This window comes from Centruroides sculpturatus, unplaced genomic scaffold (genome assembly GCF_000671375.1).
Source record: "Centruroides sculpturatus isolate CEXI.00-Female unplaced genomic scaffold, Cexi_2.0 scaffold220, whole genome shotgun sequence".
Lineage (NCBI taxonomy): Eukaryota > Metazoa > Arthropoda > Arachnida > Scorpiones > Buthidae > Centruroides > Centruroides sculpturatus.
Genome location: NW_019384540.1, coordinates 325,862 through 397,950, shown reverse-complemented (window position 1 = coordinate 397,950; position 72,089 = coordinate 325,862). Strand labels below are relative to the sequence as shown.

The 72,089-nt window shown below is 32.3% G+C and overlaps 2 protein-coding genes across 3 annotated transcripts in view; both read right to left on the bottom strand.

Moving 5' to 3' along the window:
• The window catches only part of LOC111623367 (putative glycerol kinase 5), a 60,649-nt gene extending 37,300 nt beyond the window's left edge, over positions 1-23,349 (bottom strand). The window contains exons 1-11 of the mRNA XM_023365919.1: positions 22,967-23,349; positions 22,872-22,894; positions 22,634-22,769; positions 22,460-22,553; positions 13,361-13,436; positions 13,144-13,237; positions 11,099-11,188; positions 10,978-11,019; positions 6,411-6,532; positions 5,515-5,566; positions 2,751-2,824 (exon numbers count right to left, since the gene is read on the bottom strand). Coding sequence (XP_023221687.1) covers positions 2,751-2,824; positions 5,515-5,566; positions 6,411-6,532; positions 10,978-11,019; positions 11,099-11,188; positions 13,144-13,237; positions 13,361-13,436; positions 22,460-22,553; positions 22,634-22,747 — 758 coding nt within the window. The 5' untranslated portion in view covers positions 22,748-22,769; positions 22,872-22,894; positions 22,967-23,349. The remainder of the gene's footprint in view (positions 1-2,750; positions 2,825-5,514; positions 5,567-6,410; positions 6,533-10,977; positions 11,020-11,098; positions 11,189-13,143; positions 13,238-13,360; positions 13,437-22,459; positions 22,554-22,633; positions 22,770-22,871; positions 22,895-22,966) is intronic.
• A 3,718-nt stretch (positions 23,350-27,067) lies between these two features.
• LOC111623354 (LHFPL tetraspan subfamily member 6 protein-like) lies at positions 27,068-52,143 on the bottom strand. 2 transcript variants are annotated; one of them, XM_023365901.1, is made up of 3 exons: positions 51,715-52,143; positions 28,085-28,183; positions 27,068-27,738 (listed from the first exon to the last, which is right to left on the bottom strand). In XM_023365901.1, the coding sequence occupies exons 1-3, from the start codon at positions 52,097-52,099 to the stop codon at positions 27,623-27,625; spliced, it is 600 nt and encodes a 199-aa protein (XP_023221669.1). In that variant the 5' UTR covers positions 52,100-52,143; the 3' UTR covers positions 27,068-27,622. The 2 variants fall into 2 exon arrangements, with proteins under 2 accessions (XP_023221669.1, XP_023221670.1); XM_023365902.1 differs by lacking the exons at positions 27,068-27,738; positions 28,085-28,183 and adding exons at positions 41,098-42,143; positions 42,314-42,356.
• Between the last annotated feature and the right edge of the window lie 19,946 nt (positions 52,144-72,089).

Genomic DNA, 72,089 nt, shown 5'->3' with positions numbered 1-72,089 from the left:
AATTCTTGGTGTTTATATTGGAAATTTTCAAGTTACAGTTATGCTAACCATAACCATAATATATTTTCTAACCCTATTTTCTTGTATCACAAGCATGTCATCCTGTACATATCCTGCAAAACATTTTAATGGATTCCTTGCTTTCCATGCTCCTGAGATTGCAATTACGTGGTCAAGTTACTTTACTTTACCTATATTTATGCTTTAAGTCAGCATTGTAATATTATTAATATGCAAGATATGTATATGAAATTAACAATACTGGGTCATAATTATTAAATTCCTTCAGTTAATCTTCTTGCTATAAAATGTTATTCTCAAAATTTGTATAATAGCATTTGTTATTTTTACTTTAAAATTGTACATTTTGTTATGTAGCTGGAATAGCTTGATTTTATATAAAAGTATTATTTTATTGTTTTAATGTAACGTGTTCTATTGAATATATTCATAATATAAAATTTCAAAGAAAAAATTTAGTTTGTTTTGTATATTTTAATATAAGGGTTCCAATTATTTTATAACATTCTAATCTGTTAAGTAAGTTATTATAAGCTGAGATAGACAAGTACTTGACCAAAACATTTATTTTAATGAAAGTATTATACCTAAACTAAGCATTTTGACTTATTTCTGTATGAAAAATATGGTGCCAAATTTTATGAACTTCTACAATTTTTCATTATTTAAATAATCATATTTTTCAATTTATTTAATTAATTTAAAATATATGCTATCCACCTCAAATTAGTAGTGTCTTGTCCCTGTACACCATACTTTTCTTTTAGCAATCGAGTCATGCTAGTCATCTATCTAACTCCTTTTGGGGAAAATTTTTGAATTGAAATAACATCACTTCCACTTTGCATAGGAAGTTTGTACAGTGGGTGATCGGATAACGAGCACTTATGCGAAAGATTTTTATGTTCAGACAACGAACACATCATAGAACAACACAAGAAGAAGCGACAAAAAATAATGAATACAGGTTGGTCTTCCATTGTCTTTAGGCAACAATTCTAAACTTTTGGAGCGTGGGAGACGTTGACATCCAACCCGGTATATACTGCTCGGATAGTATTCCTTCAAACTTTGCAACTCTCACTTGTAATTCCAGCCTTTTATTTTTCTGACAGAAACAATTCTTTTATAGTATTCGCAAGACTGTTAGACGGGAATTCATTAAGTTTTGCATTGGTTTTTATTTTCAAAAGATGAGAGTATAACAGCAAAGGTAGAGACTGGGCAGATGTCTGATGTTGCTGGGCAGTATGGCTTGAACAGGTCTACAGTAGGCCGCAGTTCAATCTTATCCAAGAGAGATACAGTATAATCAAGAAGACTCAAATAGTTAAAGGAGTAACAAAAATCACATCTGAGAAATAAAGAACATTGAAGAGTTCACAATGGAACCTGAAATGAATCTGACGACAGAAGAACACCAAGAAACTCAACAAGATATGTTTTCTTCTGAAAAAGAGGATTAATGCCAATATCTACTATTAAAGATCTTTTGAAGAAGTGAGAGGATGTCAGAACAATGGTCTTAGAATGACATCCAAGTTGAGGTTAATAGGCTTAGGGATCTCTACAATTACAATGCTATTAATTACTTCTGGAAAATCCTGAAGAGAGAAAAGCAATCGACATTAGACAAATTCTTTAACCCCCACAAATAGAAAAAACATGACTAATAAAAATGCAAGACTGTGTATATATGTATTTTTGTTATTACGTATAAATAAACATAGTAAGAAAGTATATGTTTTTTATTTTTTGGGTCTCTGGAACGAATTAATCAAATTCCCATAAAAACCAATGGTAAATCAATAATCGGTTAATTAATGAACAATTCAGATAGAGAACAAAATCTTGGAACATTATGTTTGTTAACCAATCACCCACTGTATATAGTTAATCAGGGCCTCCTGTTCCTAAGGTTCTGGTCTCATCTTTCATCTATCTAACCATTTTCAAGATTAATGAAAGGTTAAGGAACACAGACAGATGACAGTGGGAATATAGATCTACAAATTTTTCAAATTGTAGCCTAATAACAACTGTATAGTAGATGTAACAATATCTATTTTATATTTATTTTAATCACTCATTATATAAAGAATATCATAACAGATTATAATTTAATTTTAGTTTCATCTACTGTCATAGTATTAGAGTACAAATCAAAGTTATTGAATTTGAATGACAAATTTCAAAATAATTATAAATTAAACTTTTGACTTAGAATTTATATTAAAAATTCTAATGTCAGCAATACAATACACTTGTAATGTACACACTACATATGGTAAATCAAAAGTCCCTTGCATCTCTTTTATTCCAAAAGTACTGAAAATATATTAATTTTTTTAATGTAGTTATATAGGAAGTCACATACAGGGAACTGGAACCTTTTTTGTTGCCTTGAAAATGATTATCTTCAGATCCTTGGAATGAAAAGGGTGCAAGGAACTTTTAACTCTGTATAAATGCTATATATTAATGTTTGTTCATATATCTTAATAGAAAATATATTTCACTTTTTGTCTATTGATTTTGAAGAAACAAACACAGATAATATTAAAAAATTACNTAGAAAATATATTTCACTTTTTGTCTATTGATTTTGAAGAAACAAACATAGATAATATTAAAAAATTACAGTATTTCTTTTTAGATCAACCTTTATTAAAGTTTAAAACAAATAAATAGTTTTATTTATCTTAAAATAAAAATGGATTAATACATACCTTGTTGGTTTTATAATTGGAAGCATAGAAGGAGGAATTCCAAACATATTTATTGCCCAGCCTGCCCAATGCATCTATAAAAAATATATTTATTACTTTTGTAAGAATATTGATATTATTTTCAGAAAAAACAAAAATAGATATATTTCTGAAAGGACTAGAGTTTATTAAATTCTTCTAGAGAAGTTACAAACATAAACATGAAATATTTCAAGAATCTCAAAAACTGATTAGAAATTCATAGAACAACTGCTATAAAAACTTTATATGTGGGCATGTTCCAAAGAATTAAAATAGGAAATTTTAAATACATCAATTCTAGGACTGAACATATATCTTGAAACAACATATATCTTGTTTTGAAAAACATGAACATGTTTTTCAAAACAAGATATATGTTGAAAAACATAATCTTGTTTTATTTTGTATTTCTGTTAAATAAACTGTAAAACAATTAAAACAGTATATATTTTAATAGGAATATATATTCTTCAATATATATGCATATTTTAACTATTCCTATTACAGTTTATTTATATATTATTTACTACTAATAATATATTTAATTGCTGGTACTTTTATTTTGAAATAATAAAAGCAAATTCTGCAATTTAGATAACTAACTTTAATATATAAACAATTATTAATATTCTGGCAAATTATATTATTTAAAATAGTCAATACTAATGAAAATTCATATAAATGTTGATTAAGGAAATCAAAAACTTTTTATTAGAGAAATGCATTCAACGCAATTCAAGTTACCTTCAGCTCCAATACATTAACAATCACCATACAAAATACAAATTTTGAACAAACAAAATACAAATATTTTTTTATTTTTTAAATTAATTTAAATGGAACATGTATATACAGCATCTGTATAGATAATTCCATCTGCAATTCCCTCACCAATTATGACATTATCATCTGACTTACTAATGTGTCTACATTTCCCTTTCCATTATGTAATATTTGGCCAAGTCTATTTAAGCCCATTTTGTACACAGTTATATAACTTTTTATTAAAAAAAAAAAACACTTTATTCACTTACAAAAATCAAAAAACTTTGCATAAAATTGATTATGTAATTAGCTACGACCTTTTTATGGCATATAAAAGATTTCATAATTTAATTTAAAATTAATTCGTATATTTTATTTAAATAAGAAAAAGACTTGTATCACACCATAAAATTTAATTTTCTTAAAGCCAGGAGACAGTAAATTCAAAATAATTTAAACAAGAGAAATCACTTTACTGCATGCTATTTTTGGACCCACAAAGACCCATTCAAGGTCATTACATTTCTTCCCATCCCTCCCCAGAGCAGCAGAGTTTTGGCAAGAAAGCGGGTCATTGTCTATGGTGTTTTTTGAAAACCTGATTTTAACTATATGGTGATATTTCAGTATACTTCCGAAATTCCACAGGTCATCTGAAGATGGAAATTTTGCAGTTAGAGAGAAGATATATCACAAATAATAATCCTTTTGAATTTCCGTCAAATGAATAATTATTTTTGTACAAATTAAAGACAAAGTCACTCTAAAAAATTATTTCAGATGATCACCATTTTTATTTAGTGTTCTAGAACAAATCATAACCAGAAACCCGAACAGACAAAGATGAACTAACAAGACGTCATAAGATCTACTGTTCCAATTTTAAAGAATTCTTTTAATCTTTATTGATTTTTATGTTTTTAAGGAATGTTTTAAATGTAGGCAGTTGTGTAGCCTAAAATGGAAGGTCCTGCTGTCTATGATTTGTTCTAGAACACTGAATAAAAATGGTGATAATCTGAAATAATTTTTTAGAGCGACTTTGTCTTTAATTTGTACAAAAATAATAATCCTGTCAATTTTGATGGACTGATGATCTTCACATATTGAATGTGGCCAGCAGCAAAGAATACAATAAATAAAAAGACATAAATTGTGTGAGGTCCACCATGCGATCCAAAAATGTTTCATACACAATATTGTTAAACCGACTGATGGTTCTTTGCCATTCCGTGGCATCAATTGACTACAGAGAGTTAACCAAATGTCACCAGGTCAAAAAAGTTGGGAGGGTTGTGAATCCAATCACAATTGTTTAAGGCGTGAATCCTTCTGTGTGTTATTAGAGGAAGGATAAGATTTAAACGAACAATGTCTTGCTGGTTATCACATTCCAAGTTCATATCTATCAGAACAAACTACTAGACCAATTACCAGTACATGTGAACACCACTTTTATATCTTTACTTCTGGTAAGAAATGATACATAAATGAACAAACGTTTTTGATCTTAATCAAAATCTGCCTCAGGTTTTGGATCACTTTAGTTCCAATTATGGAATGCCTATATATAGATAATATATGCATTCCAATTGGTCTATATATGTATAATTAATTTATCGTTTCAATTTATATCTCTGTTCTTAATTACAAACTTATTAAAAATGTTTGTATTTAGAAACATTCGAATCATTGCATTCCATAACTGGAACTCAAGTGAACCAAAACCTGAGACAGATCTTGATTAAGATCAAAAACGTTTGTTCATTTATGTATCATTTCTTATTGAAAGTAAAGGATTAAATCGTTAGATTATCATTTATAGTTTACAAGATGTAAGCACAATAAATCTTGCCATTTGTTTGGTTGCTACAGTTTTCGTAAATCCCCCTATACTAAACCAAATTTAAATATGTGTTCAGAATAAAAAGGAATAAGAACAACAGATGGATTCTACAATATTTGAAGATTCCCTGACTTTTTCTGCTAAAAATGTTATTCCCTTATTTTCCAGGCTATACAGACCCTGTCTATAAGGATATTGAGTGTGGAGTATTAACAAATAATAATTATATATAATATTATGCATTCCCATATAAAAAGGAGGTTTTTAATTTGAATATTGGGGATAAAATCAAAAAGTTTGAATTTTCAACAACTCAAATAATCTGTTTTGAAAATTAAGCCTGCTTTCTCTGCAAGTTTCTAATGTTCAGCAATATTTCACATTCTTTGGCAATATCAAATTTTCTCTTTATTTTCTGTTTCCACTCATTTCCTTTCCTTTAACTGCTTAAACTTTTTAAGCCAAAGATAAACCTGTGTTCTGTGCTCAGACATTGTAAAAAAATTCTACTATTTAGACAAAAATATCACTAAAACTGCAAAATATTATTTCATCCACACCAAAGAAATGGATTTCAGAAAGCTAGTTTAGACAGTAGTCTAAGTCTAGACTGGTTTAAACTTAAAGTTTCAGAAAAGTGCATTTCATAAACAGCATTTAGTCTTAAATCCTAAACATATGCAATAGCTAATCTAGAAATAAGTGTGGAGTCTATTCTTGAGTTTCAATAAAAGATAAGATATCTGTAAATTATCCAAATTTTTACTGAACAAAACTAATTAGCTTTTAACTATTTTAGATATGAAATTCAAGGGAAAATCCAAGGGGCAGATTCAAATGATATAATTTGAATTATTACATAATTATCAGATTAATTAATCAGACTCAAATTTATACTATAAAATATTACATCATGAGATCTATCTTTGTAAATAAATCATTTCAAAATAATATATATTTAAATGTAGCCATGTACTGTGAAAAGTTCCAACTCTAAGTCTTTGGTATTAAGCAGTTTTTGAGCCTACTTGATGTCTGCTGTGTCTTTTGAATCTGGGGTAGCATGTACTCGTCCTCCCGTTAATTTCCATATTAACCAAGTATCAATCGTTCCAAAAAGAGCTTGCCCATCTATTGCTTTCTTTTTAACCTAATTAATGCCACATAAAGATATATATTAAATAGAACATTCATTGAAAATGTTTATCATTCATTTTCTTTTAATATTATATTAATATGAGTTGTTATTATTAATAATTAACATTTGTAAGTATATATACATACATACATACATACACATATCAAATATTTCTGAAACAAAATAACATTTCAGGAAATTTGTGTGAAAATACAAAAGGAAAAATTTTACAAGTACACAAATTATTATTATTTGTAGATGTTTATGACATTAATTTTATTTGGATAATTAAAACAAAGGATTTTAGGAGAAAAGGATAAAAATATAACTTCATGTTCTTTTATATTATACAGTCAAACTTGGTTAATCTGACATTCAAGGGAGTGCAAAATAATGAGGCCTTTTTTGCAAAAACCACCCCAATTTATCATGTATTTATGCTTTTTTTTCTTTTGTTTAAATATTTCTTTTATCACATTGCTAACAATATGAATAATATCGAATATATGCTTTGCATTAAATACTTGTGATATAAAAAAAAATCTTGTAAAAGTATACAGGTAACCCCCGTATAACACAGCACTTCTATAGCACGGATTCACTCTAACACGGTTCAGAAATTGGGTAAAACCCTCGTACAACATAAAATGTAATAAAGGGTGCATTCTTTTATACCTCCGCGTGAGCATTCTAATTGTTTTTGTGGCTACTTTGAATGCTCTTTCAACAAATAATCCATTTAATGGTTAAATTTTACAATTGGGATCCTTCTTTTGCCTCTAAAAGCTTAACATCACAGTATAAGTATTGTTAAGTTCCCGCCCGTTCTAACGCGTTCTATAGCTAGTGTTCAAAACGATTTTGGACTGAAAGCTTTTTTCAGTCCAAAAACGTTTTTGAGAAGTCCTTATATAATTTCTATACATATCCTGCAATAAAACGAGAAAACAAAAGTTTATTAAAAATAGGCATATTGGAAATCAATTAACAAAAAATAGGCACGTTANAAACACACCCAAAAACTGTGATCAGTTGATGATGCTCATGCTGAGATCATCATATAGGATGAATAATCCTCTGGTAAAATATTTACTTAAATAATAAATAAGTATTTTACCTATGAAAAAAATGAATAATAAATCCAATTTAAATAAGGATTTAACAACATGTTTTTTAATTTTTGAAACATAACCCCCCTTTTTGCACTAGTTCTTTGTTTTGTATAACACAGATTCACATAACACAACAATTTTTTGGAATGTAACTCCCATGTTATACAGGGGGTTGGTTACCTGTACTTCATATTTTTTAAATTTTTTGTATTTGCATGTTTGTTTTTTGTTGCTGTTGCTTGTTTTTAGTATTTTTCCCTTTTGTATTTAATCTTTTACGGTTTTATATTGATGTGGAGAAGAAAATCTGTTGTAACATGATATTTCCTAATTGTAAATAAAATAAAATAAATAAGTTATATACAAAATATTGAAATGAAAATAGATCTAATGAGAAGTAATGCAAGGTGTATGTAATGTCCTAAGTCAGTTGTGCTTTTGCAATGCAAATCTGAATCTCAGCATTGCCAAACTCTTCACATTATTATTCTATTTGCAAGTTCTACTTATGTTTGACCACCTGAAATTTAAATCAAATACAGAGATGATATCAATAGTTTCAAAAAATATTTTTAGATAAGTTTTGTAATAAAATTTTTAAATTATTTAAGTAAGTTTTGTTATTTCAGTATCATCAACACTAGAGAAAGGATTGTAGGTTGCAAAATTATGGTCAGAAAAGAGGATAAAAGGCACTGAAAAAGTATACAGAAAAATTGGAAAAAAATGATGGTGATGAAATGCATTTATTCAGGTCTAAACCACTTATGAGAACATTCTTTATCCAACACTATAGCAAATATCATAAAGTAAACATATTTAGGAGATAAATATGACATTTATTGATTTTAACCAACTTGTTATATTGGATTATGCACAACATTCCTATGTTTTTGAAAGTAAGTCTCTAGTGCTTTGAGCTCAGAAGTTCCTTGTATGTGGCGAAACTCCACTCAACATAAACTGAAACCAATGGAGCATATCTTGTAAGCACTCAGACATGGTTGAAGTTGCAAAAGTTTCCAAATCCAGATTGTTCCTCAAATTTAATTCAAATCTGCCTTTGGCAAATCCATCTCAGTAATCAACTGTTCCTCCTTCTCCATACCTTCTTCCAAACTCTGAATCACATCAGGCAAATATTTGTAGCCATGTACTGTGAAAAGTTCCAACTCTATGTCTTTGGTATTAAGCAGTTTTTGAGCCTACTTGATGTCTGCTGTGTCTTTTGAATCTGGGTACACATTTTTACACAAGAAAACTGCATATCTTATCCACATACCCACCTGTTTATGACAGGAAATTGTGATAGGTGAAGCCCAGTAACTTCTCAGTACAAAACTTGACTTGGGAGGAGGTTCACAAGAATCTTCTTCAGAGCAGCAATGAAGTCATTTATCCTACTGAAATCCTCCCTGCTATCATAACAAACATGGCATAGTCCATGTCCAATATATGTCATGTGGTTGAGATTGAGGTACTGTACTGTACATGGCCTTCAGTTGTTGGAAAGCCAAAAGCATATAACATGCTTGATCACTCACCATAAGCCTAACTTTTTTGTAATGTATGTTCCCTGGCCACAGCTTCACACATTAATCACTTAATGACTACATTACTGTTCAGGCATTTGTCTTCTTGAGTTGGTACATCTTAAAAAGCATGGTTTTACCCATTCACCAGATAATGGAAACACTAACATATTCAATATATAGATATCCCTCGTTTAATGCAGGATTTGATTAATGCATGAAATTAATTGTGGCAATCCCTTTATATACGTGACAGAAGTTTTAATTTATGTGGCTTTATTAGCTGTCTTTACTTAACATAGATACCATATTTTGATGAATGTAATTTTGATGTATGTGGTAGGATCAAGGGATTAATTAACCACGTTAATCAAGAGATACCCATACATCTTTGTAGCTCATCAATAGTTTTATCTAACATGAACCCCACTTCATGCTTCCCAACAACCTCTTTTATTTTCTCTAAGAAATTCTCATAAGTTGGCTTTATATAATTTTTTCTAAAGGTGCTCTTGTTCAGACTGACCTTTGCATGTACTTCTTGAGGAACAATTTGAATGCAGGATTGTTTACCTTGTAAACTGGAATTCCTGATTGAATTAATGGAATGGTAATGTCTGCACTGAACTCACTCAATGACCATTGTTTTTCAGATCCTGAACAGAATATGTGTATCAAGGTAATTTAATTTAATATTAGTAGTAAGTAATATAAACACTAAAATAGTGTAGTTGAGATTACAGGATGATCTCAATTTATGCATTAAACACTTACTATTGAGACCCACGCATTTCGGTCAAACTAGTAATTTGGCCAAGATGCATACTGTAAAAAGAAGTGTTATTGAATAAAACATCTTTCTAAAAGCAATAGTTGTCCATTAAGATCTCAATAGTAAGTGGTTAAAGAATAAATTGAAATCATCTCAACCATACTATTTTAGTGTTTATATTAATTATTACAAAGAAAACCACCCCTCATCGTTTTACAGTAATAATTGTTATTGGTAACTATCACATTAATTTGCTTAGGTTATGAAGTTCAATGTTCTCTGCAATCTTGCTGTACCAGATGTGCTAATTTATTCAGTCTCTTTGATGCTTCTCATTGAATGAAATATTTACATTGCAGACAGCAAACTGAAGAATAAGATCATCAGTTTCAACAAACTGCATCTTGAATTCTGAAAGTGCATAAAACTTTCCCTTCTCAACTTTTCATATGTTTTTATAGTGAACAATAGGTTCTGGTTTGAACTGGTATAACATTCACACAACCAACTATATTGAACAACTATCCATCATACAATCCAAGGTCAGAATGAAATGCTTTCTTTTTTCTGAACCTTCTTTACATACTGGATGTAGAGAACGTCCCTGAATGTAAAGAAGGGAAGAACATAACTCAGAGAACTGGCGAATAGAGCACTGCTGTTTTGTCAAAGTTTGTTTTCTCTCTTGTGGGGTTTTGCTACATTATCTTGGAAACTATTGGGACTACAACAACAGTAAATATATCATTTTATAGCTCTAAATCTTCTCTACAAAATAAGGGTGTGAGGGTTTTTATGTTACTACTAGAGAGAAAATAGAAAGAAATATGCTAATCTCACCAAAAGGTGCAACATAGTGTGTTCATGTCACTTCATTTCATGCCCCAATATTTATATATCTTAAACTACCTATATGAAAACAGCTATATTTTTGGAAAGATGCTGCACCTTAAATCCTTCCTCTAATCACAATTTTTTAAAAAATAAATTATGTAAATATTTTATTATAAATTTTAATAAAATCAAAACATTCATACGTACATCTGGAATGTTTTGAAGAATCCAATATAACCTCATCACAACCTAAAAATAATTAAATTATATGTAATAAAAATAGTATTCTTAGTTAATATTACTGTATATTGTGTAAGAAAGCACATACCATGGCAGTTGATAATTTAAGAACTTTTGCAGCTAGAAATCGTTTTTTTCCAGACAATAAGTGTAAGATGTGACTCCCCCATCTTAAGCACTGAAATTAATACAACAGTCTGTCAAAATATTATGCTTCTAAATGAAAATTTTACATTTTACATTTAATCTAATAAACATCTTATATATATATATATATTTATTTATAGTTTGATTTTAGACAGTTATTAAGATTTAAAATATTATATAGCTTAATGTTTTCGATTTGAGAAAATATAATTTTTCCAAAAATAACTAGGAATAATACACTTTAAAAATTTAAAATAAATGATTAAATGTAATTAATTTAAAATTTTCATTATTCTGTCTGTTGATTTTTCTTCAATTCTATTCTTGATAGATTTAAAAAATAATTTGCAAAGTAAAACAATAAAAATGACGACAAACATTTTGTCAGTCAATTTTGGCATTTTAATTCATAACAATTAATTACTAACTAAAATTCTGGCAAATAAAAAATATCCTCATTACATGAACAGATATGTAGCACTTAGTTTTGTAATGATAAGATAAAAATGATTATTCAGATTCTAACCATAATATTTTGACTACTATTAAAACAATATATTTACATCAGCATATACAGCCATCCTAAAAATGAATAGCATTGACAGCAACAACAACAGGAAAAGTGATATCATCAGAAAAGAGAACAAAGCCTACAAAAAATTTGCTGACAAAACTACTTAGAATTCTAGAAGTCAGAGTACAGGAATTGGTTAGAAATGAGTTCAAGATCACAGCATCTGAAATGCGAGACATTGAACTAAAACAATAGTAAATTAAACTTTAATAAAACTGTGGAACATACAATTCTTTCTACATTGATACTAAAACATCACAAATTTTATTTGCATTTTATTAACCACAGTATGACTGCCTTTACAGTGCAGTAAAACTGTATTTCTTGAACATTTTTGTCTTCTTAATTGACCTTCCTTGGGAAATTTATAATTCAAAAATGAAGGAAGTCCATAATTTATACTAGAATCACTTAATGTGAATACTAATGTTTTTGAAACAACAAAAATTTTTTAAAATGAATCTATTGTACTGTACTTCTATAAAATAACCCCTTTCACTTCTGGCTTGTACAGTACATGTTGATCATTGAAGCATTCTATTGTCTGTTGCACATCCAGGATGATCTTTTCAAGCCAAATTTTAGAAGGATGTACAAATGGATAAAAGAAAAGAAAAACAGGTGGGGTATACAGTGGTGGACTATATTTCATCCCTCCATAACATTTACAGGGAAATAGGAAAAACTAGAAAAAAGAGAATTATGTTCAAAAGGAATCCCACCATATAAAAATTGCTGCATAACAGCAAGAAAGCTATCCACTCAGAGTACATTCCTGGAGTATACAAAGTACAGGTAAAAGATAATAAGATCAAACAAGAGTTATGATATATTGGGACCACCCAAAAAGTTGCTTAAAGTAAGGTTAAAAGAGCATAAGGACAACATTCAGAAGCATTCTCAGCATTAGCCGCTTACAAAATATTGGACCCAACTTCAGTATCAGTTGAATGGAGCCAAGCAAAACTAATTTGAAAAGTTACAAGTATGCAGTATATCATATATGCAGAAGTGTGGCAAATACCTAAAGCAACCTCAGATGAGCAATCAACAATTACAGAAAAAGCAACACAACTTTGGAGACTTGGAAGGCATTACTAAATACAACTTCTAAATAATGAAATAAAAAGATAAAGAGTTATTAGATATACCTCCAATTTGATGAACTGCATTACTGAACTGAAGTGTGTCCAGAGAGATTGCTACTCTTTATTGTGCATATTAGTTGGCAATGGATATCTAAATATTTTTACAGATATGTATTCTATGAATCATGGATTTATTAATAGTTCACAAGTAAAATTGCTTCTAATTTTTATATATATAAAAAGTGATTAAACAAATGTAAATCATGTATTAATTATAAAAATTAATTAGAATTATATAAAATAATTTAATTTACTTAAAAATACCTTCATTCTTAAAGAATTATTCCATTCTTTACATATAGATGAAGCACGTAAATCTTTCCACGAGATAAAATTATGAAATGGTCTTCCTGTGTCTCTATTATAAACATAAAAAAGCATAATAAGAATTATCATCAGAATAAATTCATAAAACATAATAAATTAAAATTAAATAAAAATCTTATATATAAAGATATAAATTGGTGTAAGGCATACATACTTCTCCCAGGTTATGAAAGTACCTCTCTGAGATGAGATACCCAAGCATGCTATCTGATAAGGTTTTAATTTACCATCTGAAAAATTTTTATTTATATTAATGTTTTGATTGTTCTCAAGTCAAAATACTACTACACTGCAAAATTTTTTAAGATATATATTAATAAATAATGCAAACACTTTCAAAATACCATATAATACTCAGAGTTTTGTAAAGTTTTTTCCTCACATATAACAGAAAACAAAGTATAAGAACCACAAGAATAAAAAAATTTATAAAACAAGAAATTGTATCTTTTTCAAACTGCCTTACAGTTAATATATTTATGATTATTTAATTAAGTATAAAGTTAAAGTAGATGTGGAATATGCCAACATTTACAGTCTAATAAGAATGCATGTTCATCACATAAAGTAAAAATGTTTCTGGTGAATTTTATCTCTCAAGGCCATGTATTCATACCAAAACTATCAAGACAAAAATTGAAAATAAACGTAAAGGTACAATAAATGGTCAGATAATATCATACAGAGAAATTTCTTTATCATTTTTATATATAAAAAAATTAACTATATTTCCGTCTTTAAATGCATGTTACATAAAAGTTATAAGTATTTATGAGTGGCACACAAAATGCAAAAAATTAAGTAATTTCCATTTTCCCTTTATTTGCATTTTATCAAAAATAATATTATTAAGTAACAAGCTGACCTTTTGTATGTTTCCAGCAGCGAGTGTTGTAAACAAAAATGCAAATATCATTGCTGGAAATGTACAAAAGGTCAGTTTGTTGTCCCTTATATACAGTAGTTCTAGTTTTAATTTTATACGACAATAATATTAGGATAATGTCAACTTTTGCAAAATTTTATTATTATAGAGAATTTTTGTGCATAGATATTTTATCAAATTCATGAAATTCACTGAATTATCAGTTCATTAAATTCCAGATATATGAATTTTAAAATTACAAAATCATCTCATGAATTATATGAAGAAATAAAAACAAAATTTCATACTGTATATTTATACTATTACTTTTTTTAATCACATCTTACCAGTAGTATAGAAACATGGATTCTACACTACGCTCAGAAAACCAAACGAAAGATTACGTCTTTCCTAAATTAATTCCAAGCCTGCATTTCTTACCACCTCAGGGGACCTAGAAGTCTGATTTTCATAATAATCTAGGAAATAAGGAGTTGACTTAACAAAATATCATTTTCCTCATCTTAAAATTAATATTTTTAATCTCGTCTTTATTAAGATAGAGAAAATATAAGAAGATTAAATAATATTTGAAAATTTTATTAAATAATTTTATTAATTATAATAATTACATTTCATTACATAAGCTTTACTTCCACTTACACATATTTTTTTCTCATTTTACATTTTAATTTGCTTGTTTTATCCAAAATATGAATATATTTATTAGTTAATTTTTTTACTAAATCTCTTGGGAAGAAATACTTGAATTTAACAACCAAAAAAATTGCCATGATCTTGTCTTCTTTAATTACTTTCACTTTCATAGAGGACTCATTTATTTGTATTTTGGCTAGATTTTTGTTTGTATGAATGAGTATCTTGATTGATACGACACCACTCAGATAACTGGATGCAATAATGTCAAAATAAACACACCAAAACCAAAAATATCTAACAAGAACAAACTTTAATAAACTAAAGAAACATATTTGATGGTTTTAAACCATAATCACCAGGTTAAGTTACAAAAGAATGTAAAAAGAAAGACAACAAAATATTGAATTCAAAAGGCACTACTGTTCCATTGGTTGGAGATGAGCGCATCATCAATGATGTCAATGTGATGAGCAAATTTCATTAATGTAATGATTGTTTTAAAAATACATTTCAAATAATGATTTCCAGACAGTAAAGGTCTTCAGATCTTTATAATTTATATCTGCATTCATACAGGGAGCCTCATATATTTCTAGTTTCTCAGGATGTTTTAAAAGGACCCAGTCTGTGGCGGGATGTTGGGAAGCAAATGCAACCAAAGCAGTGGATGGTAGGCCCTTTTTGATGGAATACAAATGCTGCTTAATATGTGCATCCAGGGTTCTTATGTATATGCACTCTTTGTTGTACTATTATCTGTAATTGGGATGGTGTAGACTCCCAATTACAGAGTAATTATAGAGATGCAGAGATCTCTACTGATTGGGAAATCATGATTTAAAATACACTTTTAAAACAATTGTAACATTAATAAAATTTGCTGTTATATTGACATCATTGATGATGCACTCTTCTCTGACCAATAGAACAGTACTACTTTCAAATTCAATATTTTGTTCTATCTTCCTTTTTACATTCTTTTTCAAATTCTTTGCCAGTAACACTACCCAGACCTTTGGTCCGATCTCCTCTTCCAGTATATATAAGCCTAATGCACGGTATAACCATCGGCGGTTAATACGGCGCTAACTGGAGACACACCCATGTCCTAGGCCAATGTCATCTGGCAATGCTTAAGCACGGTAATCAGGAGTTACAAGTTCAAGTTGCACTTTGGGCTGATTCTTTTCGTCCAGTTTATTCTAAATTAATTAACTTAAATATTATAATCATTAAATTTAATACAAGATGGTGCCTAATGCCACCATATAGTGCCAAATTTATTTGTAATTCATAATTAATATTTTCAAATTATAGCCTGATTATTTACAGCAATCGTGGGTGTCTATTTGCTAAGCATTAGGTTTCAGTAGATGTTTATATCTGTATATTAAAGTTTGTTCTTGCTGGATACTTTTGCTTTTAAACTGTTTATTTTGAGTGTCTTGATCATTTGATGTTTAAGTTTTTCATTTATTTAAAGTTCATAAATAAAGTAAAAGTTAGTAATTATTACATATTCTTACATTAGCACGAAACTACTGCACGTGTAATACTTATCAATAAATTCACTAGATCAATTCTTGTTTAATGTAATACCAAGCCATTAAATTTATTTTTCGATACTTAACACTTTTCCAATATACATATTATTCCAAATAACCAATAGTTTCATTAGATAACTATTGATGTTTTACCGTTGCATCCATATTTAAATGAAAAGCTGTTTTAATAAACTTTTCATCTAAATCTTAAAGCTGAAATTAAGAATAAAATTGCAATTTTACTTATAAGTCAAGAATTAATAGGGATTAGTATTTAATGTTTTGAAACCATTGACTAATCAAAAGAGCCTACATTTACTATCATAAACTTTTCAAAAAGCTTTTGATAATGATCTGTTTTATGCCACATCACTTTAAGTTCATTAAAAATCTTCAAGATATAAAATATAAATTTTTGTCTATAAGTACTTATCTTCTAATATCAGAACTTATTATACTGGCTTTACAGATAATGCTACAGAGTTTCACAGAAAACAAGTTTTTATTTTATTTAATATACCTGGACACATACATAATATTGCATTTCGGACTCTTTCGTCCCTCCTCAGCAGGTATTTTTGTACTATATTCTATATAAATTAAAATTATTTTATTGTTTTAATTTATATAGAATATACTACAAAAATACCTGCTGAGGAGGGACGAAAGAGTCCGAAATGCAATATTATGTATGTGTCCAGGTATATTAAATAAGATAAAAACTTGTTTTCTGTGAAACTCTGTAGCATTATCTGTAAAGCCATTATAATAAGTCCTGATATTAGAAGATACATACTTGTAGACGAAAATTTATATTTTAGTAAGTCAAGGACATTGAGGCATTTTAATTAAATCTTCAAGATATCTTTAAATTTTTGATGATGATTCCCAATCACTATATCTCTTGTATAAAAAGCATTCTGTCAACTTCTGATATGCTAAAATTGATATGTACTAAATTTCATCTTTAAACCTAACATAATAATAATATATACTTCATCTTTCAGATATTTATTCCAATAAGCATTTGTCTATTCTACATCCATTTATACAGGAAGAAATTTCATTTAAACATGTATCTACCTCAACAATAATGGCATTTTCTTCATTTTTACATAAATTTTATAACAACTTAAAGTAAAAGAATCCATTCTGGTTTCTAATATAAACCATGAATCATCCTTATATCATAGAAGTTCCTTCTTTACTTTCTTTTGTATCATGTTTTAGACTTACCAAATTCATTAATCTGTAATACTATTATTAGTCCTTAAAATCATCAAATGTTATTCTACTCTTAACAAAGCATTTAACATCTTTTGATTTCTTCTTTTGTTATCATCTATCTTCACAGTATATATCTTTGCCTGTAGTGCTTTGTCATAAGAAATATTCTACTATAACAAAAACTGCAACTAAACACGCATTTTAATAGAGTTATGAGAGGTAACAAAAATAATCAAAAATTCTGAAATCTAATTGAAAAACAAACATCTAAAATTACACAAAATAACATTATTCATCTAGCTCCCCTTACACTTGTTAAGAAGGAAAACAAATAATATACGCACATCTTTAGTACTTAGGAGAAATCAGACATCTTCGCAACATTAAATAATAATGGAGTATAGAAATCTACTAAAACGAAAATGGGAGTTACAGAATTCAAAATTTATTGATGACATTCTGTATTTGTTGTGATGTAATAAACGGTAAGATATAAAGAATTGCTTATATTCTTTTATACTTTTTCATTTTTCTGGAACTTTAATAAAAATTGATAAGATTTATCTTATCTTTGAACATGTAAACAAAAATTATATTTGTAGAACTCAGACAACAGGTCAAGATGACATCTTGATTGATCTAAATAAGCAAAGAAGAATAGGGTAAATAAATAAGTAGGAAAAAAATAATAATTAGGTACCTATTTTAATGCTTTATTAAACCAAAATACATAAAATATTTGTACTATAAATTCACCAAACTCACGATGACAGATAACTGATTCGCATCACGCTAGTGTTGCCAAATACAGTATTAGTAGTGACGTACACAAGGGTTGACCATTCGATTCATTCTTGATCAAACGATTTTTCCTTTCTCTCTTTTTAGTTAGAACATGTTCTAACTAAAAAGAGAGAAAGGAAAGGGTTTGTCCAAAAGTCACCTTATGGTCTTCCTTTGAGCACAGTTTCCTTTACTTGGAGATGAGCCACTTCGGCAGGAGTGTCCATAGAATTCACCAGCTCCGAATGTTGGTCTCAATGATCAGATGGCTGCTGTTCAAATCTAGACATAATCATGCACACAATACCTTTCAAGGAAACTCTAGCTGTCTTCCAACTCAGTTGAAAGACCTTGAAAAATTGTCTGGGGATCTTTGTCCCTTCACTTCTAAGGGGATCATCCAGTCCAATCCAGAGCAGGGTCAGTAGCTCGCATTCAGGTGCATCATAGCGGGATGTATCATGGGGATTCCCATGTGATACATCCCGCTATGGTGACCCTCTCCGGAAAAACTGAACTGCCCAAGCAAAAGACAAAAGGCAAAATCACTTTGTCTCTGCCAATCATTAGGCCTACACAACATTAGTATACATAGTGTCTACATATTTTTGGAAGTTCCCTAAAATATATCTAAACTTCAATTTTCAAGACTTCATCTCTTTGATGTGTTCCCATGTAACAACACAGATTGAAATCATCCCGTTTCTTCAACAAGTCTAATGTTAAAAACATTGTTGCCTGGGAAACATACTAAAGAGATGGAAGACTAAAATTTTCAAGGCAAACAGGGCAGGAAATTGAATAAACAACAAAGAAAGGAAAATCTCTAAAGCATGGCAATACTTTGTGAAATTGCTTATGCATACACTATTTGGAACGTGCAAGACAGGCAATTTTAAATTGTGTTTGATCCAAAATTAATTAAATTTGCTGTTTGAGATTTGTCAAATATTCCATTATGTTCTAATATTCCTGAAGAAGACCTTTGCAGTAGGACAAAAATGTTAGAAAAATAATGTTTTTGATTCTTGCTGAACTAATCCTGAGGTTTGTGAAGATTATATTTCATATTTCAAGAATCTTAGTTAATCCAGATTATTGAGAAAAAGAAAATAAGAATAAAAATAATCTGATTTTTCATAACCTAGACATGATGAAGTTTTAGAATAAATAATGATAAGTTAGGTTAAACTCTACTGTATTTCAGGTCTACTGGTAAATATATTCGAGCCAAAATCAACACTTCCAATAAAATATTAATAATTTATAAAGCATAATACCATGATAATACCATTATTTATGGTATGCAACAATAGAATATAATATAATATGCTTTTTGTTTATGCTCAATGAAGTATAGATGGAACATCAGCTGCTGGAAGCATTATACGACAAATTATTTGTTTATACTACATTTTTATTATTTCATTAATCTCTATATTAAGTGCATTAAAGAAGTCATCAATTCATAAGTTTTTAATTGTAAACAGTTTTGGCAGCCTGCTTAAGTTACTAAGTCACACACATTAATTGTTAAGCATGCTGTTTCACTTGTTTACCTTTATGCCACAGGAAATGAAAATTTTATAAGATATATAAAGTAGAAAAACTGCCAATAATAAATTTCTCAAAAATAGAAGTAACGTTTTAAGTTATGTTATAAAATTAAATGAAAATAAGGAAATGAAAATTAGCCTGCATTTAATGACAGATCTTCATGTAATACTATTACAGTATTTTAATTAGAAATATTGTTATGTGACATTAAATAAATGAACAAACATTATTTTATAATAAAATATTAGGAAAAGGATACAGAGCACATAAGATTATTATTGAAGTATTACCTAATTACGCAATACTAAAAAGAAACCATATTTAGAAATGACCGAATTAATGTTGCAGAATAAAATTACAATTTAAATCTCATATTCAAGGTTGCATAACTACATTTATCAAATGATTGTGTAATCATTTTCAATAAAATAAATATAGTCCTTGAACAAGCTCAACATGTATTTTGAATATTTTCATCAACTTCCAAAGAAAAAAAGTAGACAAACCAGAAATAAGTGATGAATATTCAGTTATTAAATTCAAATCAGCTTTGAGAAATATAGCAGTTTATTGTGTAACGATTGAATTTCAAGATCTTTTTCCGACAAATTAAATAAAAAATTAATTGAGTATGCTATTAATACTTTAAAAAAATTATTTGAAATTAAAATTTACAGATAAGTATGGAAATGGAAATACACCTAATAAATCTCATCTGAGTCCAGGGCAGATGAGATTTGTTCAAACAACATGAAAATAATAGACCAGTGCTGGTGCCTATGAATATAAAATGGACCAGTCCTACCAATATTTCTGGCCCCACCCACCCACCTGGTCTCCTAAGTAATACACTAATGCAAATGCTAACAACTAACCATCAAAGAACATAAAATTTGGTACTATATTAGTAATACAGGAAATTCTCATTAATTCACACTCGGATAGTTTGAAATCCCATTCGTTCGTAACCGTACTATTAGTTCCAGCCTGAGATATAGAGATTTACACATTAAGGAATTTGGTTAGTTTGAAATACGGCTACTTCAAAATTTGAAGTGAAAATTCTGTCTGAACTGTGACATGTATGGTAACTCATTTATTTAGATCGAAGTGCCTCCATACTATAAAAGAACAACAGATCAAGAATAACTCTAATCTGATCAATATGTCTTTACTTTTGTGATCACCTATGAACTACCCTTTTTCTCTTATCTCATAAAATACAGTTGGGTTTCGGAATTGCAAGATTGGGCTACATATAGCAGGTTGATATACTGTATTTGTAGGACTCTAGGCTACTAGATTTAGGTGAATTACTACTTTTGGGACCACTTTAAAAATAATTTGGGACATATTTCGAGAAATTTTGCTTTACTTTTTATAAAATCTACCTGCAACCCATAAATAAACTGGAGGTAAATAGCATGATACATGCTATTTACCTCCAGTTTATTTATATTATTATTAATTATAAATTAATGATAATAGCATTCTGTATGTGCAGCCATATTCCATTTGCTTAATTAATTACATCAGTTATATGGAATTTAGCATATTGTATAGAAATGTATAGGATAATTCAAAACTTTAAGTTTTGAAATTCAAGTAACGAAATAATTTGAAGTTGCAATTATTTCATCCTGTGAATTTCAAACTAATTAGGATTTCCTGGAAATAAAAGTGTTTTAAAAGTGTTTTTAACAGAAATAAACAGATTATTTCAGACAAATTCTAATTAAAGACAGAATAATTCAAAATATATTCTACCAACAAGATACTGTAAATATCAAATACATTAAAATTTTAAATAGCAGATTCATGTTATTCATAATTGCTGTATCATTTTGTTAATTAAAGATTCATGTTAAATCAGTAAATTGTTATTTAATTAAATTCTCTCAGACCAAATTTTAAATAAAAGTTAACCAAATGGAATTTAATTAATAAATAATACAAATGTTAAAATTTGTTAATTATTCAATGGAAAATCATGAAGAATTTATCACTTTTAGTTTTGTAAGTCATCCTTTCACCTCGAAATAAAGATTTTATCCAAAAATTTATACTCCGAGATAAATAAGAATTCCAAAGAAAAAAATCTGTTTATTATTTAATTAAATCTCCCACACAAAAAAATCAGACGAGATCAGTTAGGTTTCATCCATAATGATCCGACATTTTTCAAAGTCGACACCACCCACGTGCATCTTTAGACAAGACACACCTGCAATGTAGGTACCACACATTTCAGAAACGCTTAGAAATTGGGAAGTCTACTTCGGTACCGTTCCACTAGGCCAAAGCGCCGTTATTTAAAAAACACTCGAACGACAAGGAAGAGAGAGCAAAATCGGCACTTTAACGAGAGGAGAACCACGACAATGCAACACCCAAAGACTTCGAAACGACCTCCGTCACACTCTTCCCGCAAAGGGTTCGGCGGGCCACCCTCTCAAAGACTCCCGTAGCGATCCCGTCGGCGGGCGTCGTCGGGATCGCTACGGGATTAAATTTTACGCAATTTTACGCAAATTTTACGGTATTAAATTTTACGCAATAAATAAGAGGCTGGATAAGTTATTAATTTGAAAATTAATAAGAAAATTCGATTACTTACTCAATATGCTATTTTTTATAACTTTAACAAAGGCTAACCACAAATGATCCGGACTGACTTCGACCCATCCTCGGTGCGGATGCGCGAGTTCGATCTAGAAACGTTTAATCCAATTGTAATTATTCAAATTAATTAAAATAACATTAAGGGCATTAGTAAACGTGTAAAGCGTACCTGTAACGTCGCTTCCCCCACGACGTTTATTTTTTTATCGTAAATGTGGCAACGAATAGTCGAAGTTCCGATATCCACGGCGGCAATGTATTTTACTTCGTTTGTGTCATCCATTATATATTTTCGCGCTAAACAACTATCGGTAAAGTACAGAATTATTTACGTATCGTAAAAAAAATAAATAAACAACGAAGTAAAATACGTTTATATATGAACTTAAACTACAATATTTATTGACCTTTGAATCGAAAGTCTTCATTACTGAAATAAAAATATGTCCGAAATTATAACTACTACTTAACGTATAAAATTAAGGAAAGGAATTTTTCTTACCGTATCTCCAGTTCTACACATCTCCCGCGAATATGACTGACGTCACCTTCGTTTCGATTATTACGTCGTTTGTGACTTTTTCAAAGCCGATTTCGTCAAATTCGTTAACATTGTAACGTAAACATCAACCTTTTCCGCATTTAGCGACGGCAGGTCGTACGATGCTACGTCACAGTTCATTGATAAGAATGTTATCAATTTTTCTTGCTTAATTTTCTCTTTTAATACAAAAAATATTACCTATCTATTCGAAAGAATGACGATAAAATCCGAATACACCAAATATTGTTAATTATAATTATATACTCGGTTAATAGTCGTGTTACGAGATTATTACACTTTAAAAAAAAAATTTACAATCCTACCGCTCGATAACGTGCCGACGAAAATCGCGCCGTCACTAGGTGCCCCCTTGTGGAGATTATTTAAAACTATTTTAATTTAATTAAAAAAAAAATCCGTAAAGGAACCGTATTATAATTTCTTTACGTCATGTTAATAAAATTACTGTATTCAAAGATTCGAATATTAAAAACGGGCAAAACCGGGAAAATCTGATCACCCTAGTTTAGAGGCGGGTACGTCCGTGTCGGAATCGTTCCGGACTCGGAACTATTAGGAACGGAGAACTCGAACTAAATGAAAATGTTTCGCGAGTTTTTTTAGAAATAATGATTACAACAACTGGAATCATTAGGCCTAAAAATTTTAAATATGCTTGAATGGGGCTACGATAATAAAGTAAATATGAACGGTGCCCATTCCCGTGTCCAAAGACTAATTTTAAATTTTTGTGCGGCGTTTTATTTTTATTTTTTTATTTGGTATAAAGCGTTATATAAAATTAACAGCATGAAAATTATTAAAAAATTCAAATACAGTATCGTCGGAATGCATTAGAACAGTGGTTTCCAACCTTTTTTGACCATCCCCCACCTAAGCATCTCCAAAATCCTGAAGCTCCCTGTGACAAGTAATGCTTATTCTTCAAAAAATAAACTCCTATTTACTATTTCAAATATTGTATTTGGAAACACAATGTTTTGCCTATTGAATTCAGAATTAAATCACCAGATACAGTCAAATTTTTTGTAAATACGTCATTTTAATATCTCAGGATGGGGTAAAGATTAAGAAACGAAATTTGGCACGATGGCTTGTGTACGAGAGGCATCGATGCTATCGTTTTGGTAGTCAAAGGTGAGGTCCGGGAGGTGGTCACATATCGTATCTTGAAAGGGGAAGAACTTAATTAAGGAAGATTTTATTCTTTATTAACATTTATAATTTATTATGATATTTATTCCTACCCTCAAAATTAAACATTTTGCCATTTTATAGTAATTAAAAAATATAAACTTTTAATAACAAAATATGACTACAGATGGCGCCACACACAATTTTATTTATTACGCTTAATTAATGTTATAAAAGTTGTTTTTTTTTTAAAATAAAATTACAAAACAGCCGGAAATGTTACGCAATTCGTTGTTTGTTTTTTTAAAATTATTATAAAATGGCAAAAGACTTCATTTTAAGGGTAGAAATGAGATTTATAAAGAAAAACATGCTTTTAAGAATTTACTGTATTTTTAAACTAATGAAACGGTTGTCTTCAGGACGGATATTCTGTAGAAGAATTTGAGGGAACGTATCTAATTTGCATTTATATTATTAGTCTGATAAGGTAAAACCTTTTTAATTAGTAAAGTAAACATTTAAGACCAAGAGTGGGGCGAAAATCAGGTAGAGAAGTGTTGCGGGGATTCGAAAAATGAGAGAAAAAGATGATTTCTTTGACAGAGAGAAAAGGCGACCGGGAATACACGTTCGTTAACCAGAGCTTTAGTTTTGATACCACGGCTAACCGAGTTTTAAGCGGAAACACAAACATCTATTTTTTGAAAAAAATAAAAAAATAATAATAAATAAATTCCCAGGAGAAAGATAATGCATTGGATAATAAATATAAATATTTACTTTACGTTAATTAATTCAATTCATTTTATTTATCTTAATTATTTTTTCAAAATAAATAACGAATTTAATAAAGAATATTCTGGATAATTTATTCTTCCTTTTAAAAATACTTGTTTCTTTTTCTCAAAAATCCTTTTTTTTTTTTAAATTAAGAGATATTTATTAAAATTCGTTTTTAAGTCTACGACATCTTTATTTTATATCGGTGATTTAATTAAATCGTAAATATTATTAAGGACGAGCGAGTAATTGAAAACATGTTCGGGTCGAAGAAATTATTCCTTTAGTGTATTTATTTGTCTGAATAATGAAATCGAGAATTTACGGCACCTAGAGGCAAATGCCGAAAGTAATTATTTCGAAAGAACAATAAATACACTTAAACGTCACTATTATCTAGTCCCCTCCCCGGAGCTAGCATTAGTTCTAAATTATGCCGCTACGGCGAACAGCGCTAATGGGGAGATCTGGATTAGTGTCATTTTCGTTTTCGGTTGGCAGTGACGAAATATTTTACGTCATAAAATATATATTTTCGTCGTATAAAATGGAATACGGCGAGTGTAATTTGAAATATAATAATAATCAAAGCTTAAACACTGCATTTAACCCGTTTAACGAAAGTTAATAGAGAGGTTGCGGCCGACGTTTTCAAGGCGAAAACGTGTACGTCGGACGTTCAGCGCTGCTTTCTTGTAATGCTAGAAGTTTGACAATGACGTTTGGAACGTCAGTGGAATCATGCTCGACGTTCCAAACGTCATTGTCAAACTTCTAGGATTACAGGAAGGCGGCGCTGAACGTCCGACGTACACGTTTTCGCCTTGAAAACGTCGGCCGCAACCTATCTAATAAAGGATAGACCATCACGCCGTTTGCCGTTATTTTCACTAAAGTTATTAGAGTGGCGCCATACTTCCCAAATTGTTAATTTTACCGGGCCGGTTTTTGTGTTAAACTTACGTATTACTTGAATATTTTAGAGAAGGGATTTTCGACCATAGACGACGTTCGGTGGAGCCGAAGAATGACGAACGAAGAGTGAAAAAGTCCGACGCTCCCCTCGTTGGTGGGTAATTTAAAGAGGAGCCGTTCCGTTTCATAATTCAAAGACACTACCGAAGAATAATGATTATTTTACACTAGGAGAATAAAATATGAGATTTTTTCGAGGAACAAGATACCCATCATTCGCAGCTGTTGGACATCTTTGAAATATATATATATATATATGTGTGTGTGTATGTGTCTATGCCTATGATGGAAAGTGGCGTGTCTTTTCTCCAAACGATCTTCTAAATTACCATCGTCTACAGTATCCTTTTAGGTTTTAATTTTAAACTTTGTTGAGCAAAAGTCCCGTCACAAAATGGCTTTAGAGAATTTAAATAATTTTGGTATTTTTTTGAGAAAATAACTTAGTAACAAACAGGAGCGATGCTTAAACAATAATGGGTTTTTGAGATAGCGAAGATGCCGGTGATTTCCTTTACTCCCAATTACGATTCTTTAGTAATTTCCAGTAAGTATTTTCCGGGAGATTGTTACCTTTCGTAGTCGGGGAGCGTACGAGAAAATAACTACCTTTTAAGAGACGAAAATTACGTAATTTAATAACTGGAATGAGATTAAAGACCCGTAAATGTCGTCCAACAATTGGCTAATATTAAGAACGTTTTCAATTTTGGCAAATTGTTGAAGATGGCGTATCATTCCTATTTCGTTCCCATTAGATTTTTAGAGAATTTCTTCCTCCCAATCGCTCGGAGAATGGCGCAAAAGTACGATTCGTTGGACGACGGCCAAGAAACACCGGCAGCCTTTCTACCTCGGAAATTAAAACCTTTGTTTTCCACCGGACCTAAGAGACACGACGATCCTTTAAGTTTTATTCCGGAATGACGTCATTCTTTGTTTTCCGTCGATCGAAATTCCCACATTCCCACAAAAGGAAGCGAAAACTTTTTACAAATAAGAGCCGGAAGAAACGATTTTCGCGGAATTTTTTGGCGGTGACGTAGTCGGTCGGAAACAATTCGTTACGCCAGAAGAAATTCTCTATCGGCCGACAATGCGAGAAAGATATTTCGTCGCGGAGGTTTTCAAACGACTTAAAGATAATCGATAATAACTTTATTTCGTCGTAAAATCTTTAAATAGGGACGGACCGAACCGACCCCGTCTTAACGTTTATGTATATATAACTTCTCTCGTTTTGACGTATCGAAAGTCTCTCCTCGTCCCATTAAAAATATGACTAAAGAAGGTGAAAAATCCAACGTGTTGGCACATAGGACGTAACTCCTCATTATACGTACGCTCGTCTTCGCGCGCGCTTGTATGTATATATATATATATATATGTGTGTGTGTGTTTATAATGTAGTACAGAATATATCATTTTTCAACGGAACAACGTTACGTTTCGATATAACTGCGTAACAATAAGGAAACGCGAACGAATAACGCGCATTTGTGGAAAAAACGCGTATAAAAATCAGTCGAATGACGTAAAGAGGCAGTAAAATCACAAAAGTCGATCGTTTCGGGGTGGTCTTTCGACCGTCCACACGGCGCATTTCGTAGCGACCGCTTTCTCTCCCTCCGTCGCCTGGGTGGCCGGAAGTGTCACCGCTCCTCTACCGTCCACCGCCCACTTCCGGTCGGAAAGTCTTTGTCAGATGCGATAGGGAAGTTTGTCGGGTGCCGCCTTGAAGGACAACGCCGAACAGATCACTAGAAGAATCACTCCGGACGCCAGTAGATAAATGGACCACGAGAAGTTGCAGGAACCTGCGAAGGAACCACACAAATTAATCGTTGGTAGATACGATAAAATTTGCGCGTAAACGACAAAAGAAAAAAAAAATCGTTCCTTCACCGACATCCGTTAAAAAGTGTACGGTACGCGAGATATTGTTCTTCGTCGGGAAATCCTCCGCGCACTCGGAACCTACAGTAAATAGTCTTCCCGGTGGAAGATTTGCCCGAAAATTACAGTAGAGAAACCGTGGCATCTTCTCGCGAAATCGTACGGGATTAAGATTTAGAAAATTAACTTTAAAAAATAAATTTATTCGACGAGAAATTTGTAAATTTGGAAAGAAAACGTGCGATAAAAGAGGGGTGCTCGCCTTACCTAGACGATAAGCGTCGGAAGAGTCTCCGCAGGCGTCTTTAATTTCTCGACTGCTCCATCCGTTGGGATAAATGACGCATCCGATGGTTATCGCCGTAGCTGCAATTCAACGAAAAGAAAAGTCCTTAGTTTTTTCTTTTTGACTTTTAAACCAATTACGTCCACGACAAATGCCAAATCGCTTTCTCCGTCGCGCTAAGAACCACCCGGTCCACGTCTCGGAATAACAGAGAGGAGGAGTTGCGAAATGGAAAAGACCGGGTCCTTTCCTAATCTAATTTTAACCCGTTCGAGAGGAGGATTTCTTTTACATCCTGATAAATAGGAAGAAGTGGGATAGATAAACCTTTTCTCGGTTAGGCTATATCCTTCGTCTGTTCGAAAAACGGAACTCGACTTTTCCAACTTCGAAACTTCGGTAGTTGTAGCTACTTTTCTAAACGAGTCGATTAAATACTTTTTATTTAGAGTATCGAACGTCGCTTTCTGTTTTCGCCTGGAAATCGCGTTAGTTACAACGAAACGTCCTTAAACCGAGAAAGAAAGCCAAAAGAAACCGAGAGAGACTTCCTCTTTTCTCCTTTATTAGTTCCGTGTACTTAAACTAATTATTTTAAATGTATTCTTTCCCTCTGTCTCCCTCTCCAGTGTCACGTCTTTCCGTTACTTATCCGGGACCCCCTTTTAACTAAGTGGCAGAAAACGTCTAAGATTATCGAAGACGTTTTTTTTTTTTGTTTAATAAAACGCTGGCGTTAATCGAAAGGACGAAGTATTTATAAAAATGACCGGATGTGGAGAATTCTACGAGCGTATTATTATCGTAGAAACGATCCGTGGCCTTCGAAGGACAAAACCCAAATATAGAACGAGTTCCAAACGGAAAGGAATACGAAACACGCGAGAGAAAAATAACAAGAACCCCGTTTTAACGCTTAGGATTGAATATTTAGTAAGCGTAAAAGGCGAGAGACGGGGAAAAGTCGTCGAGACGAAGCGTTAATAGAAAAGACAGCGTTTTATTTCTTATTACAGGGAACGTTTAGTGGTGGACCGGCGCACGCCTTTTCGGTGTTCGGGGCGGAGTGCCCGTCGTCGCTTCCCTAAATAACAACCAGATTCGAATATCCGGCTTAAAAAAAAAAAAAAGAAAATTAAAATAAACAACGGGAATTATTCGGATTGCCCGCGGTTAATGGCGAAACGATTCGCCTTCCGACGCCATTAACCTCCCTCCTCCACCTTAACGACGGAAGCGTCCATTAAAATTCCTTCACCCGAAACCTTATTACTTAAAGGACGCGTAATTGGGCCAGTAAATAATTTCTCCACCCCCGACCTTCCTCTTTCACGCGGTTTTCTCCTCTTTTAGGAAAGATTAAAAGAAATCGAGTTGTTCGGTTCCATAAATTCGGAGAACCCCGGTCCAAACCGGAGGAGTTTAAACCGGAATAAAATTTCCTAAAATTACCCTCCGACTAAAAAAATAATGATAAAGACACGGAAAACGAAAATTCCGATTGTTAGCAGCGTGGAAATCGATTAAAAGTAATGGTTTTTGTGCGATAATCGAAACCTCTTGAACCGGTTCGAAATGTGAAATTTTTTCCTTTACGAAACGAGAGATCGTTTCACCTTAATAAATATTTTATCTTTATTAAATTAGAACGACGACTTTTGATAATAACGAATTTCTGGAGGCGATGACCGATCGAGATAAGAAAATCGAACGACCTTTAATCATTCCGAAAAAAAAAACGAAAACGCTAATTATTAAGAAAAGTCGGATCGAACGGTGTTCGGTATAGACTCAATGCAATACTTTTTATCGTAATTATCCTAGAAAAGTTCTCTGTCGGCCGATAAAGTGACTTCCGGCAAATTATTCTCCTCCCTCGTCTTCCTTATCGAAATTTCTCCATTCACCATAGGACAGACTTTGCTCCGGGTGTCTCTTCTTATCGGAATTCGAACCTTTTCCACGTCTTTTCGTCTTTTAAAACTCTCTTCGACCGAAATCTCCACCCCTGTTTATCACGCCCAGAAATTTGCTTCCGAGTGCCATTTTTTTTAAAATACTCTTTCCTCCCCGAGGGTTACGTGCAATTATATTTCTCGGTGTTAATCTCATCGTTCCTCCCGTCTTCTATTATATTCGAATGACGTCAAAAGAGACCGCACGTAATTTCTGAAAAATTTCCGATAATCGGAAGCCGGTTCAATTTTAAATCGGGGGGTTGAAAACTGGACGAAATATTAGATTTTAACTAGAGATTCGTACAAGAGGTGGGTCTTGTTGGAGTAAGGAAAGACGTTAGTAGATTAAATTAACGTAAGAGCCTTCGGCACTCATTACGCTTAACGTGTTACTTCCGTGAGTAGAATCGTCCCTTCCGCAATCGTTACGGAATATTTAACGCGACTTTTAATTGCTTTCTCTTATTATATTCAATAATTCAAACGGTGTTTATACTCCGCGGAACTATCACTCTGTTTCTTGATTCTCCTGGAGATTTATAAAGAGAAAACAAATATACAATACTTAAATTAAATACATAATATAAGAAAACTGATTCCTTCTCTATCTCTCTATCTTCTCGACCTTTCATCACCAAAATTTAATAGTAACAATGTTTACAAGTCGACCCCCCTATAACACTGTTGATTATTCCGTTTTATATGAATTCCATGTTGTACGAGTCTCTTAGATTTTACAAATACGTGAGCCGTTCACAGCCCGGAACACGTATTTGTAAAATCTAAGCTCGTACAACATGGAATTCATATAAAACGGAATAATCAACAGTGTTATAGGGGGGGTCTAAGTAAAAGTAGATTAGAGTTTTAAAATTTATTAATTATACTTTAATGTTTCCTCGTTTAAAAAGTCGAGAATCGTAATTTAGATAATATCTCTATAATTATTTCTTAATGCGACATTTTTAAATTATAACCGCGTGGATTCGGTGGTGTTTTTAACTGGTGAAGCCATCAACAATTTCATTTCATTGCAATTAAATATGGGATAAAATATCTGACAGATAACCCCCCGTGACTCTTCTGACATATTCGTATTCTTTGGAGATAATTTTCAATTAGATTTCGGCTAAATTTCGTCGATAACTTTTCAAATTTCTGCTTTCAAATCAGGAATTGTTCTTATTTTAGTGGTATAAATTTTGGACTTTACAAATCCCAATGAAAGAAGTTGCACGGTGTCATATTGCATGATCTCCATGGCCAATTTCGATGGCTGTGGGGAGAGATGAGCGGTCCGAAAGACTTCTGCCGCAACAATTCGGTTGTTTCGTGTGCCATTTGACAGGTGGCACCATCCTGCTGGGAGGCCACAATAAAAACTCCGATGTCATCTCGCGATAATGCTGTAAATACTACATTAACTAACTGCAATGTGCTGCTAACACAATGGCAGAAAAATAACGCAAAAAATTTAAATCCTGTGTTTATTTTGGGACACGTTTTCGGTCAAAAAAATGACCCTGAAGATTTTTACATTTTTTGGACTCGGGACACATTAAAACGTTGAGAAATGCAAAAAAAAATTCAGGGTTTTTTTCTTGATGTATGAATGTAAGTAGTCTATGTGTGTGTGTGGGGGGGTACGATTTTGTTCTCCCTCTCTGAAGCTTAATAAATTTCGTGCTTTTTATGGAAAATTTCTGCAATTTTGCAAGGAGGTTTGTGTATTAAAGAATCGACGCTATTAAATTTTGGTAGTTAAAGGTCGAAGGATGGGAAGATAAAGGTGGTCGTGTGTCGTATCTCGAATAGGGTCGAACTTAATGACAGTTTCCTGGTTGCCCTATATTCTGTTTACTGTTATAGCCATTATTACAGATGATCGACGAAAATTAAATATAAAAGATTATTACTGGAATTCTCGGGAAATCCTTTTCTCCCTTATTATGGATCAACACCCACTATGGGTTCGACCACTAAGGTTTTCTAAATGCCACCTTTAGCCCTAAATTCGGCTCGGATTACGAGTGCAAATCTACTAAAAAGTTTACATTCGTCCATAAGAAATTTTTCGAATGGTGGAAAAATACATTCGATTTAATTTTTAATGTATTGTTTGTCAAATTAGTTTTTCCAAACAAAATTATCATTTCTTTCTCGATTTGTCGAAGGGAATCGAATGGCAAAGGTTGCCGCGGGCTCATCCGTTTCTAAGAAAACTAAAAATATTGGAGAGAGGAATTGAAAATTAAATAAAGAGAACTTCAAACGTTTGTAGAAGTTTCTTCTAGAAATACAATAGTGGGAATTCAAACCGCGTAGGAGAGAGAAGGAGAAGTGTAATTGCCAGTGCCAAACTTGGCATAGAGAACTATAAGACTGACGCAAACCATTACTTCCTGTTCCCTCGTCCGTAACACATGAGGAACGTTTGCCAAAATCACCGTTTTTCGACTCCTAAAACACATTTTATATTCTCACGTCGAAAGCTCACAAATTCTATCGCAATTCCGATTAAAATTTTAATAACATTTTCATCATTTCTTTAAGAAAATATTATCAAATGTAGTTTGATTTTAATTAATTAATAAACTAATTTGTCAATTTTTAAATTCTTATTATTGAGTATTGTAATTTAAACTAATTACAATAGACCCCCTACAACACTGTTGATTATTCCGTTTTATATGAATTCAATGTTGTATGAGTCACTTAGATTTTACAAATACATAAGTCGTTCACAGCCCAGCACACGTATTTGTAAAATCTAAGTGACTCGTACAACATGGAATTCATATAAAACGGAATAATCAACAGTGTTATAGGGGGGTCGACTTGTATGTGGAAATGTTGAAAAAAAAATCGACGGGACTCGATTTATTTTAAATTTAATACGTTAAAATATACTCTATTTTATTAAAAAGGGTGTTTTATATTTTTAATTAAAAACCTGTAAATGCTAATAACCAGTAAAATCGTCATTAAATCCTTCCCTACTCGTAATACAAAAAACGATCCCCTTTATCTCCTCACTCCGTCCACCTTTAAACACCAAAATTTAACAGCAACGACCCTTCTAATATACAAACTACCATGCAAAAATTCAGAAAATTTCGACAAAAAATCACGAGAGTTATTAAGCTTTAAAGAGGGTGAACAAAACTAGCCACCCCCCATACATCCTAACATTCATACATACAGAAAAAATCCCCGAATTTTTTTCGTACCCCCCCCAAACACACAGACTATTAACATCAACACACATAAAGAAATTATTATATAATGTCTTATTCGGATAAGAAATTTCGGTAATTAAGACGAAACGACGAATGAAAATTCAAATTGAGAAATACGAATTTGTATTTTACCGACTGTAAAGAGAAAAATCGATATTTTTCGGTACGATTTCGATTCATTTCTGTGTGGAGACAGAAACTAATACAAATTGGTATATTTATTACTTTATGTATACGCTCCGTACTAATAAAAGTTTTATCGAAATCCGTTAAGCGGATTTGACCTAACGAGAATTTTAAATTATCTTTATTTTTGGACCGTTCGACTTCTTAAATAATTTAATTGGATCGGTTTTATAATTAGTGTATTTTCGATTTGTATTTATTTTTGCTAAACTCGATTTAATTATAAACTAGAAATGTATTCGACTCGGGTAAATTCCGGTATGGGAGGATGAATATTGTAAAATGCTTCGGAATTACGTATTCGTCGTCTTACCCCGACACGTATTTAGCGTACAAGCTTATCTAGTTAGCGATTATTTTTATTAATTATTATAATATGGCAAAAAGCTTAATTTTCGTAAGTAAAATCGTTATTAAGTCCGATACACACGATCCTCTCTATCTCCCCACCCCCTTGACCTTTAACCACCAAAATTTAACGGTATCAATCTCTCTAACACACAAACCCACCTGCAAAATTTCATAAATTTTCGGCAAAAAGCACGGGAGTTATTAAGGTTTAAAGAAGGTGGACGAAATCGTGCTCCCCCCACACGCATTAACATCAATAAATAAAGGGGGAAAAACCCATACTTTCCCTCTGTTATGTATATATACAGAGCTGGAAAAGTAAAAATAAATACTACACTAAACTATATCACAAAAAAGCCATTTCTTTCTTTCAATTTTATAAATTTAATTTGTTAAATATATTTAAATTTAGCTTTAAATGATAAGAGAAGAAGACATTTAACGACAAGTAACTGCGAACAAATACTTACAATTGATCTATTTTTCCGTTAAGTAACTTAAATAAATTTCGTCGTAACTCCGGATATTACGTAACGCGTTACAACACCGAAAAATCCTTATGAATTTTAGCTTCACTAGCGCCGTTTTCCCTCCTACCGTAGAGTAAAGAAGTTTTTTTCTTTATCTTCCTTATTACTCTTTCGTAACAAAATCTTAATTAAAGTAATAATTTTAATATTTAACCTCTTCTTTTCTTTCTTTTTTTTCTAGAATATTTTCCTTAAAAGACTTTAAAGAAATTAGCCTGCTCGTAATGACTTACACCTGGTCGTCGCTCGGGTGACACCATTAAAGTAACGATTATACGATAACAATTTATAGTTTTTCTCGCTTCCTTCGGACAGATTTTTCTCTCTTAATGAAGCTATTTCGACCGCAGAATATTGGTTACATTCTGATTTTAAAATTGAGAATAATTATCCTGGTATTAAGTTTTTCTTCTGGTTCTCTCTCGGACGACGGAATTTACTCTCTTTCGCGGTATCGAAATTAATGGCTTTTTACGTCTCTTAATTGCTAAATTTTTTAATTTGTTGAAAGAAACGATTCCGAACGTTTATACGACCGGAGCTAACGATATTACGGTGAAACGTTTACTAAAAAAAAAAAATTCCAATTAAATTCGGTAATAAAAACGAAATCGAATTAAAACGACAAAAAAAAAAATAGTCATGTCAGTCCGTGTTTCTACACGCGCCTTTACTCCGTTATCCAAATTTATCACCCTTTTCAGAAAAAAATTTCCAGCAACGAGTTGCTTAACTTTCCCGGCGACATTTAAAACTGCGTGTGTCTCTCTTCATCTGTTACGATATTTTATTTATATTTTTAACTATTATAAAATGACAAAAATCTTAATTTTTAGGATATAGATGGGTTCTATAAAAAAATTGTAAATGCTAATAATCGGTAAAATCGTTATTAAGTTCGACCCTACTAAAAACACGACAAATGACATTTTGAATTTTTCCTTTTATCTCCCCGTCCCGTAGACCTTTAATCACCAAAATTTAACGGCATCGACCCCCCTAATATACAAACCTCCCTGCAAAATTTCATAAAATTTCGACAAAAAGTACGGGAGTTATTAAGCTTCAAAGAGTGTGAACGAAACCGTGCCCCCCCCACACACACACTAACATCCATACATACAAGAAAAACCCCCGAATTTTTTTGCATTTCTCCACGTTTTAAGGTTTCCCGAGTCCGAAAATGTAAAAATCTTGGGGGTCATCAATTCTCATACCCGGTTTTTAATTTCTAATTCTTTCCTGCATTAATTCGCCTTAATCGATTTGAATTATTTCGCCAATTATAATAAAACGGCGGAAGTTATTTCGGACTGGTTAACAATAATCGATGGGATCTTATCCACGGTAATAATAGACTCCATACGTAGATAATAGAAAGACAGAATCTCGATAAAAGTAGAGCTTAGCAAAGAGCGGTGCGTGCAACAACAAATCTGCTACAAAACTAATAACGTCTAGACACTATGATTAATACCATTACATTTCTTATTTCCTTTGACTTTTCGTGACACCGTTCCCTATTTGACTCGACTTATTCTTCGTACGTACCGCGGATAAAACAAAAAATCCAATAAATTTAATAAGATATCGGTCGATTTTAAACGCATCGATCTTTCTTTTGTTAATAATAATATTCTATAAAACGTATACTAAAGGAAAGGGTAATAAAATCGACGTGTCAAAGTTCTACTGTAATTCATAAATTTACAGAACAAGCGATAAGTTACGGGGAATGAAGAGTTACGGATAACAAATTCGACGTTCGACGTTCACGTTTTATAGACGAAAACTTCGGCCGCAACTTCTGTATTATATTGATAGAAGAGATTCGAGTCACACGTTCCTTTGACATTACCAAAGTGGCACACCATTTGCTACGTCGACGTTTTGATTTTCGCTTCGGGGTGGAAATGGATTTCGTTCTTTGTGTCCGTATTCGACAAAAAAAAAAGGCGTTTCTTTTCATCACCCCGGGTCATTCACGTTCGTATTTTCGGTTTACTCCGTCGCGTGGATACGTTTGGGTGTTACGTATGCAATTACCACTGTCTTATTACAGTTTTGTTAATGTTTCCGGAGTAATTGCCTGTCAAATAACCACCTACTAATTAACTTTGATGAGTTATTATCATTTTTTTAAAAAATTCTTTACTAAATTCAATAACGAAAAGCGTTCGAATATTATATTTATATATATTTTTTTCGGTGACGTCGTTCGAAGTAATTGTCGTTTCCGGTTCATTTCGTAACAAAATAAGTAAGCAATTTTAATAAGACGAGGTTAAATCTATTATAAATAACCAGGTATTAAATTTAATAGACGAATACATCGGGTGAGGAAAAGGATTTCAATTTTTAATAACCGTAAATAGTTTGAAAATTTTAATTCTTACGTTACTTTTAAATTATATTTTAAAATGGAAAAGAGTTTTCCGATAGACTAAACATTTCTTTTCTTCTCTTTATGGACGATTTATGAACTTCCGAAATTTTTGACTTAGTATTTTGTCTATTTTCGAAACGATAAATTGTTTAAAATGATGATGTTAGATGGGGGGGGTTATTGCTTATTTTCCACGTCGACGATTAATCGATTATAATTATTTCCTTCTATTTTATATTAAAAAAAATATATATATAAAATAGATTTTTAGAAAAATTTCGTAAATGCCAATTTGTTTAATGATAGAGAAAACATTTATTCCTACAAGTAACAGTTGTTTCTTCTTACAGTATATTTATAAAACCAGATGACTTTAATCGAGAAAACAGAAAGTACTGTACAGTACTTATTAATGTTATATATAACGGAGGAAAGAAAAGTATGGTCAAAGGTCATAAACCACCCCCTCCCCCGAAAGATTTTTACATTTTTTGAATTCGGGGAAGCTTGAAATATCGAGAAATATAAAAGTATTCGGGAGTTGTATGGATGTTAGTGTGTTTGGGCGATTGATACTGTTAAATTTTGGTGGTTAAAGGTCGAGAAGGTGTGGAGATAAATGGGGGTAGTGTTTATCTCCGGTAGGGTCGGATTTAATGATGATTTTACTGGTTTTACAATTTTTTATGAAACCCGTCCCTACTCTCAAAGTTAAGCATTTTACCATTTTATAATAGTGTAGGTAATACTTGCCAATTAAAGAAGAAAACTTAAGAATTATTCCGAATTTCTGTATCTATTCGAATTGTGTAGAGGCATATTTTTTTTTTAAGGGAAGTGATATAAATAGAGGTTGTTTTTGTCACTTTTCGATTCTTTAAAGATGTTTTTTAGTTCCCGTTTCGAGTTAAGACGGCATAAATCTCCGTAAAGAATCTCGGATATTCTTCTTTTTCTTTTCTTAACTCGTTGCGATAGAAAAAAACGTTTTCACTAAGTAACAATAAACTATTTCCTTACCAGAATATAACATTAGAGTTTGAACTGAAGATTCGCACATTGGCATCCGAAAAATGCAAACTACACAAAACAAAATATTTGACTTTCCACGTTAAAAAGTTTAAAGACTTCTGAAGGAATACTTTGCAACTGTTACGACGAGTTCTGTATAAGTTGTACTGTGCCAAAATAAAGTAGTGTATAATAACAGGGACCATCGATGTTAAAAATGACTCATAAACGTGTTTCACCATAAATTTTCTTAAGAGAAATTGAAATTTTATTGAGGTAGGACCCAACTGATTTTAACAAACCTTTAGAGAGTATTAACAAGCTAAGGTTTATCACTCGATCCAATTAACGATTTCACTGATACATTCGTATGTCCTTGGCATATCTTTTGTTTTTTAATGCCATTCCATTAAAAAAAAAAACAACCCATTTTTACGAACAACGACGAAATGGAATTCCATGTCATTGTTATACGAGAAGTCGTCGGATGGAGGACGAATCTTCGTCCTGGGTAAAAAATATTCCCACAGATATGCTTTAAAATATTACGTATATAAAATAGTAAATATAAACGAAATAAGAAAGATATTTTATCTGGATTTTGTCAGTTTAAATCTTCGGAAATTATAATTATTCCTTTACGTTTTTATATTACTAAGACATAAAAAAACAATTACAAATTCTCTTAACGATTATTTAATCACGCTGGTATGTGGAGATGAAAATATAAAAAAAGGAAAAACGTTTTACACTGCTGGAAGAAAAACACGTCACGATTTCGAGTCCCTATGTCGTTCTGTGATTGGCCAAATCTCTGGACAAATATATAATATAACTTTCCTCATTTACAATTTTTTAAAGTAATTTTTTAACTTTTTATTATTCTCGTCTTACAGAAAGGGTCATCTTTTATTATAATAAGAATAAAAGAAATTCGATTAGATTTTCTTTAATGAATTCTTTTAAATTGCCGTCGAGTAATGACAGAAATCCGATACGCGCTACACCCCGATATTATACGGGTTCTATACTTGAAAGTTAATACGTATATTTGTTTATTTTTTATTTAAATATTTAAAGATTAAAAACAATTTTTTTTAACGAATTCGTAAAGTATAGCTTTAAATAATTGAAGATTTTTCATTGAATATTCCATTAATCGGTTAGTTTCTTTTTAAAACTGTGGTCATAAAATTTAAATAAATAATACATACGTACTGTACTTATATTTCATTTTACATAAATATTAAAGCGAAGCGATTGCAGTTTCTTTTTTTTTACCGAAGGGTTTAATTAAATTATTTAGTTTATTATTACGTGAGCAATTCTAGAAAAGAAATATTATTACAGACAGGCATCACATTCCGGCAATTTGAGGGATAGCTTTCGAATTTTAGATCTTTTCATCTTTGCATTTTTCATAAACTGACGACAATACGGTTGTCAAAAATATATAAAAGATATGATATAAAATTGATCTCCGTCTTACATTTTTAAACATTTTCCAACACGATGTCTTCTGTGTTACGTGTTGGACACAAAAAGAAACTTTTAACGTGTCTTTTAATTTAAAAATTGACCAGTTTGCATTCCCGTGAGAGAGACAGTACCAAACTCTTTGAATCGTTCCTAGTAACTTTGATTTATTGAAAACTGATTTAACTGCAATTTGAAAAAAAAAATTGTTTTTTTAGACCTCAAATCCTCCACTATGTCGTCCGTCTGGCTGTCTGTCTTTCTTTAATCTCGAGAAGTGAGTTAGAGGGACGAAATTCGAGGCCAGATGTGTAAAGCGTAGGGGTAGGAGGCATCTATACAAAGTGGAAGCCACGTTGTTTCAATTCAAAACGTCCCCAAAAATTTTAGATAGAAGACCGGCAAGAATCTATTGCTAACAGGAAAAGTATGATATACAGAAGAAGACACTACTAATTTGAGGTGGATAGCATATACTTTAAATTAATTAACATTACAAAGTACAATACAGTAAAGTTAAATTTAGAAACGTTTACTGTTTTATATTTTCCATACATACAAAGCTTAAATGGAGCGCAATGATACGGAATTTCATCCCAATTTAGCAATATCATCATCATCATCCTCATCATTATTTCGCCCAACCTCCGTAGATAAATCCAGAAATATCCAGGAGAATGATAACATCCGGAAGATATTTTAAAGGCTTTAAATGTAACTAAATTTGTTAATAATAAACTATATTAGTAAATTACATTTAATCGTTGCATGTGTTTATTTGTGCGTGACACGTAAACACGTGCCACCCGAAAGTAAACACCAGATATAGAAAGCTTAGAGATTAACTATATTCAAACTTCCGATAAAAACCGGAAATTACGTTATTTCAATTTTTTAATTTTTCCCTAAAAGGTGTTAAATAGATTACCGGCACGACTCTATTGCTAACAGGAAAAGTATGATGTACAGGGGCAAAACACTTCTAAAATCGAGAGCATATATTTAAAAAAATTATAGCCCGGCATTGTGTAAATGTCAATAAATAATTACTCCTCTATATACTTAATTATTGATCTATTTATTTATGTATTCATAATTATATTAGCTGCATAGATATAATAGATAACTGTTTATAAATACAAGTTTCCGTGAATCTGTAGCTCGTGTCTGGTCATCTTGTCACGATTTACTCAATTTTAAATTATAATACACGTAATGATAACGAATAATTTTCGTTTTAATTACAAAAATTACACTTGACGTTTACACAAAGAAAAGCTTGCAAAATTGACCGGAAACACGAAAAATAAAAAGATACCACGACTGATATTTACAGGTTGTTTGTATTTCTTTTTCTATTGAATGTTGTATAGAGAAATATAAGATAAATGTTATTCGTGTGCTGCAGTCAAGTACTGATGGCAGAGCGATTAAGGCCCACCAATATATATGGGTATAAAACCACTGAACCTGGATCGTGACTTTGCGCCTCACTAACAGGCATAGCTGTTGTTTAACAGTCAATTAATAACGTTTCAGGCTCCAGTAATGCACGTACAGTGTTACGGCAGTAGGCGTATCCTATGGCACCACAGTGAAAGGTTGCATTGAGAAAGTTGAGCATCTTACCCATTTAAGATCAGTCACAACCAGCACTGACAGGTAAATTGATTGACCTTTGCAATGGCCTTTGTTGTCAGAATGGATGTATCATAGACATAGAAGAACGTGTGATGCGACAAGGTACTGTACATTTTCATCTCAGTGAACGGTAAATACCCGAGACTGTAGCATTTAGACCACGTATGAAAACCTGGTGTTTTCCAGCAGATTTCGTTGCAATTGCCTAGTCTGGTGTGATTCACAGTTACATTTATCCTTGCACCATTCTTTTTGAAGAAGCTACTCTCAATAGACCTGTAACACTCTCTGTGACAGTCCAGAGATACCGAAAGATGAAAAACATTTTGTTTCCCAACTGCTATAGTGACAATGCCTCCATTCTTCACTTTGATGCAGAATCCTTTTATACATCAGACGCTGTATACAACAATTTCTTCAACATCATTTCTAATAACAGAATGATTAGTGGTGCATTTCCTATCGCTTGGCCACCTCGTTCTCCAGATCTTAATCCGTTTGATTTTTGGTTATGGGGACAGTTAAAAAAGTGTGATTTATCGAGAAAATGTAGCATATTTGGAAGTCTTTGCAAAACAGCATTACACTGTAAGCTATTTCAGAAGCATCACAGAGAATTGGATTGAAATAAATCTATTTCAATCCAATTCTTTGTGATGCTTCTCAAACAGAAGGCAACGCAACACATGGGCGATCTGCCAAGGAAAGGGTGCCTCCGGGACTTTTACGGGAAACTGGCTCCTATTTAGGTGTTAGACAGGTAGAGAAACCCGGTAAAATCCACTTCCTCAGCCCACTCACGACCAACTTCTACTGTTCAGTGGTTTTATCCGCAAGATGGGCTACAGAGAAGGTTAGTTATAGAAAATGCAGGTTTACACCTACAGAATAAAACAGACATTGAGTAGTAATACCCCTATATCTCTAGGGTCTATGCGTAAATGGTATTGTCTCGTATAAATGAAAAATTTGTCGCTCGCAGTGCCAAAAGTGCCGTAATGGTCAGTTTAGATACTACAATTTCGGAAATGTCTTTCGCACGTTCCGAAATACCACCGCGTCAAATATAATTGTATTTGGACTGCTAAATATCATTCAAGACAGCGTTGAATACGGTTACTTTAATTACAATCACCGGTATTTTGTAAAGATAAAAGGCAGGAAACATTCCAGTGAATCGACAAAGTCAAAGACACTGAAGATAAAGAAACGTAATTGGACGAAAGGAGAAAAGCAGCTGCAGAAGCCAGTTAGTGAAGAAACTGTAACAATAATTAAAAATATATAGAACAAAAATAATAAGTACGAAAAGAATTTGAAATATACAGTATAAAAGATAAGTTCTAAGTAATGGTTTCTTTGCGACTTGCCTTATTTAATTTCATGGATGAGTTAAAAAGAATTTTAAATTAAAATAAAGAACAATACAAACGTTTTAGTGGTGGAAATTGTAGAAAGTGTAATTCCTCGAAGATCTGTAAGTATAAAGAAGCAACTTACAAACTTGTTAATCGAAAGATCAATTTTATATCTTACAAACGACACGAAAAGATGAAATTCTCATAACAAATATTACTAAAATTTTCAATATGACGGGATTAAATTAATGTAAAAAAAATTGTTTTTTATTCGTTAATCCGGCGACATCATAAAAATTCGAAATTAATATTGTTAAAGCTCTGTTGAAGATAATAAAAAGAAAATTTGTAATAAAACAATAAATTATTAATATAAATTCAATATTTAAAAGTAAAGATTAAACCACAGATTTTCGAACTTCGGAAGGGATTTTTCCAGAGATTTTAAGCAAAATTATTTTCTAAGAGTAGAAAATAAATTAAATTTTGTGTTTTTTTTTTCTTCTTACAGAGAATCAGTTTGGTAAGATTTTCGTATAAATAAGAAAACAAAACTGCAAAAATTAAAGGAAAAAAAAACTGTCATTAATAAAAAGTCATCAGGTTCATTGTATCGAATAGACAAAAAAGCAGGTAGGGATTGAGAATGACAGAATGGATTTTTTCAATACAAAAAAATCTAATGAAAGCCGAACACATACCGGCACCATCTAAAGAAAAAGAAAAGACATTTTACTTTGCACCAATTAAGAGGGTGAAACATAATAGCTGAAGAAGAATCTTTTTTTGCAAAAGAACAAAACTAGTTAAGGAATTTCGACGTAAATCATTTCGATTACTATTTGATAAATAAATAAAAATTCCTTTATAGTTAGAACTGAAAATTAATTAACGTTTACAAGACGGCTCGTTGCGAACATGTTGTACCCTTATATCGATACGGTATATAGGCTATACGGTACGCAACGTGTTCACTAAGTGGGACATTATAATGCCTCATATATGCATTAAGCGTATTAATTTCGTATTTAGTGAAGAAAGAAGCGATACTGTTAAAGTTTATTTCGTTTTATTTTGATTTATTGACTATCCGAGGAAAAATGCAATAGACAAAATATTGAAATTGTCAGACAGGAGAGTTCTGAAAAAAAAAAAAAATATATATTGTTAGAATAAACAGATTTTGAATACAATGGAGACAAAGAATATCGAATATTGTTATTAGAGAAAAGCTGGATAAAGGAAAATAGAATCATCGAAAATATTGACAAAAAAATAAAATAAATAGAAGCTGGTTTACACCAGTGTATGCTGTACAAAGGTGTAAACACAGGTATACAGGTATATCCGTATTGTACTGCCTGTACGCATTGTTCAATGCGTACAGGATTATAATAATCCGGGAATAACTTGCAAACTACCCGGATTATAATAATCCGGGTAGTTTGCAAGTTCAAAACTAATTGGTATGCGTGTAGTATTTAAAAATTGACCGGTCGACCTCTCATATTTCGTCACGTGTATTCCGAGTTTGAAATCAAAAAGAAGATATTAAATCAGACATTGGGCTCGTTGATTATAAAACATTACAAAGAGATTGTACCGGTGCAGTACAGACGATTGTTCATCTTCCACGTCGTCCGATACTGGCAGAAAATGAAGACGCTTTATTCTCATTTACAATGGAAACGAAGAAGACTGCATCGTTTAAAAATAAAATAAAAGTGGGTAGTGTTACATTAGACAAAGAATTAAATTGTCAGAAATTAATGGAACCTTCGCTTCTAATTTACGAAGGCTTTTGAATGGTCTCGGCCCCATTCGAAATGTAGCGAAAGACTTTTTTCGGTACTTGGTGCATTTTTCTCAAAAAACACACTTTAAAGAAGTGAAAAATCATTATTTATTTACATATTAATTAAGATTATTTAAATCTGAATACAAGATAATATCTAATTTTTATATTTTCTAGCAAATATATTCTATTGTAATTTGATAATCCCATTTGGACGGTGGTTATTTTAATTATTCGGGACTAATGGTCTCGAAAACTATTTAAAACTTAAGAGATATTCCGTATTCTAGATAATAAACAGTTCATGGAAATCGCAACGTTTTAGAAAATTCAATAATAATATTAGCGTATAGAATTACATTGTCTGTAACAAAAATATTTCGACGACGAAACACTAGAAACAAAGCTTATTACACTAACAAACCAAAGTACAAGAGCCATTAAGTTATCGCTAACAAATATATTACAGTCGAAAATCATAAGGGAATAACGAAAATTATCATTCATCGTCAACTTAACCCAAAGGCATACAATTTCAATACTGTCTCCATCAATTTATCAGACAAGAGAAATCCTTGTTGGTGTATTTTCAGACGATAAATTTCCTGTTTTTTTCACTTAATTGAAAAATATTATTTCTATTAATCATTCTGGAAATTTTTCGTCTATAAAGCAATCGTTCCTCCATTTATACTGATCGACTCCACGGTTGCATTGGACCCGTTGTAAAGTCTATAATGCAGTGATGTTTCAATTGATCAAAAAATTCTAATCTGATCTCCTCGACTTCGCGTATCGATTTCTGTAAAGCGATCGACAGAATCTCTTTCGACTGGAAAATTTGTGAATCCGATCATCTTCAATTTTGTAAATTTGAGTTTGAGACACCGGATAATTTCATTCTTTACATTGAATTTATCTTTAGTTACGTCGAGTCTCGCTTGGCATTCGACTTTTTTCGCTTCTTTCAGTCAGTTGGAATCAACAATAGATGTATCGTCTGTCGGAATATCTTTTCTACCCCTCGTCGATTTTTGTGGCAAATGTACTTTGCTCTCTCCCCTTTTCCTAACTTCGTCTTTTGCAACTGTTCTTCGTTCTTAGTCGATCTCTTTTGTCCATCTCTTCTTGTTTCTCTGGTTCTTTGTATCGACGAAATCGTCGGATGAGAAGCTAATTTATTTTCGTCAAACAAATTTATAACACATCCAGTCGTGTATTTGGCATCGAAGTAACAATAAAAATAAGATTTGTGAAATTAAATAATATTACTCTATTATATCTTTATTAATCGTTTGAAAGATTAATAAGGATGTTTTTATCCTCGTTATATCCACATATTTATGATTTATAGTTAAACTATTTTCCTACTATTTACCGAACCATTTGTATAAATGAATATTCATTAAAAATAAAAGTAAACATTTGCATAAACACGAATAAATACTTTAATCGGACGAAAAATATTCCGTTTTATAATTACTCTTTATAATTTATTTAGAAATAATATCCACATAATTTCCCAAATAAAATTACCGTTTTTTTCCATGTCGTTTATTTTAAACAAACAATACAAACACTTTTTTAAAACGGTTAATATTTAATTACCTATCTCAAGAAGAAGAAGAAGAAGAAGAAGAAGAAGAAAGTTCCTTACCAATTGATCCGTATTCGACACCAAAACTCATTTCGTTTGTTTTCTGTTCAAAATGGGATTAGGGGATTATTTCCGTAGATTAATTGTTGGGTTTAACATAAGTATAATAAGTCCTATTTACTTTTTAACCACGTTGTTTTCCTACAAACAAAAACAATCGACAATAGTCAACAGAACTCATTTTTTACAATACAAATCTACGTTACCGATCTTCTCGTAACCTAGTAGTGTATCTAAATATAATAGATAAGTATACTTAAAGTGTATTAATTTAATATTTACAAGTGTTTCTACAATATTTAGAATAAAGCGAAAGGTGAATAATTTATATATCTTCTTTACAAAAGAACGATTGAATTTGAAGATTATGAAAAGAATAAGAGGAATATTTTAAAAAATGATTTTAATTAAAGATGATCGATTATCAGTTTTAATTAATCGATCGATTTTTAAACGAATTTTTATAAAGGAAAAAAATTCGTAAAGATGAGAAAAATCTAATAAACTAATTTAAAATGTTTTAGTAACATTCGAATATTAATTAATAATCATTAAAAATTTAAAATGACAATAATATCGATTATCTTTTTCTCTCGGTAAAAATTTGATTACGTTATAAATATTAAAATAATTAATTCAATTATTACATTTTCCATCGAATTATATCTAATTGTATTTAAACCGAATACAATTTAAGCAGGGAATAAATAATAATGGAAAGAACCATTAAAGAAGATTGAATTTTCCCAATGTTATCGAAGGTTTTCGGAGAGAGAAAGAGAAAGACTTCTTTTTTTTGAATATATAAAAAAGAACTTTATTCCATGGAGAACGAATTTGGAGAGGAAAGATTCACTTCTCGACTTTTTAATGCCTTCCAGAATTAAGAAAAAAGTTTAACAGATTTTTATTTTCGTTATATAATAAAGAGTTTAGAAGACTAAAACCGGCGTAATTTAAACAACCTTGTGTCTAACTTACATTTATTAATAATGTAGAAGTTTACAAAAAAGGCAGCACGAGATCGTTTCTGGGACAGAAGGACGACGTCTTAATTTAAGGCGAAGGTCGATAGACAATCGACGTTAACGTTGTAACTGTGTCTTTTTCTCGCTTCTCACTCCTTTCGTCTTTTAATAAATTATTCGGTTTAGGGAAATTTAACCCAATTTCTAAATAAGGGGGAGAGGATTTTGTTTGAAAGACCGCATTTAAATGCAAGAAAAAGGAGGGAGGAAGGAAGAATTTCACTTATTTCAACGAGAAGAATTGGGTAAAAAGTCTTTTCTAAGTAACTAGACTCGTCTTAACAAACCAACTTCGGTTTATTTTTACGGCAGCGACCAGAAATAATTTTATTAACCGTTTACAGAAAACACTTTAGAAAATAGAAGGCGAGAATAAGAAAAAAAAAAAAGGTTTTCCGCTCGATACCGATTGACGGAATCGATGAATAAAAGATGAAAACCGCCAACAATCGAACCGAAATAAAGGCGTTTCGCCAACCTTTTCGACTGTTAGCGACAGTGGCGAGGTAATAGAAGGTCCGGAAGCCAGACCCCGTGACGTAACAGGCGGCAATCTCGTAAATCGTCAATTCTCGTAACGTTAATTCTTTTTATTTTTTTTTTTTTTAATTTAGATGGCTCCGACGCTCGTTAAGGCGTCTAATTACCGATTGGAGAAAGAAAAAAAGACGTGGGTTCACATCCGCGTTAGGAAACGAACAAAATTAATGAGACGAGAATTTTCATTCGCGCGCCTCGATCAACGTTTAAATTGTTAATGACGATAATATTCTGGGAAATTGAGTCTGCGAAAATGATTTGATTAATTAAACGCATTATTGTAGGCTGATAAGTTGATTACTCGGTCGTATTTCTATTAATCTAATTTAGTCCAGTTAAAAAAAAAATAAAATTTTTGTTAGAAGAAGCGGGCAAAATAACTTAACGTATCTGTTTATCGATTTCAAAACAAAATTAAGATATTAACGAGGTTGAGGCCGAAGTTTTCGTCCGTAAAACGTGAACGTCGAACGTCGAGCGCCGCTTACAAAGAGGCGCTCGACGTTCGACGTTCACGTTTTACGGACGAAAACTTCGGCCGCAACTTCTTCATTTTCTTTTAATATATTGAATAAAAACGTCCTTTATAAAAGTAATTTGAAATACGACGAAGACACGATACTTATCGATCAATTTTCCGCATTCGAAATAACACATCTTAGAAAACGTTTGTTTTTTTTTCGGTTAATTTAAGAGCGTAAACTCGAAATAACGTATTTGAATCCGTAACGCGATAAAGAATTTTTTGTTAAATAATTCGTAAATCCGAGTGTAATCGTTAGAATTGGTATTGGGTGATCGGGAAAGACCGACGAGTTACGAGGCGAAGCTTACGACGGACTAAACGGGGGCGAGTAACCCGGTGGTACAGTACCTTTGACGTCACACCTCGTAGTATTGTTGGCCGGCTTCCAACTCCTTCCCGATCCATATTTTCGAATCGCACGGACTACTCTCGTCCGATACGATTCTACGTTTCGATTATTATCGCCATTATTATAGAATAATATAAATTTTCACCAATCCGGAATAAGATTAGAAAAAAGTACGGAAATTTCTTACGATCGAAAACAGACTTAACGGAGGCAAAAAAAAAATGGTTTTCTATTTTCCATTAATTATAATTGTTTCTTTCTTCCACCCTCCACGCGCTCGATCGACGTGACGTAACGTCTAAACCAATCGGCGCCCGTTTGGCAAATCCTTCGGATCCGAGGGGAGACGAAGTAATTCTTCGCTTTCGCAAAACGGCCGTCTGTCGACCGACCGGCGGAGGTAGGAAAAGACTTTAGTTTCGATCGGTGGGGGCTTAAGTATAGAGACGATGTTTTCTCGCTCGACCACCCTCCGTTAGCCGTGTTGCCGTCGACGGAACTTAATCCCCGACGTCGAAACGAATTCGTCGAGTCGAATCGAAATTACGTCACAGGACGAGTCCGGAGGGGTGCACCGAGCCGTAAATACCCTCTTGGCACCGGACTTCTTCTCTTCCCATTTCCCGGAGAGGAGGAGGGGGGATCGTAGTCCATACGTTGGAGATTAACGAAGGAGAAAAGGAAATCCTTCCCCTTAAGTCGAGTATCGTCGAGAATATTTTTCCGGGTCGATTAAAATCTGTTTATAAATGTAAATCGCAGTTTTAAAAATTCGTATTTTCTGTCGGAAGAAAGAAAAAAAAAACCCCATTTAAATAGCCCGAGGTGATACCAATTTCCAATTCATAAAAGTTATTGTTAGAGTGAAACGGCGCGTGTCCGTTTGCGCTATCGTGTTGTTTACGCGGAGGTAGTAAATTAATTTAAACCGAATATTTGAATATAAGATGGTAAACATTAATTCTACTCGTTTAGGAAAAACAAACGAACTTACCGAGAAAAATCGAACAGAAATTTATGTAAATATAAATTTACTTTTTCGGCATCTTTCGGATTATTTCGTCTCCACCTTCATCGCTCTTTCTATTCCAAAAACCTACGTAAATTTTTATCTTTACCTTTTAAAAATTATTTTTGGAAAACACGAAATAACCACCCGAAAATAAAGAAAAATCTAATCATAACGGAAATATAAAACGAAAGTTTCTATTTAAAAAAATTGCGGAGAATTTAAAGATGCGGAGGAAAAAAAAGAAAACCATCAACAGTTGTTTGTTATTCATGAAATATTCGAAACACGACAGATAAAAAAAAATATATTCGCAGTATAAATATAACCGCAATAACGCAAATATTCCAGGGAAACCTGTTTTATCTAACCGGATCCTTAAAATTTATTACTTCTTCTTCTTCCCTATTACTAAACTCCGATTTATTTCGCGTTAAAAGGTAGAAAAAACAAGGTTAAAAAGGAGAAATCTTCCGCAACGTCGGGCCATTAACAATAACTAAAAGCTTAAAGAAATATATATATACATGTGGGAATGAAATTACTACAGAAGGAAGATAAATAATTTGAATATGGTACACGTTTCGGGCGCTCGCGTAAAATACAATTAAAGGATGATGGGCGTTACTCCGATTGCTTTCATTTTTTTTTTTTATTATAAGAATTAATCTTCCGATATTCTATCGAACGTTTACTACTTCCTTTTTCCCTATTCTTTTTGTTATTCAACAAATCCTGCGGGAGATAAGACGGGAAATTGCCAAAGATTTTTAGGTGGAAGAACTTTTACGTCACATAAGTATTCAATCGTCTTATTTAATATTCCATTGGCATTTTAACTTTAAATTTTATTAAAATATTTTTAATAACCGGAGAAACATCGGAGAGTTTGGGATAGAATATTTTAATATCGGCCGGGAACGAGAGATAAATTTAATCACACTTTATTAAATAAGTCGTTCTCTCTAAGTTATTGTTAATTACGCGTCCGATGGCGACGTTTAAAATGTCGTTCTCTCTCTCTCTCTCTCTCTCTCTCTCTTCTTCTCGCCATGTGTCGCTTCTGTTCTTAATAAATGCCCTCTAACGATAAATTTCCATCGCAGATTAGGGGGTGGTCTACGCGCCCGTCTTCCCCTTCCCAGTTCCGCTAAAGCCGCAGCCAACGTTTAACTTATAGGGATGTCCCGCTTAAGAAGACAGAAGCCGGACATCGGTCGTATCCGACGTTGATGGATCACCGCTCGGAAGTAGAGTACCCCTCTATCTGGGAAGTGACGTCACATTACTATCGGTAAACGATCGTCGGTAGTGAAAAATTCCGTTTTTGTTTCTTTTCCTTCTTCGTCGCTCGTTTCTTTTTCTATCTATTTTGGCATTAAACTGTCATTTTTAGGTGTAGACTTTTGTCTTTGACAAACGCGTTGGGGAAGTGTTATCGGAGAGATTCCGCTTTAAACAAATTTAACTTTTCCGTCACGAAAATTATTGGCTTTCTTATTCTTATCAAAATTTCACAATTTTTTTTTATACATTTTACCACGAAACTTCCGATATATCCGGTTATTCGATATTTAAAAAAGTACGATTATTATATTAAAATAACGAGAAATTATTTATTGTTACACGGTCACAATGGGGGATGCAATTTTTAATCATATTTTTAAATATACGCTCTCCACCTCGGTACCGTCTTGCCCCTGTATATAATACTTTTCCGTTAGCAATGGAGTCTTGACGGTCGAAATTATTGGTAAAGAAATAAGAAAGAGTCCAATAAGCGAAATACAAAGAAGTGACTTTTAGGATTAGAAAGACAAACGCTTTCGGCCACACATTATCAATACGAAAAGTGTTTTCGTCGCGCAAAGACAAGCTTTTTGTAATACTCGACATCTGTTGCCTTCGTTCATACGTAATGTGACGGATCTTGGCAGTCGATACCGGAATATAAACCTCACTGCAAACGTCTCTATTTTATATATTAAAAAAAAAAGTGGAAACGATAACGCCAAACGACTTTAAAAACGTGGTTTGGAATTTGTTTAGAAAACGGTAGCGTAACTCTATAAGGAACGATACTAGAAGAGACATTGTTACTTAACGTAGGGTGCCACCACCATCGAATCTTTCCTAGCGATTTCCGTCAGATAAATATTAAATTTTTTTTTTCCGCCAACGCGTACTAAGACCATTCGCGGTTATTGCCCGAGTAATTACGGTTTCCGCTTCCGCCTAGTTACGTATTTATGGTTAACGTAACAAAGTATACTGTTACCGAGACGATCGACAAACCTCTCTCCCGGCGGTTAATGCCGGTATCCTACGGAGTGGGTGCTTTTATACTTGGTTTAATTTAAAAAATCGATTGTATTTTAGAGAATCCATCTCCGTGTATTTGGAAAAAACGAAAGAAACTTGGCTTTTAAGTTTACCTTTCCGACTCGACGTACTGTACCGCGGGTACTCCGTCCGGGAGAATTGCAAATGGCAACCGGATCGGAAAAGAAATTTAAAAGAAGCGCAAATCGTGAGGATTGAAACGGACACGGGAGCGAGGGGGAGACTCACCTGCTAACAGCTGAATCATGCCCAATATCCTGGCCGTGCTCTTGGTCAATACGTCCGAGATGCAGCAGGATGCGAGCGCCGTGAAGGCGGCCAGCAAAGAGATGGCCGAACCCACTCCCACCGCCACGGTGACGATCTGCCACGACACGCTGGGGATGTCCGAAAAGGTAGTGTAGCGTCCGCACTCGTACACCATGACCCAGTCGCCGTCTTCACCCAATCGCGGGTAGACGCAGCGACGAAACGATCCGAACGTCACCTGCGTCCGGTTGAAGGAGGTGCCTCGCAGCCAGTAGGGACTATAGAAACCCACCGAATTGAGCACCGAAGCGATCAGGGACAAGACAGACCACAGCAATCCTACACCCGTGGCGGCAACGGGCATTGTGTTCACCCGGGACCATTCATCGCGCACTGTCTTATAGGCACTACCCGTGCCCGGTGACGTCACGCGCGGTTCAGCGCCACTCGATCACGTGCTTTTTAACGTACCCGCTCTACCACGTGATTCTCGGTCTCCACCGCCCCGATTCTTCCTCCTTTCCTTTCGTTAACGTCCGTTATTAAACGAAATGGACTTTTTTAAATTTTAATTACCGTTATATTTAATTACATAATTTTTTTTCTAGAAAGGAAAACTTCCGTACCAACCCGGTACGAACCACGTACCGTACGCAGTGGTCTAATTAATTCTGCCAATATTTTTAAATCGATTATTAACGGAGCTGGCGCGAGAGAGGAGAGGATGTTTACTCGAGTGTCATTGGACAGAGTAATAAATACTTTAACTTCTCCACCGATCGCTACCGTCTTCGATACATGATTAATGATTCCACTACTCTCTTCTTATTCTCATAAAGATTTTAATGGAATAAACCATTAAATATTTGTCCCCGTTAATATTTTTCTCTTCGATAAAAGTGTTTAATTACTCTTATTTGTCTACGCTATTTTTTTACTCGTCCTATTCAATTACGTCGGTGGCTTTACGTAACGATAACCCATCCATACATATAGGCCTATTGTATTTCGAATATTTAAACGACGTATTTTGCCTTTCTCGTTTATAAAATAAAATAATAATAAAAGTTCTACGCAGAATCGATTGGCGTAATTCGGTATTTCGTAATTCGAGTAGTTCTATCAGCTAAAAAAACGTTTCCTATTAAATAACAATTAAGTAAATTGTAATACGAATCCGTAAGAGACTTCTAAAAAAACGTAGATTAACGTTGTTTAAGTGTATAACGTCATGTAAATGAGACTTTAGACTTTTTTTTTTTTTTTTTTTTGGCCGGAGTTGATAGATAAAAATTGGTATAAACATAAATTATTCATAAATTCCGTTGTGTAACAGAGCGAACATTTCTAAAATTGAGTTGTGGATAGTTTTTTACTAGTAGAAGATAAAGACGTAACGTCTCCGAATTTTAAACTGTTTACGGCAAGTTTAGAAATTCTTTCGTAACTAAGAATTAATCTCGAAAGAATAATAATCATCCATTGTTCTATTTACAAGTTTCGATAGCCACTTCGAACCGTAAACACAACGACTTAATACAGAGGTTGCGGCCGAAGTTTTCATCTTTCAAACGTGAACGTCGAACGTGAACGTCTGAACGTTTTCCTCTGTCACACGTTTTCTTCTGAACGTGAACGTCGTCCAAACGTTTTCATCTGTCAAACGTGAACGTCGAACGTGAACGTCTGAACGTTTTCCTCTGAACGTGAACGTCGTCCAAACGTTTTCATCTGTCAAACGTGAACGTCGAACGTGAACGTCTGAACGTTTTCCTCTGTCACACGTTTTCTTCTGAACGTGAACGTCGTCCAAACGTTTTCATCCGTCGAACGTCGAACGCCGCTCGACGTTCGACGTTCACGTTTGAAAGACGAAAACTTCGGCCGCAACCTCGCTAATAATAATAATCGAATAATGAAAAGCTCTATCGTAATTTATAAATAACACTTAAAAATCTTTACGTATATTTACGTATATATTCTTTAAAAAAATAAGTGTTTTTGAATCTCAAATTATAAACACGAAACGAATTCCTACTTTAATTTTTATTTTAAATTTAAAATCGCTTTCTTTCTCCATCGACAATGAAGTCAATTTTAAGAGAAATAAAGAACATTTCCTTTTTTTTTTTTTTTTAGGTGTATGAATGATGAGAAACTGTTAAACGTTCGAATTTAAAAGACTTCAATTCTCGAATACTTCAACTTGGAATTCTATTGCCGGCTATCTAAATAATTCAAACTTCAAGAGTTCTCTTGCCTTTCAAACTTCTAATATACGGGAGTAGAGAAGTAATCAGTGCAGACCCGTTTTAAAATATCTCATTGTAAAAATACACTCGTTCTCTTCCGATGGTAAATTTTACCCGTCAGCTCACTCGAGTAAAAAATCTAATAAAAATAATATATTAAAAAAATAAAAAAATACTGTAATAAATGAAATAACAAAAGAAGACCGCAATTTCCAGTTTGTGTGTGTTATTCTTTTGTTTAATATATTTTTTTTACAATAAATTGTAAAATATTATTGTGTTTTTATTTAAATTATATCAAAATTGTTGGGTTTATTTTCTTTTCTTCAATTAGTTTTCAGTGTGATTAATATAATAATATTAATCACGCTCCGAACTAATTGTATTATATTTTTAAATAAGCTAAGTAATTTGATTAAGAGAGTTATTTCCTGAATAATTTTCAAGACGGAAGCTTATATATATTTTACTTACAGTAATTAAAAATTACGTCGAGTAATATCGATTTTAAATTGTAATATATTGTACTCGTTTTACGCGTGTAAATTAATTACACGACGTCGTGGTATTTTATTCGATAAACTTTGGGGAAGAAACGGCGCTCGAATCGCCTTTATAATTATTACCGATTTCTAAATCGTCCTCAATTTTTATTATCTATAACAAACTCGACTTCTATTATCGATTTTTAGACGGAAGTTTCGTGATATTTTACGGGTCAAACGACGCCATGACTTACTTTACGTCGCGATTACGACGATTTCTCTCCTCCCTCCTTCCCTAAACAAGTTTTCGTGCAAAAAATTGATATTTAAAAACGACAAAATAATACTTACCGCCGTGTTTTGGGAAGCGATTTGGGTACAATTACCGAGTTAGAATATGCAAATTTCCAACTGTTTCGGTGGAGATGTTTTTCCCCGTTTTACGGATCAATGACGAGAGTAGGTGTTGTCGGACTGTAACCGGAATAGGTTACTCTCGCCTAATGGTATTTTTTCCCCCTTTTTTCCTAGAGAATCTCATTACTCCAAATCCGTTGCGATTTGAAAGAGGAAAGTCGTAGCTAATTTTTGAGGACGTCGACCGGGTTTATTAAATCCGCTCCGTCTTAATTTTATAAAACGTTAGAGAAAATATATTTTTTAAAAAAAAACCCTCCATAGTATCCAATGCTTTTGGACAAAAATAAAATCGATACGCCACGTATCTTTTATTTCGTAGTTTCCATTACATTAGTTAAAGGGGGTCTTTTGTCCTTTCACCTGTTATACTATTTACTATTTAAATTGTTGTTTCTTTACGGGATTAGAATTACGCTCTTTATAATAATTAGAAAATACGAATAACATTTTAGGAAATAAAAAAAAAATGAAGTTTAGGAAACGAAAATTACTACGAATTGTTGACGGAGAACGAAATCGATAAAGTAGGTTCACTTTAAGTGATTATGAAGCCATCGTCGGACGATAACGTGTATATTTCTGAGTTATTCGCTCCGATTTCGAATTTATCATTTAACTGTAATTACTTTTAGTAATTTGTCACTTCCGTTTTGTCTCTTTAATTATAATCTATAAATTTGTACGTGTTTTTTCTTCTTCTCCCCCGACGTCATTCCCTTTAAAATTTAAAATAATTCGGATCTCTTTCGAATTTTTTCCAACAGGAGAATAGTATAAATTATTAAATTTTTTTTTTACTTTTTCTAATAAAATACCTGTTATTTTTACAGATAATATCTTTAATTTTAATTGTAAATATCGGAAAACAAGAGCATTCTCTTTTCCCTCTACGTCTAAATCGTTGGTGTAATTGTTAAAGACTCCGAAATTTGCTCTATTTAATTTTAAATGTAAAAATATATATTTAAAAAAAATTAATATAAAATGCCGAGCTCTTAATTTAATTTTACTTTCGAATAATATATTAAAATTAATTTGCGAAAGTTTTAAAAATTAAAAAGGCACCGGTGCGAATTGAATTATGTAAATAATTTATTTAAGTATTCTTCGAGGAAATAAATGGCATATTTTTTTTTTTTACTAAATATCTTTTTTTTTAAATATTTTTTAATTAGAATTTATTGAAAATAGGAGAGAAGATTGCGTTGGCCGTACGCTAAATTTAAATAATTTTATTTGGTCTTTAGATATTCCCGAAGAAAAGATTAGAAGCGTAAATTGAGTCGGTTCCTTGACGACCGAGGAGGGTGTAACTCGGGTAATATGGCGGAGGACGGTATCCAAAAATCAATGAAGTGCCAAAGCTATTGTCCGGTATAAAATAAGTGAAGTAAACATAGTGAACCGAACTACAGCAATATCCTAGACTCGACTATCAATCACGGAGATTATCAAATGACAGAGGCACAATGTGATGACTTGAAAAGTGGATCAACTCGAAAGGTCGTAGCATAAATCTTGTATTTAAGAAAATGTCAAAATCATTTTTCCTAACTTTATTTCTTTTTTTCGCTTTCGGATGAATCGGATGCCAATTATTTTGCAGTTTTTTTTTTTTTTTGCTGGATCCGGATTCGGTTCTAAAATTACTTATCAAAGCTCTTATCCATTTGTCAAATAGCTCACTCCGGAAAATCGTTTTCTGATGGGTTTTAACTCTTTCATTATCATAATATGTTCGAAATAAATTACTCTCTTTTCGATTGTAAACGAATTGTCGATACTTAATAAAGGGTTATTCTTCTTGCAACACTGGTAAGATTCTAAGCCGTGTCTTCTCCTGGCAATGTTAATTACATTTGTATNTGTTAAAGACTCCGAAATTTGCTCTATTTAATTTTAAATGTAAAAATATATATTTAAAAAAAATTAATATAAAATGCCGAGCTCTTAATTTAATTTTACTTTCGAATAATATATTAAAATTAATTTGCGAAAGTTTTAAAAATTAAAAAGGCACCGGTGCGAATTGAATTATGTAAATAATTTATTTAAGTATTCTTCGAGGAAATAAATGGCATATTTTTTTTTTTTACTAAATATCTTTTTTTTTAAATATTTTTTAATTAGAATTTATTGAAAATAGGAGAGAAGATTGCGTTGGCCGTACGCTAAATTTAAATAATTTTATTTGGTCTTTAGATATTCCCGAAGAAAAGATTAGAAGCGTAAATTGAGTCGGTTCCTTGACGACCGAGGAGGGTGTAACTCGGGTAATATGGCGGAGGACGGTATCCAAAAATCAATGAAGTGCCAAAGCTATTGTCCGGTATAAAATAAGTGAAGTAAACATAGTGAACCGAACTACAGCAATATCCTAGACTCGACTATCAATCACGGAGATTATCAAATGACAGAGGCACAATGTGATGACTTGAAAAGTGGATCAACTCGAAAGGTCGTAGCATAAATCTTGTATTTAAGAAAATGTCAAAATCATTTTTCCTAACTTTATTTCTTTTTTTCGCTTTCGGATGAATCGGATGCCAATTATTTTGCAGTTTTTTTTTTTTTTTTTTGCTGGATCCGGATTCGGTTCTAAAATTACTTATCAAAGCTCTTATCCATTTGTCAAATAGCTCACTCCGGAAAATCGTTTTCTGATGGGTTTTAACTCTTTCATTATCATAATATGTTCGAAATAAATTACTCTCTTTTCGATTGTAAACGAATTGTCGATACTTAATAAAGGGTTATTCTTCTTGCAACACTGGTAAGATTCTAAGCCGTGTCTTCTCCTGGCAATGTTAATTACATTTATATATAATTTGATGTAATAATTGTAACATTTTTATAATTATTTATTATAAAATAACATGTTTTATAAATAAAAAAGTATTATTTGTAGAAGTTATTATAATACCGTAAGTGTAAATCAAAATGTTTTATTTTTATTACGCAGCAGTCCCCTATATTCTTATTATATTCAACGTCTTCTACTATAAATAAATTATTATTTATTAAATAAAATATTTTATCAAATTATAAATTTTTACTAAATTTACAGAGTGTAGACGTTTAGCTATAAAGAAACCGAACTAAACATTTCCCATCGTCACTATTAAATATAGAAATTCTTCGTATTAAAATCGTTCTTTTTTTTAATTTTATATGCTGTATTTAATACATAAAAGATGGAAAATTATATATTCAGTAGGCAAAAAAACTATAATAATTACTACACATGTATAATGCATGCATACGTAATGAAATTCCGAATAAATGCATGTGAATATCGATACATAAATTACTTGTCATCGATTCTCTTTGTTAATAACACGCAGAATCAAATTCGTAATAATCGATTACTCGAAGTACAACTTATTAGTCGAGACAATACTAAAAATTACCTTGGAGCAATCGGTACTTTATGATGTATATTGTGTCCTAAAACGAAATTTCCTTCCTTAACGATGGCGTTAAGTCCCAACCCCGATTACGTTAACGACGATTGATTGAGGAAGCGGAAATAAGTAGTCGTAAACGTATCTTTGTCAGTTTTTACTTCACACGGACGAACCATTTCTTCATTCTTATCCATTAAAGTATATAGGAATGTGTGTGGTCTATATTTTGTACTAAAGAACCTCCCACTTTCGTAAGAACTTTCTGATTAAATTTCTTTCCCGTCAACATTTTATTAATAAATAAAACAAACTTAATATCTGTAACTTTTTTTTAACCTTTAACCACTAAAATTTATTAGTATCAATCGCCCTAATAAGTAAAATTTCAGAAATTTTCGACAAAAAGCTCGGGAGTTAAGCTTCAAATAGGGTGAACAAAATCGTGCTCTCTCCCCCCCCACACACTAATGTCAATACATACAGAAAAAAACCTGGAATTTTTTTTCATTTCTTGATGTTTCAAGGTTTCCCGAGTCCAAAAATGTAGAAATCTTAGAGATTTTTTTGACCGACAGTCATACTTTTCCTCTGTCATATACAGTCGAACCCCCTATAACACTGTTGATAATTCCGTTTTATATGAATTCCATGTTGTACGAGTCACTTAGATTTTACAAATACATGTGCTGGGCTGTGAACGGCTCACGTATTTGTAAAATCTAAGTGACTCGTACAACATGGAATTCATATAAAACGGAATTATCAACAGTGTTATAGGTGGTCGACTGTACAGTATAAAAGAGACGGGAAAGTAGTAGGTAAAAAGAAGAACTGTTAAAAATACTTATCTATAAGCGAAAAATAAAAACGAATGTCGCTCGCACGAATTGCTACTCAATATATTCATTAAGTTATAAGACATTAATTTGTAACGGGAGTGTGACGTCGTACATCTTCGTCCGCTAATAGTGTCGATCCTGTGGCATTCCTACCTATCTCCTCGCAACCTTCGCTTTCAGTCGATCGGATCAATGAAAACGCAATTCCGAAAATTCTGTTGGTTTGGAATGTAGAGAAGGAACCGAAAACATTTCGTTATACTTTTCTATCTAATGAAATCTATCTATTCTTTTAGACAATTTCTTAAAATTGTGTCAAATCATCGGGGACGATACGCTTCCGATGATTTATAATAAAATGTTACCGGAGAGGAATTTCGAAAACGTGTCGCGATAAGTTTATATTTTATGAAACGTTCGGGTATATCGAAATAACATAATATTTGAGATCTGTTTAAGATAAATATGAATTATTTTCTTTATTTTCAAAAACACTAAAGGACTTAACCAACGAGAGAAAATATAGGCTTATATTATGAGATTGCCACAATACCAGGCTTGCAATTGAGTAAAAATTGCAGCCTGGTATTGTGGCAATATCATAATTGAGTAAAAATTTCAGCCTGGTATTGTGGCAATATCATAATTGAGTAAAAATTTCAGCCTGGTATTGTGGCAATATCATAATTGAGTAAAAATTTCAGCCTGGTATTGTGGCAATATCATAATTGAGTAAAAATTGCAGCCTGGTATTATACGCTCTCCACCTCAAATTATTAGTAGCTCGCCCTCGTACAGTACATCATACTTTCCTTTTAACAATGGAGTCGTGCCGGTCATCTATCTAACACCTTTCAGGGGAAAATTTTTGAATCTAAATCACGCGACTCCCAGTGTATTTTAGAGTTATCTATATAGTTAATCGGGGCCTCCTGTTAGTAAGCTTTCCACATCTGGTCTTATTATTCACGTATCTAATATTATTCTCGGGATTAAGAAAGGACAGACAGACCGGCATTTTTTTTAAATTGCTGCCCGCTCGGAATATCGTCGATAGTGTTTAATAGATAGCTTCTCAGATAAATTTCATTTCTTGTAGGTTTTCTTGCGGAAACATTAGGAGCGAGTCGCATAATCTGTGATAAAATATGGCCGAGAAGCGAGCCGCGAAATGCGTGACAAATTTAGGGAGGAGGTCCGCGAGAAGATATAAAATCGCATCATTTATAAAACGACAATATCTATAAATCTTAATAATGTTACTGAGCGTACGATTTGACAAATATATTCGTTTATACGAATAATTTTTTCTCATTAATTTCGATTGAAATAATATTAAAATTATATCGAAACTTTGATCAAGAATAATTTTAAAATCTTTAAAAACTTTTATTATTTCACTATCGAGTGTTAAGAATGGAGTTTGACTTTTTTCTCTTACAAATTAAAGACTAGTTTCTATAGGAACATGGAATTTAATTATACTATTTGTCAAAATTTCCAATGGGGTGGTAAAACACCCCTTTAAAAAGAAAGAGTCTATCTGTAGAAATGAAGAATTTATTTCTCAGTTTACATTTATCCCCGAGCAGCGACAATAATTGAAGTTGATCGACCGACGTCCATTTGTTATCAATTTCCTACGTCTTACCCTTCCTTTTCTCATCCAAATTTATTACCATCGAATTTTACAAACTTATACAATTCCGAACTTGTGTGAAATTGTTGCACGATTTCGAATTACAGTTATTTCCAGCGCGACACCCGGTCTAACGAATTTTATTTATTCAAAAAAATAATATAAATCGATAGTTTCGGAACTAAACCAAGTTTTTTTGGCCTCCTTTCGAAATTTTTAGGCTTTAATTTCAAAACGTTTCCCCCGAAAGGTGTTAGATAGATGACCGGCACGACTCTATTGTTAGAAGGAAAAGTATGATTTACAGGGGCGAGACATTACTAATTTGAGGTGGAGAGCATATATTTTAAACGAAAATAAATTAAAAATATGATTCATTTAAAAATTGAAGCCCGGAATTATGATCATAATAATAATAATAATAATAATAATAATAATAATAAATTTTTTGCTAGAAATAATTAAAATTCCCCCTAATAAAAATAGATTATAAGACATTATTTATAAATTATAATTTTTCTTTCCGTATTTTTAACTGTTTATATTTTAACTAAAATAATTAATTATCATAAGAGAAATATAATTAATCAATTATTAATTAGTTTTCTCTTTAACGTTATTTAAATTTATAAATATCCGTTGTATTTTTAAAAAATTTCTAAAATAATTTATGAGTCTGTGTATAATCTCGAATTTATTAAATGAAAAGTATTTTTATTTGTTTTTTTTAATGGAATAATTAATTTTAAATATAAAGCCCTTTTATCTTTCTTAATCCCAAGCTTTTTCCTTTTGGGTTAAAGAGTGTTTGTTCCGGAGCCGAAACCAGAAATTCTGATTAATAAATTCTGATATTATTAATTAATGATTTTAGGAGGCGGTTTGTGTTATCGAATTTCGGACAAACTCGTATCCTTGTTTATGTATTTGGCAATCGAGCGTGTCCTCTAAATGCAAATATATGTCCCGTCCCCTAATCTTTCGAGGAAAATGGTTAAATAACTCGTTATTTTATGTCTTTTATTTTATTTTATTTTATTTACCAGACGTTAGGATTAACAAAGAAGAATTTATAATGATTAGAAACTGTACGTAGTGTACTTTTATCTTTTTAGTCTAAATCATCTTTAATTCTTTTGATTTGGAAGCATTCGATATTCTAAAGATTCTTGTTATTTTTATAAGAAAAGTAATGTAAATTTGATGAGTGAGGAGGAGGAGGAGATTTGTCGTCAGAAGGGATTAACAACAAAACCGGTCTACATATTTTTCCATATTTATTTCTTTTTAAATTCTTTCGAAAATGACAAACAAAACTCGAAGTTTTCTTCAATAAGAAAAGTTTTTAATTTTGACATTCTCGATTACTTTAATTTTTTTTTTTTTTACTTTCACGGCTGTGTTTATATAGAACAGAAGGAAACTATGGTCATCGTCCAAAATAATGACTTTCTCCTCCAATATTTTTACATTTCTTGGACTCGGGACAACTTAAACTTCGAGAAATTCAAAAAAATTCGGGACTTTTTTGCATGTATGGACGTTTGTGTGTGGGGGGTAGGATGTTGTTCGTTCTCTTTGAAGGTTAATAACTCCCGTACTTTTTGTCGAAAATTTCTGAAATTTTGCAGGGAGGTTTGTTTATTATACGGATCGATGCTATTAAAGTTTGGGAGTTAAAGGTCGACGGGGTGGGGAGATAGAAGGGAATTTAGTGTAGCATCTCGAATAAGGTCGAACTTAATGACGATTTTACTGGTTATTAGTACTGTATTTACAATTTTTCAAAATTGAGCTTTTTACCAACTTATAATATTTAATAAAATTGAATTTTTTTTCTATTTTGAAAAAAAAAATTTAATAGAAAACTGTTTATTTTCTCAAATATATAAAAATTTGCTTTTTGAAAAAATTAAAAATAATATTTAAAAGTTAGAATTTTTATTTGAAAGAATTGTTTAAAAGAAACACACTTGAAATTAAACAATAAAATTCGGATTAATAGCTCACTTTTAATATCTCGTCACATGCATGGGTGAAAAGCGGAGTGGGTATTTTCCTTCAAGAAAAGAGAAAACTTATAATGCAAGTGCGAGGTAAGGTGATCCGGATGACTATTTTATTGGAAAACTTACAACAAAGAATAACAGTAAAAAGATGCACACAATGCGACTAGAGTGAAATCGTTACTTGGCCCATCGTTTACTAACAATTCGTAATCCATTTCTTTCGTCTTTTTATAAGTATTACCTGTTGGAGGATCTTTTAATTTTGAATTTTTCACTCAATAACTGCTTTAACGCTTTCGAGGAAATCATTAGCATCCGAACGACGACATTTTCTATCGATTTTTCGAAGAAATCGTTGGAAAAAAAAAATAATATTTGTGAAAAGACGACCGGATTTTTTTTTCTTGGATTTATTCTACAGCAAAATTTTACTTCCCTTTGACTTTCTGGTTTATATTTATAAATATTATTTTATAATATAGTTAAAAACACATTAATTCGAACCAGTAATTATTTATCGTGATATGGTCTGCAATTTTTAATTTATTCGACTCAAAATATACGCTCTCCACCTTAAATTAGTTGTGGCTTGCCCCTGTAAATCATACTTTTCCTTTAACATAAGAGTCGTGCGGGTGATGTATCTAACACCTTTCTCGAGATTAAGGAAAGACAGACAGACGGACGATAGTGGGAATTTATACAATACAATTTTACAACAAACAGCTGCATTAATTTTTCCTTCTTACAGAATTAAATATATAATTCTTTCTTCGTCAATTTTTTCGTTCCTTCGTCTATATTCTTAATTTATATTATTTATTTTACATCGGTATGGCGTTATATTTAATATTTTAATAAACTTGTCTATCCGTGCAGATCGTAAAAGTCAAATTTCCTGTTTCTCTAGGAAAATTCTTCCCGACGGGAAGGACTCGCGGGGATCAAATCGTCAAATTATAAATTACCGACAAGATATCTTTAACGACGTAATTTTCTGCCACGACAGATACAGACCAGAGACTGGCGCTTAAAGAATGGTGTCAAATTATAAATCCTTTGCTAAAATAGGTGCTGATAATACAGCAAAATACTATAATTCTTTAGAGCAAAATAGAATATCCTATTGTGCGGGTAGAGAACGATTTTTAAATACGTCATTGATACTCGTTAACGTAGCCATTTATATCGCAAAGACTGTCGGATTTATATGCATGGAAACGATTAGGGTGTCGAAGAGGCACAGTTACCGTCGATACAATCGTAAATAAAAATATATTGGAGCCATACGTATCAGAGAACATGTAATATATTTCTGGAAAAGACTCCGACTCGAGTTAGATCGTCCGTGATGACGGTAACGTGGACAATATATATTTCGTTTCGTCGGCTAATTCCTCACCTAACAAATCAATCGGTTCGGTATCGAAACAATAACAGTTTTCAACAGAAGTTTCTTCTTCCTTAAACAAAACCTATGATTAATGAGGGGTGAAGGTAAACGCGTGCTAGACGACACTTCTTTTTAATTATCTTTTCCTCGCGTATAAACCGCTCGAGTTTTGCGGGTAAAGGAGATTTTCGACGAATAACAAACGACCGTGCCGCTAAGAAATTACAAACCTCTGTCCCGCAGCGGGCGAATTACTGCTCTTCGTCCCCACCGATCGATTAGGCACATCTATCGATTTTTATTTGTGTATTACTTATTTAGTAAATTTGCCGTTACTTAAAACTTTTCGGGAAGGTTCCTCTGAATTATTAACGAGGACCAAGACGTCTTCGCGATCGAGTTTCCACCTTTACGCTCGAATTATTCCGAGTTTAAGAGTACGGTCGAACGTCTCCCACCTCCCAGTTTCCAGGTGTTACGTAAATATTTTTGGTCCACCGACGATGACGATGAAGGTGATGACGATAATACATAATAGTTACGCTCTTCGGAGACGACGAAGGAGTTTACTGAGCACCCGTTCCTACCATTTTATAATAATTAAAAATATCAAAATTTTAAATGTTGCCGGGAAAGTTAAGCAACTCGTTGCTGGAAATTACTTTTAAATTTCGATGATAAAATATAACGAATTAGAATTTTTGCCGCTTTTTTGGATCCGACAAGACTTTATCCGGCGATGTTAAATATGAAGCCGCTCAAACATCTATTTGGATAAACATTATTAATTACTTCGCCGAGTTAATGAGGAGTAAAAGCGCCGACACTTTTTATGTCTTAGTAATAAATATTATCGGAAGGATTTTATATTTCTCGGGAGAGCTTCGTAGGGAGAAGATTACGTAAAGGTAAAAGAAAGCATTATGATTCTGCCCATTACTTTAGGCCGAAATAAGTTCTCTTTTTGCAGGGAAATTCTTTTTTTGTATAGATAAAGGAGAAAATTGTTATCTTCCGCGTTTTATAGACAACAACACCTCGCCTTTACAGATAAGTCTTCCTCCCGATTCTAGAAAAAAAAAACTCCTACCCACTTTCCCCACTAACTGGCTTAGTGTACTGTACGTAAGTTCAAAAGTAATCTTATTTTCGGGTTCGTTAAATTATCCCTGTTAAGACCTACCTCTACCGGATTTAAAACGGAAATTGGGTCATTTCCACCCTAACAAATATAAGTGCGCCTTTACCTTCGTTAGTAGATTAAATTCGCTCACATTCGTTAGGGTGTAAGCCAGGGAGAAAGTCTATTTTCTCCACTACTTTAATGGTTAATTTTGTTTTAGAAGTGCAGCCAGTATAGACAATAGCGAGGTTGCGGCCGAAGTTTTTATTTCTCAAACGTGAACGTCGAACGTCGAGCGCCGCTTACAAGAAGCGGCGCTCGACGTTCGACGTTCACGTGTGACAGATGAAAACTTCGGTCGCAATCTCTCTATTATAATTTATAGAAAATACTGTAGTAAATACAGAATTTTTCGTTTAATTAGAAATGGTCGTTCTCGCACGAACTCCTCTTCCGTATTTCGTCTTGTAATCCAGAAACATTTTGAATTTGCATCCCAACCGGCATTTAAATGACCGGAACTACCGCAACCTTTCGAAATCTCTAAAGATTATCTTAAGGTTTAGTAATTTATTTTACCATCGATTTCAGATTTTCGAGACCAGCAATTTTACATTTTTTCTTTCTTTTTACTGGAAGATTTCAACAAATTCTACTTTATAAACTTCCTAGAAATATCTCTTCTTATCTTCCGAAATTCTATATTTGGAGGTATAAAAAAAAAATACTCATTTCTTGATCTACGGACGGACATTACTATGAAGATGCGCCGATGTTAGTAAACTCCATTATCCGGTATCGGAGTACCTTAGTGAATTTTTAAAGTAGATGGTGCTACTTCTTAGTGATTATTGCTATCGATATCTCTAGAGACTCATAAATCACCGGCAAATGTTCCCGGATAGGAATAAAAAAACTATCGAATCCAATATGATGAAAGCCACGGATTTAATACCCGGGTACCAGCCGAGGTAATTACGTCTCTAGCTACTTACCTTCTTCTACGAATTAATAATTATCCATTAAGTAATTTCAACATATTTTTATTAATTTGTTACCGATCGGCCCGTCGACTCCGTTAATATTCAAAAGGTGGATCTTAAGAGAACGTTGTAATTTCCGTGAATATATACACGTTTATCTTATTCGTTAAATTATTAATAAATTGACGTGTTTCATTTTAATAACTACGAATATAACGAGAATATATTAGATGCATTATCTTTATTACCAAAATAAACGTTATTTATTGAAGAAATGAATAAAATTGTCGCCTTCTTTTTATAATTATAGAAATAATAAAGTCGTCTTTTAATCCATTATTTAATAATTTTAAGAATTTTTGGCTACGTTCGATCAAACGGATTTCGAAATTGAAAGACGAACCACCAGTCGAGAGGTGACCCGCTGTAACGCCTCACACCGGGTCACTTTCCAATTTGTCAAAGCTTTCCCTCTATTATGAAGTTGATGAAGTTGATGATGAAGTTGGACTCTGTTTCCAAGTATCAATCGACGTCGTTCTTTTATAAAAATGTTACTCGTTTAATTTTCTCTTCCCCCCTTTAACAATTTCGAAAATTATTCGACAAATAGACTCCTTATAGCTTTTTATTCGCTTAGTTTTCAGGAAAGTAAATGATAACCAAAAGGTTATTATGAAAAAGGGAAACTTATTTGGAAGAATAACAAAAGCATCACTGAACTTATTGATAAGATTAACAATAACAAAGATTGGTCTAAATTGAAAATAGAACAAAAAAACCTTACCACAACTATATCTTTTTGGACATAGATATAGAATTTAAGAACGGAAGGATACAGGCAAGTGTGTACATCAAGCCAACACGCAGCACAGCTCCTTCCAATTTCAATGATCCTTATCAATACAAACTAGCGGCATTTCGGGCACTCATCAGAAAAGCTTTTTTATATTACGATAATGTAATAGACAGAATGAAGGAGCTGGACAGAATTAAACAAATGGCCACAACACTATGATGTAGAATTAACAGGATAGAAGATCTGATTAGAAAGTTTGAAGATAACAAAACTAGGACAAAAAACCAGAGGTATAACTAACATCATCAGAACGTAAAGGGTCTAATAGGGTTGTAAAAAGAGGTCCAAGTATGTATCGAATTTTAAGAAACGATAAGGATAGATTAGAAACAATAAATTGCAGGGGTGCACAGGGTACCGTATGAAAACATGCAATTGGGGATAGACAAGAATTACATCGGTGTTACCATAAAAAAGTTGAAAATTAAACTTAAAGAACGTCAATATAATGTAAGAAAGGGATCCAATAACACGGTACTATTCAGGATGGCCTCAGTGATAAAATGGGAAGAGGCAAACATCACTCCCTACATTAACACTGAAAAACTTGAAATATACAAAATCAGGTTGAAAGATAAGTGCATTAATGCAGAGATGCGGACAGCTTAGTAACAGCATGGAAATAAGTTTGTTAGAAAATCCTAATTTCTTCATTTTCTACTATATATTTTTGTGTATTTTTAAGTGATTTATTTTACGTTTTATTGTTATGTATTATTTATATTAATTTTTATTTATTTTCGCTTTATATTCAAATATTTGAACGTTGTTATTCTTTTATTCTATTTTGGATTCTATTTTCAATATAATAAGCCATATCGCTTTCTCGTAATCAGTAACGATCTTTGGTGTTGCATTGCTCATTTTCAGTTGCAGTACGCTACATGTATATTGGTGAATACACTAGCAAATTAGCCTGGCAAACGATTTCGATAATTTGGTGAATATTGTATGTTTTAAAATTAAGTTATTACTATCAAAAACAAAACATCGCATCTAAAATAGTACAGTAGAAGCCGTTCTTCAGTTTAAGCCTTAATCCTTCCCTCTTCCGGGGTGGGGGAATTTCGAAAAATTCCTTCTTAGTATGTATTTTCATGTCGTACCCTAACTGTGTATCAAATTTCACTCCTTTAGGTTCAGCGGTTTGCTCTGGGCGATGATGAATCAATTATATATATATATTGATAGATTGCTGGCAAAACGGCCGAGGCGGTTGTGAATGCTTTGTTTACACTTGTTAGTAAAAAGAAGAACATATATGACATCAAATGGAGAGAATTAATGTGCACAATATTTCTGCCAAAAATGCTGCCTAATTATTCATATTCTTCTTAACTTTCTGTACATATCTGAATAGAACCCCATGTAGTATTTTGCTAGCTTTTACCACAATACGAACAAATTCATTCGATTCCAAAAAACTTTTAACTGCATTCAGCATCTTCTTTATACTCACTTCTGTGTTTCCAGAGAAACGAAAAATTTGTAGATTTTAAATACATCGCAAATACGGGGCACGTTACAACAGTTTTAACTTGCCCCGTCTCATTGGTTGCTACGTGCCCCGATAGATCTTTTCATCAGCTAGTCGATTGTCTCCATCCTCAAGCGCATGTTACAGGACGACACAAAGAAATAGGGCGAATGTTTCAACATACCCCGTGTTCTAACCTATACATTTAGAACGTGTTCCAATTTTAGGAGAAACACTAAATAAAACTTGGTTTTACTTCTACGTTACGTATCGTCACTTTCTTTAATGCGAAAATAGACAAAATTACGCGAAATTTTTGATCAGATATAATTAATTTTCTTCTATAATTCTTCGTATTTTGAAGATGAAAGACAAATCGAACCGGTTCGTTTTCATTCCATCCTGTAAGTATAACTTATACGTCTGGCTTTTCGTGTTTCGCCGTTCTAGACACGGGTATTACGATGAATGATGTCGTACAAAAAGAAATCTCCCAAACAGATGTAAACCGCTGCATCTGTAGTGTAGTATTCGAATCTATTCGAATACCTAACTATAGGTATTTCGCATCCCCATCTTAAAATATAAAAATATATACAGTCCTCCCTCGCTATCCTCTGGGAATTGGTTTCGAATAATGCTCGAGTTACTTATATAAAATGGCGTAGCATTTGCATATAATCCTCCCATATACTACGGCTACATTATAATACTTAATACAATATAAATTCTATGTAAATAGTTATTGTATTGTTCAGGAAATTTTGACCAAAATGTCTTTACATATTTACTATAGACGTAAGTCTCTTTATCCTACGTAGTACACGTCGGCAATAACGTAACATTTTCTTTCTTTCAATATACAGATTAATGACTTAAAAATACAAAAGAAATTGAAATTTTGGTTTTTGGAACTTTTTGCAGTATACGCTTTTGTATTTTTTTTTTTCGAATAAATTTGATTCGCGGTAGATGGAAGACCAAATGTACTGTTCATTATATAGAGTACAGTAGTATAAAGTAGTATATAGACCTATATGCAAAAATAATTCGAAATTAAAATATACAGTAGTGACCATCGTTACGAATTTCTTCCGTGAAATCGCTTCATGATTACGCAAAAATAGAACAGAACTGTACGAGTTTAATGCTTTTTTTCATCCAGTTCTTGTTAATCTTTCTGGAGAACTTTGAGGAATAATTTCTATATCGAATGAGATCGGGAAATTAAAACTTTAGAAAGATTCTATTATTAGAGAAGTTGCGGCCGAAGTTTTCATCTGTCAAACGTAAACGTCGAACGTCGAGCGCCGCTTACAAAGCGGCGCTCGACGTTCGACGTTCACGTGTTTTAGTGATGAAAACTTCGGCCTCAACCTCGCTAATTTATAAAATAATGCCACTCTGGACAAGCAACTAACTGGATGCATTCTACAGATATTGACTTAACACATCCTCCTACTGTCTCCATAAATTTGGACTTAATTAAGTAGCGATCGACATGATACCTAATTAATAAATTCTTCGGTTGGGGGATTATTACTAGATAATTCCGATGTAGAGTCGATTATTCGTGAGTTAATTTGGCGTATGTGCCTTGGACTTCCCTCCTCCTAACTGGTGACATTAAGGTTTCATGTATTAGNGCAGAATTTAGAGAAGAGATTTCAAAGATAAACGTACGCGTTGATTAATTTTGAAAAAGAAAAAAAAAATTCCTTTCATTTATTCTCACAAGATTGCAGGAATTGATCCAGGTTTTATGAATAAAGATGAACGATTACGTAAATGACGGAAAGCATTTCTGTAATGATCAAAAAGATTTTACGTTATAGCGAAATGTTTTCACGAAACGTGCACGAAACATTATGTTATCGTGTACGAAGTGAAATCTTTTCGATTATTGTGTAAATGACAGAAAGCATTTATTTATTTATTTAATACAGGTAACGTTCAATAAACAAGAAAGGATCGCCCCCCGATAATAGACCCTTAAATATAAGAAAATAAACAATAACAATGAACACGCAATGTGCGAAAAAAGAATAGAAACCTATATAAAACAATCAAAATGAAGACATTGAATGTGATATACAAAGAAATTTCTGTCAATGATAGAGATTTCGCCAGCAAATTATAGTCTGTAAGAAGAAAGATGGGATGGTTACTAAATATAGACTTAATACTGTAATAAACTAGTAAAATATTGAGGAATGGCAAATAAAAAACATAGATAAACTCATAACTTTTTAAATATTAACTGCGGTGTGATCTCGAAGATGTATGTGGTGGACCTAATTATAGGTGTTAGCAAAACATTATCTAAACAAATGATTTGTAACGTACAGTAGACTACAATATTTCAGCGACATGGCAATGCCGAAATTGGTGTAGAAAATTTTAATCTTCAAATGACTTAGCGGTAGCGAGGAATGTAAATGTTGCCACTAATATTTCTTTTAAAGAAATACTTGCCGCGATACTATCTTGCTTCTTAACTTATGGGGTACCAGGTATCGTCCATTGTCACGCGGATTGTCGTGGGCCCGACGTATCGGAGATTGCCACTTTACTCGCTCGGCCAACCGGCCATCGAAAGGAAATAAATAATATAAAAAATTGTTCCAATATATCTAAAAATAATAATTGAGGTCTCATTTAAAAGGATTCTCCACAATACGAACGGTCCACAATCTGAACTACTCTCCAGTTGTCGTTATTGTATTGCCTGTTACCGATAAAGAGCAGCGAAACGAAACATTTATTATGATAAATAATTATCTTTTTCTCCCTACCAAATTCATGAAGCACTAAAAAATCATTGTTGAACCTAGTAACATTTTAGTAATTTTCTTTACAGCTTAGTTTCAACGGTCGATAAATCGAAACGTATTTATTCTTGTAAGAATCCGAAAAATTAAGCCATGTCATATAACTAGTTACAAATTGGTTCCTCACGTAATAAATTTAATTTGACTCGTAATATTTTTCTCTTCATCAGCGAACGAAATCTCTAAACGTTATCTGTTAACATTTCGTAACGTTATAACTAAGTACGACTGTATATATATATACTGTATATTGTTTGTAATTATATTAAAGTTTCAAATAGTCTCTTTCTCTGTCGGTTTTAATTCTTGGATCGTCACTTCGGTGTTATTTCTACATTATTCATTCCTCTAATTATATTTGAATACGACATTAGCAAGGTTGCGACAGAAGTTTTCATCTGTAAAACGTGAACGTCGAACGTCGAGCGCCGCTNTTTTGTAATAATTAATAATATAAAATTTATTTTTTTTTTCTAAATACAATCTCGAAATGAAGCTGGAAAAGCCACGCAACTCGTTGCTAGATTTTTTGTTTTAGTTTTAATTTCGATTTATTTAACGTCGGTTAGATGACGTCCATTCCATTCTTTCCACATTAAATGTAGTCTTTCTAAATACAGGCCTATATAATTTTTTT

Coding starts and splice junctions, on each gene's coding strand:
- LOC111623354 (XM_023365901.1), bottom strand. CDS start 52,099: ATGCCCGTTGCCGCCACGGGTGTAGGATTGCTGTGGTCTGTCTTGTCC. Junction 28,184..51,714: donor CATGATTCAGCTGTTAGCAG/GTGAGTCTCCCC, acceptor GTTGAATTGCAG/CTACGGCGATAACCATCGGA. Junction 27,739..28,084: donor TTCCGACGCTTATCGTCTAG/GTAAGGCGAGCA, acceptor GTTCCTTCGCAG/GTTCCTGCAACTTCTCGTGG.